General features: G+C 41.4%; 2 protein-coding genes across 5 annotated transcripts; one reads left to right on the forward strand and one right to left on the reverse strand.

Annotated features, from left to right (window-relative positions):
- Window positions 1-3,459: 3,459 nt before the first annotated feature.
- On the forward strand, window positions 3,460-29,418 carry rasa1a (RAS p21 protein activator (GTPase activating protein) 1a). Of its 4 annotated transcripts, none has more exons than XM_020093878.2 (26): window positions 3,460-4,766; window positions 16,248-16,400; window positions 18,804-18,939; window positions 19,405-19,475; window positions 20,241-20,358; window positions 20,666-20,697; window positions 21,311-21,363; window positions 21,524-21,674; window positions 21,806-21,884; window positions 22,240-22,363; window positions 22,506-22,662; window positions 22,821-22,908; window positions 23,034-23,114; window positions 24,032-24,189; window positions 24,302-24,378; window positions 24,735-24,907; window positions 25,002-25,161; window positions 25,334-25,476; window positions 25,872-25,987; window positions 26,133-26,219; window positions 26,358-26,425; window positions 26,509-26,597; window positions 26,691-26,768; window positions 27,140-27,274; window positions 27,358-27,437; window positions 29,225-29,418. In XM_020093878.2, the coding sequence occupies exons 1-26, from the start codon at window positions 4,237-4,239 to the stop codon at window positions 29,271-29,273; spliced, it is 3,186 nt and encodes a 1,061-aa protein (XP_019949437.1). In that variant the 5' UTR covers window positions 3,460-4,236; the 3' UTR covers window positions 29,274-29,418. The 4 variants fall into 4 exon arrangements, with proteins under 4 accessions (XP_019949437.1, XP_069379986.1, XP_069379988.1 ...); XM_069523887.1 differs by lacking the exon at window positions 3,460-4,766 and adding an exon at window positions 6,783-6,920; XM_069523886.1 differs by lacking the exon at window positions 3,460-4,766 and adding an exon at window positions 10,728-10,888.
- Window positions 28,516-33,714, reverse strand: ccnh (cyclin H). The gene is made up of 9 exons (XM_020093879.2): window positions 33,406-33,714; window positions 33,160-33,282; window positions 32,946-33,019; window positions 31,978-32,191; window positions 31,673-31,836; window positions 31,348-31,418; window positions 30,829-30,934; window positions 28,806-28,869; window positions 28,516-28,710 (listed from the first exon to the last, which is right to left on the reverse strand). Exons 1-9 carry the CDS (start codon window positions 33,520-33,522, stop codon window positions 28,684-28,686), a joined length of 960 nt encoding a protein of 319 aa, XP_019949438.1. The 5' UTR covers window positions 33,523-33,714; the 3' UTR covers window positions 28,516-28,683.
- Between the last annotated feature and the right edge of the window lie 38,375 nt (window positions 33,715-72,089).

Below are 72,089 nucleotides of genomic sequence, written 5' to 3' on the forward strand. Positions count from 1 at the left end.
TAGTAGTAGTATTGCATACTCCTGCTAACCAACAAACATGTGATGAAAACATAACATCCTTGGCGCAGGTAAATTACATTAAAGACATTCCGCCACTGCTTCACCCTAGAAACACATCAGCAAAATGCAAAGAAAAGCATAATTGTCTTCAACAGCGTAGGAGGGTGGTGGTTTTCCCACGTGCTATCTTCAAAGGCAATGAAGTGTTACGAAACTGACAATGAATATGGATGAGAGCCCTTAGCCGACACCCAGTCAAGCTCCTGTGGTACTCAAATCAGTGCCCATCCTCATATCTGACAACACATTTATGGTGAAACAGAGCAGAACAGCCAGGCTGCTCCGCCATTCTCCACCAGGCTGACCCTGAAGATTGCAGCACCATATAAGGCCAAATGAGGACTTGAGCCTTCTGGACCTATAGTAGCCTTGAAGCTTACAGCCAGGCCTTGCAGTAAATACAGTTGCAAGTAGAAGGACAATTGGATAGAGCATACCTCTACCCTGAAAGTCTCCTCAATAAACCACATTTAAATTCACTAGATCTTTTATTTATTTATTTGGATCTACATCTTAGACATGCTGTACTTTTTTCATCAAGATCCATTAAATATTCTCTGAGAAATCAATGGAAATTTTGCAAAAAATGTATTCAAAATGAAAAGAATTTGTACTTTTGGGCATTCTTGAGAATATAACTACAGTTTGTACCACATGTTCGTTTGCGTGTTTACAACTGGGTATATGTGCGTTTCATGTGTAGCGGTTCTTTTGGCTGCATGTCAAGTCAGTGTCAGCGCTGAGATTTCATAGTTCACTGATCTTCTGTGTCACAGGACTTAGGGGAAGCCTGTGCTTTAGTGGGGAACACAGCTCCCTGAGTGACCCACGGGAACGCAAGGTGGGGGGGCCCCTTCCTGAGTGGCAGTATAGTGTTTTCACACCCGGGCCTGTCCGCCTCTGTCATCGCGCACGTCAGAAGCCATTTGTCAGGAGAGGAGCACTCCAGTGGTGTGAGTGGAGGAGGAGAGGGAACTGATGGGCTCAAATTAGATCTGAGGACACTGCGAATCAGAGAAGGTTTGGATAAATGGATGTCAAATATCTATCCATCCATCATCTCATCTACCTACCAACTTAACTACCTATCTATCTATCTTGGGTTTTAGATGGTTTAAGGGGAGAACAACTGTGGCCTCCACACCACTGTAGCTGCTTGACAGCATGTAAGCTCAATTGGGTCAAAGTTAGACTCTAGCTGACTTACTGGAGATGACAAATCAAGCTCCCTGCCTGCAAACAGCAGATGGATGTTTAAAGGGATCTTTAAAGCTGAGCCATCAGAATTTACAAAAAGGCAATTTCACTCTGCTCACTCCAGATGCCAATGAGTTTGAGTTATGTGAGCTGAGTTTGATGTATACCTTGTTAAAAATGCCCTTTTCACTTTTCACTTTGTTATCCCTTCCATTTGCGTTTTAAGGGCAGGTTTAAACAGTGCCCTAAAGGAAATATGTTAAATACATCGTGTATAGAATTAAACGTGAATACCTTAAACAGTTGCCAATTGCCACTAAAATCTTATGATGAATATTGCCTCTAAGTGTGAGTAACTAGAGAACAGTTTTATTATTTTGTTTGCAATTTCATCATAACATTGGGCAATAAAATATGATATATATATATAGGTAGCTCAAAAAGCACATTAACAATTTATGCATCTTTCCGAGAGAAAGTATATCTGCAATTCATAGTGAATTTCAAAGCCCAAAAGTAAAGGAAATCAAAATGATTTTATCCTAAACTTTATTTGTGGTCCCTGAAACCAAGTCTACTAACAATAAACATCAGAAGACATTTGTTGACATCCTCCCTAATGATGCCCTGTAGTTATATCCAAGTCTTGCTTGTTTCAGGTTGTATTTTCATCCTCAGTCTGGTTGTTAGTTGTGTTGTGGTCATTTGTCTGACTCGGCCAGTCAAACATTCGACTGCTTGATCGCCTCATGGCTGCATGTTAAGGATCATTGTCCTTCTGCACAATGCTAAAATTAGACAACTATAAATGCAAATTAGTATGACCCCATAGTGTGCACCTGAAATGAATGCATAACACTCTAAACACCCAAAAAATTCAAAACCCATCACTGTCCCATAATGTTTCCTGCCTGCAAGAAGTGAGTGGCCCCTCAGTGTCTGTGCCTGTGTGTGACAGGATGTCCCGACCACATGTCTTATATTAAAATTTAATTCTCAGCATAGCTACAATGAACAGGCAGACTTTCTGTCACAGAGCCAGAGCTGCATTCAAACTGTCTTCAGAAGCGTGTCACAGCGGTAATTAAAAACTCCCACTAGAACACATGCATATTTTCTTCAGTCCCAAGCAAAGAATGAATATTACATAAATTGAATGATGTCAATCCAGTAGACTAACACACCTTATGTACATTGCACATGAGGGAATCCATCAGTTGGACAGATTCTCTGTTTATAAAAGGTATTAACGTTGATCGCAGTACGACATAACTTAACAGCCTTTGAGTGTCCCACCCTGAGCGTAATTCCAGAGGGAAAATGACACAATGTGAATCAGATCTCCTCCCTCACTGGTCATGTTTGAACAAGTTCTCCAATAAAGAAAATAAAGGAAGTCAAATCTTCTCAAAAACAGGATCACAGAAGTGTTTCCATATTTGGTCAAAGAGCAAATCAAAAGTTGGAGGAGCTTCATTTTTCCAAATTAGAAGTATGCATTTTTACACTAAATATATTACAAAAGTTAATAGACGGCATTTTTTATTTATTTTTTAAAAATAAAAAATGTACGATATCATATAAGAATTAAAGGTAAGTGATTAGATCAAATTCTATTACTGATATTTTTTTATCCCACACCAGGGAAATTCACTTGTTTCAGCAGCAGATAGTCAGAATACGGTAGACAAGATAAGTGAAAGTATAAAAAAGAATAACATAGGAAATAAAATAGAGACTTAAATTTTTTTTTAATAAAACATAATATGACATAATATACACCTCTTACTGCAGATGTAGAGAGACGAACTTAAAGTGCAGAGGCACAGGATGATTAAACAAAGATGTGTGCTGTGTTTGTGCATTATGTATGACGAGATACTGAAATAGACCCACACATATGCATTCAGACTATTGCAACTTACAAGGGAGGTGTAGTACACAGTGTAAAAATTAGAATAAAAATAGTATGTTCTACATACAGTATATTGATAGGTATAACTATTATACTAGTATTTGCTATAAGTAAAAGTATACTAAATTGCAGTAATACATACATATTTCTTCTTCTGTTTTCTATCTTTGGATAATTTGATGAATGGACATTTTTACAGTTCTTTGAAAAAAGATACTAATAAAGGAAATGCTATTTAAGCAACGTGAACCTGTCGTGTTGAATCTAGGGTGCAGGTTCCATGTCTCAGTGTGCTGAGTGAAGATGTCATGGATTGAAGCTGAGCAGCTCGGTGTTCACTTGGCTGTGTCTGCTGGGTGAGTGAGGAGTGGGAGAGAGGGAGGGGAGAGAGGGAGAGCAACCACCAGCTCACAAACCCAGAAAAAAGAGGCGAACTTCGCTGGTAAACGCCAGATTGTGTTACTTTGGTTAAAGACATGGCAGCACGCACGGGGGAATATCCCTCTCCAGGGATCTAGGCAGTGAGGCTGGGTCGAGTGTGGAGTCCACCGGAGGCGGCTGGAAACTCAGAAGGAAAGAAAACAACAACAACACTGGAGAAAAGGACGAGGATTACACACAACAGTGACAATAAAACAACACTCCCCGACAAGTGGTGTGTCTGCGGAGGGTGAAGTCCGAAGAAAAGCGACAGGAAACACTGGTGACTGGATGTTCTACCTGAAACGTGTTGAATGTGAGTTTCCAGACAGCGTTTCTGTGTGAACTTTAAACTCAGGAAACAATGAAGACATAGCGAGCAAGGACTCATCAAGTGTTTCGACGCTGCTAGCCGTCCCGCTAGCGTTAGCGTGGCTAACTCACAGCGAGCGAATGCGAGGTGAAGCTAACGCCCGCTAGCTAAGTAGGCTAAGTTAGCTCTTTGGCTAACGCTAGCTAAACGCGTTGTAGAGAAACTTTTGGTTTTGTTTCCCCGGAGCCCAAACACTGAAGGAGTGTTGTGAGGACGGAGGGGGAGGGCAGGTTCCCTTCTGGACTTTTTCCCCTCTACGCATTTCCCCAAAATGATGGCTGCGGAGGTCAGCAGTGAGGATACGGGCTCGGTCACGACAGGGACAGGGGTGGCAGGCGAAGGAGGCCCGGAGACGGCGCCTTTCCCCTACTATACCAAGTCGACCAGGGCGAGAGTCACTGAGTCACCAGCGCTGCGGCAACATTCGAACACATCGCCGGACTCACTTCCCGACATGAGCATGATCTATCTCGTGCCTGGTGGGGATCTGACCGGACCAGGGCTGACCGCAACAGGGAGTGGCGGAACAGGAGGTGGACATGCAGCTTTCCAAGGAACAAGCTCAGGGACCGCGGGCAGCATGTGTTGCTCTCCCACCTTGGAGGCTCCGGCTAGTCGGGTTTCACCCACATCAACCGGCCCGGATGGGCCCTCTGCTTTCCCCTCACTGCCACCACCTCCTCCCCCTCCTCCAGGCTACGGGGGGCTCGGCGGCACTACGGATGAGAGCGACATGCAGGATGGACCGGAGTATGAGGAAGAGGAGGTGGTGTTCCCCCTCTCTGCACCTCCCACCAACCAGTAAGTATACTTCCAGTAAGAAAATAATCTAAACCCAGAAGACCCAACCTTCCTCTGCTGTCATATACCTTAACGTTGACTCATGCAGGTTCATCAGTAACTTGTGCTACTCATCCTCAGTGATCATCTACATTTACAGCCCACCATCACTGCTCCATGTACGGTGGAGGTTTAATAACCCAGTTGTGGTCATGAAATAATCCCAGTTAAAGTAAATCAGCATCTACTCTATTTTTTTGACATTTGAAAACTAGGCTGAAAGAACCACAATTACTCAAATCGACTTGATTGGGTGTGTGTATAGCAGAATGTGCCTCTGGATTATACATCACATCACTGAACTTACGTTTATTAAATCGATTCAATAAGTGTATTGAATGTACTGAAGTGCATATTAATCTTGTATGGAAGCTGTTTGTAAAAATAAACCTAAGCACTTGATTTGATGAATCAACAATGAATAAGCAAAATTACTCCATCAAACAACCATTGCTGCTCCTACTCTTAATCCCATCGTCATAATAGAACAACTGTTTGACAAAATCGGAAAAAGACGCACCGCAATAATTATGCACAACTTGCAAGTTTGTTTGTATTATATAAATGAGAGAAAGCAATGATACATGACACACAGAGCCTAAAGCTGTGTCCACATTAATATATTTTAGTTTCAAAATGCATAATGTTTGCTACGTTTATGCCTGGTGTCCATACCTCTCTGCAGTTTTTGAGCCCCATCACTGAGATTCTTGTACAGAACTTTTCACCACTCCTGATTCTCCTTTGTAGGATTTTCTTCACTAAGCAACAAACTGCAGGGTGGACAGTCTACTTCCTGTTTACACCAGCATGCTCATGACCAGTGTACGTGAATGGTCATGTGATATGCGTTTTCAATCGTTTTAAAGTATGAATGTTTTGTTTGTTGTCGTATTAATACAAACTTAACATTTATGTGGTTGTAGTTTAACTCAGTAATGAATTAATAAAAGGTGTAACATACATACAAATATCTGTATCATGCAGAAACATTGAAGGGGCGGTTGCATCCTCATGAGGCTTTCTGATATGATCATATCCACCTAGTAAATGGATAATTATGTCTTTTCTACGTAAAGAGATTGGCAGATCTATTTCAAAAGGGAAACACTCAGCAGGTCAGTGGTGCCATAATGAAATGATAAAAAGAAGCAGGTCAAGTGATCTGGTTTGACGTTTTGCAGTTGACAAATTCTTACTTCAGTCACAATATCTTTATCCATTTCTTTCCTGTTGTACTAAAAAACAATTTGTCATACCTGCATCATTGGCTTTCATCTCAATTGCTCGTGACTGTATGAAGTTGAGCTCAAGATGCTGGGAAATACTGCAGTAAATACTGTCCTTCCAACTACTTTATATTCTGAATGTATTAAATGCTTTTTTTAAATTAATGGATGAGCAATTAGCCCTCTTCAATCTACAGTTATGTCAATCAGTACATTTATAGCTGCTGTGATTGGTACAGTCTCATTGTTCAGCCCAACACCTGTTCATGAGTATGTTACTGCAATATTAGCCAGATTATTGTCAGTAAAAGATTGTGCTCTATCATGCAACATGAGGAAACAATATGTTATTTTTGTTTTGATGCACAGTTGCATAATTGCAGCCAATACATGTTAGAAATATGTTTTCTTTGTGATTAAGGTGAGACAAGCCTGAATATTTGTACCTTTTATGATTAAAGCATGGCAGGTGCATCCTATCCATGGTGTTTACTACCCGTATCTCTAATTATAGGCATTTCTATGAATTTATCAAGCATGCTCACCAGCACGTATCCAAACCTGTGTGCGTGTGCTGCTGTTGTAATAACCCAAATACAGCCCTCCCATTTGTTACAGTCTCATTAGAGAACTGCTGAGCTTTGTCATTTCTGGCCCTCATACTGTGAAATATGGAAGTGACTGGGCCTGGAGTGTGGATTCAGCTCTTATTTTAGAAGCCACCCTATATCTCCCTGTCAGACTACTGGGGAAGTGGAAGGCCAGCATTTCACCAGTCGCGCCTGTACTGGTAACGAACCACCCTAAATGGAATTAACTCCAAATTCTTACAGAGCACTCCTGTACTTGGAGTAGAACTTTTGCTGAGGGAATATGAACTTCTTTGGTATGTCCTTGCATTCCAGTTTATCAACTTGCAGGATTGGCAGTAAGGCAGTGTAACAGTTGTCACTTGTGCGTGAATTACATTGATTTTCTTTGGTTTTGCTTGTTTCACAATGAGTGACTTGTACCCAAGTGTGTATCATCACATTCACTAACACATAACCTTTACACACTGTTGAAAGTCAAAATGAATCTAGTCACTGACTCTATCTGGCCTATTCTTAGATGCCTTATTTGACTGAGTTGATCAAGACACATACACAACACAAGCTATATTCTCTTACATTGACTTTATGTTTTTGTTGAATTTTCTGGTTATTATAACCCTGTTTTTTCAAAATGAGACCTGCCCTTATGACCTCTCTGGACATCGAAAGTGAAATATACACTGGATTAAAAATGTTAAGGGATACTGACACTTTTAATTGATTTCTAAAATGAGTGATAAAATATGAATTTGCTTTTATCAGATAAATGTAGACTGCAAACTTTAAAAAAAGATTGAGGTCAAATGCTCCATGTTGTATATACTTGTGTTTATCATCGGCACACCTGCCACTATATATAAGCAAGGCCAGGTACAGAGTTAGGTACACAGCCTTAATTTATCGTTTCTGGCAGCGCACCACTCTCTACAACAGACAAGTTATAAGGTGCTGCCTTTTCCTTCACAGTGAAAAAATGATGACCCAGTTTAAACAAGGGTATGTCACTCTACAATGTTTCACTGATGCACTGTGATAGACAGCGTTGTTAGGTCTCATCTAGCGGTGCTGTCCTGGAGAAGATACCTAATCTAGTATACAGGGATTGAGGCTAAATGAATCACAGTCATAGACAAAGCTGAAGTTTTTGTCTGCAGGCAATATAGTGAACGTAACTGCCAAATCTTATGGCATAAAATCCACTTCTCTTGTGTCACACTTTGTGACGCTTATGCGAACATCCCGTCTCTTCTATGTGTAATACAAGACATGTATACATTTGTTTTTTGACTTCTTTTCAATGTGCCTATAATAGCATTTGCCACTGGCAAATCTAGCATTGGCAGCAATGGGTGTTGCATTCACAGCTGACTACCCACACTAGTCTGAGTGATTCTGAATCTCACCCTGCCCCCTCAGCTGTGTATGCCTTCTGTAATCGGGCTCCAAGGCAGATATTGTATTCCTTTGAGTTATGTTAGCAGCCTGTAAAGTGCATATCGGAAGAGTGATAGTGGAAATCTTCCACACTATTGAGTGGTCCCAGTGTGGGTTGCACAGTAATTGTGAAAGCTAAACACGGCACATTTGCAGCAGAGTGCGGTTCAGTGAAACTGTCTGCGAGGGAGAGCGACACAAACAGCAGTGACATTCATTCACACCTCTGTACAACAGGGTGCCATTCATAAACAATACAGAAATGCGATAAGAATTTGAAACTGATGTTAGCTCAATAAGGACAAGAGCAAAGATATCAACTGGGCCCCATGCAGTGAGTGTTGCTGCTGCCGTTAGAAGCCTCCGGCCCAGCGCCTGAGCTTAAACAAACAGCTTGTTGGGAAATGAGTCGTTGATTTTGAGTTTCCACGAAGATTAGAGAGGATTTCAAGTCATAACGAGTTTCCCTGAGGAGGTGGTGGTAGGAGGAAAAAGAAAAGGGGGAAGGAAAACTTGGATTTGAAGATCAGTGGCTGTGTGAATGAGTTTACCAGATTTAGCAGTTGGCTGTGGAAACGTTGCTGTGACGGCAGCGTTAATTGAGAACCCATACTACCTAATTGCACTTTGTGTTGGGTGGCAGATACAATTGAATTCTGAAACGGCATGTGGATGATGTTGCATAGCTTAACTGTGATGAAGGTTGTTCCCACAAGTTACAACACTTTTATAACAAAGCAGGTTTTCATTAATGGGACTGAATTACACAATTTTAGGATTGGTGAGCCCAACAATTAGTATTAAACCTGTGATTTCCTGTCATCTTTTTTAATTACTGCAGTATTCCTTGCTGTTTACCTACATTGACTCTCTTTTTATATTAAACCCTATATTAACAGAGGAAAAAACTTAATGGATCATTTTGACAGGGCACTGACATGAAACCTGCGCCATTGGGGAAACGCTGTCTTTCATCGCATAACAAGTTTTTATTATAAGCACATTATATAGCAGGGTTTTTAAATAAAAGGGATGAAACTGGCGCCTTTGTCATTTTCAAATATCCTGAGTTACCATATTACCTTGGTGCCCAACCCTATTATTGTTGGTTTACTGGACCCATTGAATGAAACACCAGTCACTTTTATTAGTGTAAGATCTGTGTTGTGCATTGATAAGGGAAAGACTATGGTTTCCATGCATTTTCATTGTGTTACGCAATGTCCTGTCATGCCCTTCCAATACCCACACTGCCCTTTTCTCTCCTACATCCTGTTTTCAAGACTTTTGAGCCACTCACTGTGGCATTAACAGAATCCTCAGAAGCATTTAAGCTGTTTGACAATACCAGGGATTTTTGATGATGAATGACTTCTCACATTAGTTAGGTGCGCGAATTGATTTGACTTTGCACAGGAAGTGTTAGAGTGCCAGGTTAGGTTTTAGTGTTATATCACTTCAGACATAACCACAGACACAGCAAGTATAATAAAATGTTACTGCATTGTTTCTTGTACAAAATAGCTAGTGTTACACTATGGAAATTGGTGTTAATTACTCCATATACAATTAGACTTGCAATGATGGTTTTTACTCAGCTGGAAGTGACTGTTCTTAACTGGATGTCCCTGCTTGTAGATATCAAAAATGTAAGAGGAGTATTGTAGGGGTAGATGACAGTGGAGCCTGTTATCACTGATGTAATGATGTTATTTCAGGGAGACCTTTTCACAGCAGGAAAGCCGAGATGTCTGCTTTGGTCCATGTGTGCCTGGCTGGGCTTAAAACGATGGTGGTTGGTTAGTTTTCAGACTGACCAAGGCTGAAGATGCATGGATACCCTTTCCCCATCTTTCCATCTATATGGTTTAGCTCTGCCCATTTTTGCTGCCATTCTAACACCCTGGCTGAGTCTAACAAGCTGTGGCAGTTCATGGTGTGTAAAGCAAAACAAAACCAATCCACAGCTGCTGTCAGACAACCTTCTTTCTAATGTGAAAACCTGAGCATTTAAATATAAGTAAAAGGTTGTGGGGCAACAATTTGGCCCCATAACCTTTGTTTGGTACATAAACCCAAATAGTTTACATAAATTGCTGTGGTATTTGTGCATTTACCTACAATTTACATTTGTTGTGTGGTTGAAAACCTGATTTTTAGGGTGAACAATCTTGATGTCACCCTGTGTTTTCATTTTGAAGCCAGGTGCATATAAACTCTCAAAGGTCACAAGGTGTCATGGCTTGTTTCCTCTAATGCATGTCTGTGTATCTGAGTGTTCATGATACATGAGTGTCCCTGTGTGTGCAGAGATGCCACTCCCCTCCCTACCCTTGCTGTCCCACTGCTTCAAAAACCAATCGGCAGCATGCTCATGATGCGTAGGTTATGAGAGAGAAAGAGAACAGAGTAAGAGAAGAAGAAAGTCAGAGGATGAAGCAGGAGCAAAGACTACGGGGCTACAGTCAAAGTCTTGGAGATCAACTTGTGTTATTCTTCAGGACAGGATAACATGGTCATCCAGTTTTCCTCAGATTAGTTAGCACAACCTAATGCATGTGGGGTAACAGTCCGCATCTCTGTGTCCTCCTCTTCATTTTGCTTCATTGGATATTGCTCGTTGATCCTAGTGACGGGAGATGACTGTACCAGGGCGGCAGCAGGGTCACATCATCATGCCTTGTATGGATTTGGAGCTGCCTTTGCTCTACTTTCCACATCAGAGCGCGCAGTTTCTGTTTGGCCAGCAGCTGTATCAGTGGAGTCGGTGCACCTTGTGAGACCACGGGACACGGCACAGGGAGATGCAGCAGAGGGCGAACTCGGCGTAAGTGGGGCATCAAATCACCCCCCACGACTAGTATCTCGCCATACTTACTGTGGGCTGGTTAAAACTCCTGATTATTCCAGTTTATCAACTAATTAATTTGATAGTAGATAAAAAAAAAATATTGCTTGTTATTAGATAAAATGGATAAATATATTGTCTGACCAAATTATTTACAGACCATACACAGCAGAAATGAGTGAAGGTCATTTTAGCTACATTGTACATTTCCAGACACTGCGAGTGCATCAGCTCTGTTTAAGAATTTCAGTGGGGTGTTTGCTGGGTATTAAATCCAAGTTTAGAAGAGTACCCCTTATAGAAAGTTGGCAGTGCGACTGAGGCGCATTGCTAATGCACGGTAAGGCAATGTTTCATTACTTCTTGATACTGATGTGGGCTGACAGTACATCTGGGGAGATGCATGAGCACAGCAACATCCATCAAGACAAAAGAAAATGAAGAAGAGAGACATGAGCTGGAGAGAGAGAGAGAGACATCACAAAAGAGCTTAATGAGAGATAGACAGACTGACAGACGTCACAGCAAGCTGTTTGTCAGATTTGTCTCGGATATGATAACATTAAAGCACAGATACAAGTGTAGAATCTTTGCCTACCTGAAATAACTTTGAAGAATGGATGATATGAGTGTTTCAGCAGTCCCTTAAGTGAGGCTTATTAAATGGTTAAGTCCTGCCAAAAATAGTCAGGGTTTCATTTCCTGTAAAAATGCATATTCTTAAATGATTTAGGTCAGTGGAATATGTAGTGTCCTCATTTTGAGCACAATGTTTCAAAGACAGTCCTTTTCAAATAGTAGCTTGTTGCAACTGTAATATATTTTATATTTTATCCACTTTGGGATGATACGTTTGACCCTGCAGATTTTGAAAATCCATAATTTCCCATACAGCTTTTATAGAAATTATTGAAAAACTGAGATTAATCTTTCAATGTTATTGTCTGTCATTTTCTTTAGCTATTTATAGTTTGTTGCCTAATTCCTCCTGCCTCGAGTATTCAACGTGCTTGTGCTGGTATGGCTGGCTTCAGGCGCTGTCTAAAATGCCTCAAATCATGAGTTGAGTGCGAGAAAGGATTGTATTCGCCCTTTGTCTCATGATGAAGTGAATAAATGGGTGACTTGTGTGAAAATGAAACTCAGGATGTGGACATTGGGCTTGTGGAAGGATGACACTGTGGTTGTTGTGTGGTGCCACAAACAGGTAGTTGTGACTTGGTAGTTAGTATAGTGATCAGCTTTGTGAGTGAGGATTGTTCATTTATAACAGTTTCTATGAGTCAGCTTGTTTTAGTTGATCTTGGAACTGTAGGCAGAGGAAGAAATGCCTTATATTGAGATGAGAGAAGCAAGACGTCAGTGTGCTGCTCGCTGTTCATGTACTGACATGATTGGACATTCCTCAAGCTGAAAGTAGAACTGTATCCTGTCGTTACTGTCATGGTTTAAGTTCACAGTCTGTTTATCAGAGCACCTTTTCAGTCTGTTTGACCCAATCACATTCCATTATGGGCAGTGAAATAAAAGTACGGAATAATACTTTTTCCCTCAAATCTATAGAAAGTTTTGGTGTAAATCAAATCACAGGGCACTATACTACAACAAATCCATATGGCCAAAGTTGCTATGGAAACACAAAATTATAGTGCAAGGCCATGAAGTAAGTCAGGAATACCACAGGCATAAGATGTTTTTTTTAAAGATTAACAGTAACTTAAACTGCAGTCGAACAGCCTCGATCACACTCAAATCCAACATTTGGTTGTGATCAATGAATCCAATTGCTATTTACAACATATATTTCCAGCCTTGTTCATTCTCTTAAGCTGCTGTCAGACATGCATCAAACTGCGGAGCATCTCCGCACTTTCTACAGAGGAGGTGCATGTGTGAACACAAATGTCAGAGTGAGAGCCTCTGGATTATCTGCAGACTTTCTCCGCCTGGCCCCCTAGTAAAGTCAGCAGAAAGTCAGCAGAATCCAATGTGAGAACACAGCAGGGGATCCTTCGCTGGATTTACCATAAGCAAGTAGGGGGGGATGATGACGCTTCTAACACATGGTAGACGCAAACATGAAAAACGTTACTTCCTGCCTCTGCCTGCTACACCATCCCTCACCTGAATAATGCTGAGGATTTGTTGCTGTTGTGAACATGTCTATGCAGAGAACTTCCCACTGCGTTCTGCATGTGTGGGCAAACTACAGATAAAGTCTAGACCCAATCTCCGGACTTTATCTGTAGGCTTTACAAACAGCCATAACAACCTGTCTGATGCAACTGTTGTGTGACACTGGAAGTGCAAAATAACATATGAATGTAAGTAAAAAAACATACATTTGTTATTTGCACATTTATATTTGTATATACAGATATGTTATTAACTGCAGCATTTTCAATACATACATGTTGTGGTCATATAGCTGCATTCAGACATGCACTGAACTCCCCAGTTCCTTCGCAGACTTTATCCACCTATCTGTCGATGTGTGAACACAGCAGGTGATGAGTTCCAGTATGTCAGGGCAAAATAAGACTGTGAATGGACGAAGCTGCAATTAAACACAACACTGACATTACTTTTTAATGATACATGATAATTCTATACTAATGACTTCTGATTAGTGTTGGTGTTTTTTGTTAACGTGAAAGGTGAGCGCAGGTCAGCGGGGGGAGTGAGGAGGGAGGACATGCTGCCCTTAGTGGTTGTGGACTTTAGATCTTGTAAGATGCAACATACACCTATCACCACACAGGGTGAGGAAGTGGGTGCATTAAGGTCACACAAGTTCCTTGGTGTGCACCTTCACAACAAACTTGCCTGGTCAGGTTAATGTGATGCCCTCTATAATAGGAGACTGAGCAGACTGTACTTCATGGGGAGGCTCAGGTCACTCGGTGTGTGTAACAGGTTGTGACCAGTACACGCATCATTGCTGCTATGGGTTCAAGAGGCACTATTATGGCTGGTGATGTAAACAGGCTCAATTAAGTCAGAAGGGCACTGGAAATGTATCGAAACCGACATTTATAACCTCTTGCTCATTTCAGTTAATTTGAGTAATGCTTCCCCCCAGTTTGTGTGCATTCACAAACTGTCAGATTTCCGCTATGTTCATTTTGCAGCTGCAGCCCTTGGAATTGTACTTTGCCGTATTACCCTGGCATATGTCCTCTCTCCTTATGCCCCTGCTGATCTACGCTCACTTAACATGTTAACTTCTGATTAGTGTTGGTGTTTATTGTTATTGGGACACGTACAGTACTTAAGTTTGCTTTGTGTTTGTAATTCGCTATAGAGTTTACGAGACACATATTTAAAAATATTTAAAAATAAGTGTTGTGTGTAGGCAGTTCACCTGCTACACGCAACAAGAGATGAGATGTGACACGCACAGCCAGGACATCTGGGTTTCAATCATGCAATTTATGATTTGACACCATCTATTGATAACTAAATAAAAGTGTGAAAAGTGACAAAATGAGCACACACACACACACACACACACACACACACACACACACACACACACACACACACACACACACACACACACACACAGGTTTACCCTAAAGTCAAAATTCTTAACTTTTGAATATTTAATGATGTTCTAAGGACTTGTTGCGCCAGTCGAATAAAGCTCTCATTCCTCTAAAACTTTGTGCCAGTAGATCAGCAGCTTTCTTTCAATCATCTTCTTTCTGTGATCCTTGCTGTGTTGTGTCTGACATAGGCTTCTCCGTCTGTTTAGTTGTTTAGCAAAGCTTAAAGCCATGGTAACACTAACCGGCTCTTGCAGGGTTTTTCTTCCTCCATGTTGTAGAGTGACAGTTTGAACAAATTCTGTTGAACAATTCTTCGGTGTATAATTCAGTCTGAAGTTCTCTGGTCTTTGACCTGGTTCTGGATTACTTGCAGTAGACATTTATATCCAAAATGTCTTCTTAATTGTCTTTTAATGTCATTATATAGAGAGTGTAATTAGGGCTGTCAGTCTTTTTACAAATTAAGTTTAAATGAATTTGAAATGACACATGAATTTGAAATGATGTAGGATGGTCTGCTCTGCTCTCCGCCACTCTTCTCTTAGCAGTCATCGTTCCTCGTGTTTTGATGGTTCTCCTTCAGGATTACTTTCCCCAGCTTCCTCAGCCCCTTAAGGGCTGCTTGGCCTCACTCTCTGACTGCTCTCCATCACTCTTTTCAAATCTCTTATCACCCAAATCCGCCCAAAGCCCCCTCACAGAATCTTAACTCCCTCTCTTTGCTTCAGCAAGCCCTTTGCAGCTTTCTCTGTGATAACAGACGTGATCATGTTTTCTTTACAAATATAAACCTCGACTCACCTAAACCAGATGGGAGCCCTTTTAGATCTCCTGTGAAAAGAGTTGTTGCAGGACCTCATTCGTCTTTTCACCGCTGGATGTTTTTCCAGTCACTGCATTCTGAGAGGCATCACTGGCCTAAATATGGAAAACAGTGTTAATTTTTTACCCCAGCTAGTGAAAGCCCTGTCAAATCCAGCCTCACCTGCTGAAATTTTAACCAGTGTTGTTGCTCAGGCTTCTGTTTAATTCAGAAAGAAGTAAGACTTTAATGGTGCACAGGAAACTCAAAAATAAAAGCTTCTCAATTTAAGCTTTTACTCGCCTTTCTCCGTCCATTTGTCTGAAAAATACATGACCTACTCATCTTGTCTGGGTCATACACTCATGAAAGTAGGTCATGAAATTTCATATAGCTTCACTGTTTAATGCTGATTTTGTTATCGGTCTATTAATACTTAACATACATTACATTCATTTACTTACATCTCTTTACAAGTCAAGAAGTGATCTGAAAAAGAAAAGAATGTGAAAGAATGTTATTGCAATTTCTGTGGAAAGTCAGAGTACTATGTTTTCAATTCTTGAATTAAAAACAAGTCAACAAGTGTCTTACAACAAACCATAACTTTCTCCCATTATATTTACCTCAGGAGGTTGCTAGTTGTATTGCAACCACTCTTGTGTTTGTGATAAGTGGTCTCTTTTTTTGTTGTGATGAACCAAATCAATATACCATACTGAAATTATATAACATTTCAGCCATATTTTGCCAGGCACTAATTCACATTAATTCAACCTATCAAGCAGTAATGGTTGATTTTCTTCTCAACAGCAATGTGCACTTCCCTCTTGAATAGGCTCATAACTTTAGAAGGGGTTCCTTTCAATTATACATATATATTGATATAGGTTCGCTTGTGTTAAATGCTTCCCAGCTATACATAGTTTGTGTCTTAACGCACCATCCACCTCCTAATTGTTTCATCCTTTTCTCTTCATCTCAGGTGGTACCATGGCAAGCTGGACCGAACCATTGCTGAGGAGCGGCTGCGCCAGGCCCGGACCCCTGGCAGCTACCTCATCAGGGAGAGTGACCGCCGGCCCGGTTCCTTTGTCCTGTCTTTCCTCAGCATGACCAACGTGGTCAACCACTTCAGGTATGACGGAGTACAAACAAGAAGCAGAAATCCGTCAATCTCGTCAATTGATCCATTCTGAAGATGCATCAAGAGCCTGTTGAAATGCATGTTTCAATTAGCTATTTTCAGAGGATTTCCTGAAAAAAAATGTGACTGGGCCGACATGTGCTGACACATTTGTTGTCCAGTTAGTTACTTTTTTATCCGCTGATGCTATTATTTTCATGGAAACCAAAATATGGGGTCCTTGTAGACTCATTTGTGTTCACTGTATCAATTACACAAGCTATGTAGAGTTGGCTAACCTGTCTACCATGGTATTAATAACAGCCTACACCTGAGGAGCTTTGTTAAGGGAATAGTGATAATAGTTTGATGTGACATGAACTGTTTTTCTGTTCTCTGTAGAGTCCTGTTAGTAGGTGAAACAGAACATTTGACATTATCTGACAACAAGCAGGCAGCATGCCACCTTTAGTTACAAGATAAAGAGAGGGGAACTCCAGAAGTTATTCATTAGCTGCTAATCAAAAGGACAGACAGTCACAAACATGAAAACATGACATGTGCTGATAGTGTGTGTGTGGGTGTGTGTGTGTGTGGGTGTGTGTGGGTGGGTGTGGGTGGGTGGGTGGGTCGGAGAAGACTTATCTTTCATGCAATGCGAGTAGGTGGACTTGAGTTAAAAGAAAAGGGGAAGTGCACTTGTCTAGCAGTAATACCATAGGGTAATTTATAACATAACTTTCAATAAACAAGACAGATCAGACATTACAATCTGTCCTCCCCTCAAATGTTGATTCGTCATATTCACTATTAAGGCACACGTATCCTGCAGCTCACACACAAAAGGTGAACATTTGCCCTTAATAAAAAAAAGTGTGTACTTTTACATGAGTCAAAAAAGGGGTTTTATGGTTATGATAAAGTGAAAGTATGTTTTGTTTAAAAGATCAATCAGCAGATTTCTGAGAACATTTTGTTGTTACAGGTAGCAACAAGTTTCAACAGCTGTGTATTTATTGCTAAATTTAAGTGCCGAAAGACATTAGATGAGCATGTGATGAAAGTCAGTGCTTTATCTGTCCAGACCATTTTACTTACTTTGCTTACAGTCTTTGTTTTTATCAGGTTTTTCTCTTTCTTAAACTTTTATTTTAGAAACAGTAATATTTAGATGTAATGGCATCCTGAGCAGATAATGAAGTCTACGTTTGATGGGATCTAAGCTTCTGTGTTTTGTTTTGGTTCAGTCCCTCCATGATACTTAAATATCCTTCCCTAAGTTTTTGAAGGGAGATGGCCCTAGCTCAGACCAGAAGTGTGGTTGTCTGCTCTGTGATGTCACACAAAAACTTGTCACCTGCCTACGGTGGTGCGTTTAAACCAGAAACATCAATGCCACATCTTATTTTCAATACAGTCTAACAGCAACATGCAAGCCTTCTGAAAATGTGCAGTGCTCAGGGCTTCTCTCACTCTGCTCATGTGTGTTTCAAAAAACACACATTAATCCTCATAGTGTCTCATGGAGGCTCAGATACTGACAGGAGCTCCAATCTGTGATTATGGCTGATGTATTTTATCAGTATGCACAGTATCTATCTGGATTGTTTTGATGTCTTTGTACACATGGTATCTTTATTCACTTGTGCCTCAGGTTGTGTGTTTAGGGGCCACTGGGCTTCACAACATCCACAAATTGTACAGACAACACTTTGATGACAACACTAAGGGAGGAGAGAGTTGTGGCATACAAAGCACATGTTTTGGTCTAAGATGCTAGCGCGACATTGAGTGGCAGTGGATATCGTGTATATAACCTTTAACTTATGTGGAATCTGTGCATTTAATAGCATTACTTTCTACTGCTCTACTGGGGGGACGCAGAGGTGTTTTCCAGGAATCTTATTAATCAAGGGACAATGACATCATGTCCTTCAGTCATAGTGGTTTGGTGTGGGAACATGATGACATTGATGCTGAGGGGGTGAGGGTTGTAAGTGAATTATGAACATAAAGCTAATTGCATGACACCCGCACTTCAAAAGGTCAATGTCGTTAGATGGGGCTTGCAGCAAATAAGCAATATTATAGTGTGTTTTGTTATAATCCCACAATCAAAGATCAGCTCAAGTGACGAGCAGTTAATTAGGATTAGTCGCTCTGCAGTGGGATATGGTTCAAACCAGTGTTTTAGAGACATATTCACTATTTTGAATTCTTATTTTGTCTTGGTTATTACAAGATCTGTTTCATCTGTGGTGTAAGCCCACTAATGAAAAACAATGTTGACACAGTCTCCCACTGTCACAGGAATAAATGTTGAACATTCTCTGTTGCCTTCAGTGCACAGTGATTAGCCTATATGTTAAAAATAACCATGCTGTCTTTAATCATTGTTATGTTTTCTCTCAACAGGATAATCGCAATGTGTGGGGACTATTACATTGGTGGGCGGCGTTTCTCTTCTCTATCGGACCTGATTGGTTATTACAGCTATGTGTCTTGCTTGCTAAAAGGAGAGAAATTGCTTTCTCCAGTGGCACCCCCAGAGGTGAGACTGCTCTTTCTATCGTTTGTGTGTCATGACATTACTTGATATTTACTTTTCTCCTTCTCCTCGTAGTTGTTTCTCAAAATAAATATTGTAAAATGCAGCTTTTTGTTTTCTTTGGTGGTGAGAGTGACAGCGCTGAGTTTTTAAAAAAAATCAGAAATAAAAAAAACTATATCATATAGCAGCATGTTAATGCTATTCGTCAAAATATCATAGGAAAGATGCAAATATCCAGCAAAACAGAGTTCAGACATTTTAAAATATACCTATCCATGAAAAAAAAAAACACAATCAACAATAAAGGTTTGCAAAATTGAGACTAATCTCTTCAAATTTCAGTAAAAGTACTTAACCTGATGAAATGTTTGAGAGTTAATAGATGGGTTGGAAAATATATTTTTTTGTTTAGTTATGAAATATCAAGACTAAGAATGAGGTTTTTATTCTTTTTTGTTTTTACAGCCTGTAGAGGACAGGAGGAGAGTCAGGGCCATACTTCCATACACCAAAGTGCCAGATACTGATGAGATCAGGTGAGTGTCGTAGAGAGAATGTTCCCTACTTATACAGACGGTATTACATTTTTATATCAAACCAGCTGCTTTCCTAAAAGTGTTCTGATTCATATGACCCATAATGTTTGAGACAGAGACAATCACTGAGGATGTTCTGGGCTTTAAAATGTAGTATTTTGACAGTATGGTTATTCCTAGTTTGCCTGATTTTTTTTTTTGGGGGGGGGGGGGGTTGCATGTCTAAGGCCTACTCTTCCTATCACAGCAGCCTGGAAAGTACATCATCAGACTTGTCAATGAAAAACAGTCTTATCCCTGTTATTAAGCTGCAGTGGGCACACACTCTGATGATCCAAGCTATCCCTGATTTCCAGAATCTGATAAACATCTGTCTAAAGTCAACCTCAACCCAGAGTTTGATAGCGGGTCACAGGCTTAACGGAGTTGATAGACATGCAACATTTACCTCAAATGTTGTGGTTCAATGAGGACACCTGATGGCAGAGCTGTGATATTACAACCAGTTTAAAATAAAAAGACACTTGACATTTTCCCGAGTTGGAAAATGTAGTTATATTGTTATAGATGTGCTGATCCTGAATTTCCTTGACATCATAAAGCTCACATTGCCCTGAGGGAGCAACAGTTTGAGATAAATTATAACAAAATGTGTTGCAGGCCACAGTGCCTTTTGCTGCATTTTAAGTTTGCCTTTTTTGACAGTTTATCAAAATTTGTAGTGTTCACTCTTCTAATGTCCACTTTGACTCATTGTATTCTCAGCTTCCTAAAAGGTGACATGTTTATCGTTCACAATGAGCTGGATGATGGCTGGATGTGGGTGACCAACGTTCGCACAGAGGAGCAGGGCCTTATCGTGGAGGATCTGGTGGAGGAGGTGGTAAGTGCAGCGCTAGATAGGAAGTCTACATCAGGTTGTAGAGAATGTTTAGGAAACGATCAAAGAAAACTATTTTTGATAAGGACATAATTGACAGAGCATCTGTGAATTCGGTGTAGTGTGGATTAAAGAACCCAGTCTGAGGTGACAACAGTATATCATACCAAAGAAGAATTGGTATAGCTGCAAGTGTTATGATTTAATTCATCAATATAAATCATTACAGTATGTAAATTACAGAACAACTACAGTTATTGATCCATTTCAGTTGGTGTCCTAACAGATTCCTGTTTCTGATATTTTTCAGGGGCGGGAGGAGGATCCACATGAGGGAAAAGTGTAAGTTGTTCAATCTCAACTCACTTTTTTAACATCCGATCACTGATCTGTGGGCAATCTTCAAACCTAGGTGTACATTCTCTTCGGTGCAGAGACTGATAACTTGCATTATTTTGTGAAAGTGGTTGCATCCTTTATGCTTTTACACATTATTTCAGTACAGGATAATATCAAGCCTGTCAGCCAAGACATAAATAATGTTTTTATTTTTAGTTTAACAGGCTGAACAGCATGTCAACACATGAGTCCTTATTTTCTCCTCACTTGTGTCCTTCAGCATTGGCAATTCTTCAAATTTGACTTGCCAAATAGATAAATAAAAAGTGAGCATGCCAAATGCGAAGGGCCCTCTCTCGGAAGAATTTGATTAAATTATGGCCATTTATTTTCTTTGGAACATTACATTGAACATGAAAGGGCTCTATAATATATATTTTTACACAGAAGTGATTCATGTTGCTGGATAAACAGTTTACTCTGAATATCCTCAACAGAGATACCATTTATTAAAGATGTCAGTGACGAGAGATGTTGTTGTTATAGTCGGCATAACTGAACATCTGTATTTTGTTGATTTTAGTTAATTCAGTGGTCTGTCGCTCTTCTCTTACAGCTGGTATCATGGAAAGATCACCAAGCAAGAGGCCTACAACCTGCTGATGACAGGTACCATCCCTCTTCACCTTTCATTAGGCCACAGTTATTAATCACTTTTGACATCGTCATTCGGACATTGAAGTCCATTCATCACAATATTCTGCTGAGCTGGCGTTAAAACCTTTCTCTTGTCCCTCTGTCGATTCCTCCGCTCCCTCTCCTTTCACAGTTGGCCAGGTGTGCAGTTTTCTTGTCCGGCCATCAGACAACACACCTGGGGACTACTCGCTCTTTTTCCGCACTAATGAAAACATCCAAAGGTTTAAGATCTCCCCCACCCCCAACAATCAGTACATGATGGGGGGGAGGTACTACAACAGGTATGTGTGGCAATGGCCTTCAGGTTTTCATATAACAGAATAACATAATTGTAAACATTTTAGTCAGCATGTGTTGTGTATTTTGATTTGCAGTTACTGACGTGCCGCATCTCTCTTTCTCTCTCTCTCAGTGTTGATGACATCATCGACCATTACAAGAAGGAACAAATTGTTGAGGGCTACAATTTGAAAGAACCAGCTTCTGTGCAGGTATGTTTAGTTGAATTGTGCCATTGTTAAGCATGTTTGATTCTATATATTTGGCTAAATGGGATGCTATTTGATAATTTAATGGTTTTGATAACACTCGATTGGTCAAATTTCATATACCAAAATTAGCATACAAAATATACAATTATTGTTGTCTGCACAGCTTCGACAAAAAAGAAAAGACGCAGCTACTGAGAGAGAAAATATTGCGACTTTCAAAAATCCCTCTGAAGCAACAGATTGTTTTTGTAAATAATATATTATTATAATATTAACCATGTCTACTTTTGTATGGAATTGAATTGCCTTTCTGAGTATATGATGGTTTAAATTGTTTTTTATTTCTTTACTGTAGCACCAGGAACAAGTTCTTACTGACATGGTGGATGGGAGAGAAATTTATAACACTATCAGACGGAAAACAAAAGATGCTTTCTACAAAAACATTGTCAAGAAAGGCTACCTCTTGTTCAACAAAGGTTAGTGTAACTTCTGCCTTTAAATCACACATTTCAGTAGCTCCCTGTAACATCAATAACATGATCTTAGTGTTTTCTCAGGGTCAGGTCACTCAGGATCCACCATTACAATAAACTTTCTCAATGTGCATCTGGCCCTCAGGTAAAGGCAAACGGTGGAAGAATCTTTACTTTATCCTGGAAGGTAACGACGCCCAGCTCATCTACTTTGAGAGCGAGAAGAGAGCCACCAAACCAAAAGGGCTGATCGACCTAAGTGTGTGCTCTGTGTATGGTGTGCATGACAGTCTGTTTGGCAGGTGAGACACCAAAATATTGTTCTTGCATTTCTGAAGTTCTGTCCCTCAGGACTGAATGCTCAGTTGCATGCATGGACACCACGTGAAGAAAATAGTTTTATTGAGGTATCATATGCTACAAATGAATTTTAAATGTCCTCTTCTGTTTGATTTTTCAGGCCAAACTGTTTCCAGATTGTTGTTCAGCACTTTAGTGAGGAACAGTACATATTCTACTTTGCAGGAGAGGTTCCAGAGCAGGCACAGGTAAGAGCAGAGTCAACACAAAAAAGTTAAAACTGCTTGTTTCAACAGTTTACAGTGCATTCTTCCAAAGACAGCCCATGTCTACTGTCTAATAAATTCTATTAAACATTTTCTTTTTTTTAAAGGATTGGATGAAATGCCTTAAAAATTTATGCAGTAACCTAAGGAAAACCACTCAGCCCACCTCCAATAAGAGGCTCAGACAGGTATGTATCAGTGTGTGTTCATGTAGGAAAAGTAGTAGATAGACACATTCAAACAACACAATCTTATCTCTCAGGTGTCAGAACTTAAAGTTCAAAGTTGATAAACCTGAGCATGACTGTGACAGACGGCCACAGGATTCAGTGTTCCCCATTAATTAAATTCACCGCAGCCCGCCTCGTCTAATTTGTTCCACCACAGTTTCACAATGAACCGAAAAAATGTGCACCTCTCTTAATAACTAAAGATCTCTACGGTTAGTGTTTTGTGTCATGGCTTCATTGAAGAGAGCACATTATCTCTGACAATGGGCCTGTCTGTCATAGTCAGAGCAGTCATCTGCAGCATAGAGAGAAATCAATGGGTTAGTGGACCATCCAAACATTTACAGTCCTCAGCAGGCTGAACTCATCTGGTGCACATCTGTGTACCTGTCGTTTGTTGTGTGCTTGAATGAGTGCTGTGTGTGTGTATGTGTGTGTTGGTGGTGCTACAGCATAATTACATAATTCCTAAACTTGTCTTGATTCAAATAATTTGTTTTAAAGCCTTTAAACCAGGCCATCCCACATTTTTAATTTTAGATGAGCCTTGCTCTCGGTTACATTCCTTTTGTTTTACTTTTAAAGGCCTATTTTCACTTGGTATCTTCCATATTGGGCTTGTTAAACAAATGATTAACTATTAGTATTTCTCAATAAAATATGTGAGGGATATATTTATCATGATATATGTGTCTGATATCATATCTCAAAACATAACCAGAAAATAAAATGTTAATTGTTTTCAACCTATCCCTGCTCATTTATTCTTTGTTAGACACTTTGTAACATTGTTACTAGAAAAGTGCTATATTGAGTAAAAAGTTTGTTGTTATTATTGTATTTTTTTCTGTGCTAATTCCCTAATGTCCTGACAGGTGAGCAGCCTAGTGCTGTATGTGGAGGAGGCCCACAAGCTGCCGGTGAAGTATTTCAACAGCCCTTACTGTAACATCCACCTGAACAGCGTCCAGGTGGCAAAGACGCACCCTCGGGACGGGCAGAACCCCGTCTTCACTGAAGAGTTCATCTTTGAGTGAGTATATCGCATATCTCCTCATATATCTTCCTGCTTTGGATTCTCCTAGTTTTCTGCCCCCCTGACTAATATTATGCTGTTAACAAAATGTATTAATTTGTTGTTTCAGTGACCTGTCAAGTGAAATCAACAGATTTGAAATCAGCCTGAGCAACAAGACAAAAAAGAGCAAAGAAAGTGACATCTGTAAGTACTGCTGTTAACTTTTAAAGTGCTTTAAGTAAGTTTTTGCTATTACTCCATAGCCAACATTAGCATTAATAGTTTTCTTTGCAAAACAAAGTTCGGTATCTTTCCTGAAGGAGTGGAGCTGCTCAGGGGCCATATTATAACCTCTTGTCTTGTAAACACAGCTATGGCTGAAGTTCTTGGCAAATGTTACATACAAACACCCACACCCAACAAGAAACTGTGCTCAGAGGCAGAGAAAACTTACATAAAACACATTTGAAACATACATTATATCTTTAAGCCAGTGCTTTCACCTCATCTTCCTTCATTTCAAAACTCTCATTTCTCCAAACCTTTTCTCTCCCTCTCAGTGTTCATGCGCTGCCAGCTGAGCCGGCTGCAGAAGGGCCAGATGATTGATGAGTGGTTCCCTCTCAGCTCCCACGTGCCTCTGAAGGGCATAGAGCCGGGCTCCTTACGTGTACGTGCCCGCTACTCCATGGAGAAGATCATGCCTGAAGAGGAGTACAGCGAGTTTAAAGAGGTCTGATCCTTGAGACGTTTTTTTTAGAGTACAACGTCCATCAACTGTCTTCTCTGTTGATGACAATGATGTAATCATTGTTTGTCCTTTGCAGATGATGATGCATAAAGAGTTCCATGTCATCTATGCTCTGGCCCATGTGTGTGGTCAGGACCGCACCTTACTTGCAAGCCTCCTCCTGCGGATCTTCAGACATGAGAATGATGAAGCCCCACTACTCAGGACACTCAACGACAGAGAGATTAACATGGAGGGTAAGAAACAAACACACATTAGAGAGAGGACTTGTATGATATGAAGAGGAATAACTTACGATCCTTCTGTGTAGGTCTGCAGGGTTTTTTCAGAGCTCAGTTAATTGTTTTGTTGTCAAATCAGAAATATAAAGAACGAAGTGCTCAGACATTTACTTCACCTTGTTCCCAGATGAGGCCACGACCTTGTTCAGAGCGACCACACTGGCCAGCACTCTCATGGAGCAGTACATGAAGGCCACAGCCACGCCCTTCGTCCATCATGCTCTCAAAGACACTATCCTCAAGATCATGGAGAGCAAACAGTCCTGTGAGGTAAAGACCTACAAAGGTTTCCCCTCTGTAAAATATGTCTATCTGGCACTTATCTGTGGTACAAAGTTAAGAACATGGCATTTATATCATTATCAGTGCAGCAGCTGCACAAGGCTGCAATGAATATTTAATAACCGATGATTTTTATTGAGTTTATATACCCACTGATATGTAATAGTGTCATAGTGTATCTTTTCTTTACTTGCCTTTTTCTATTTTACTTAAAAATATCTTTGTCTTGGTTGCTTCTACTGCAGGATAATAAATTAAGAATGGTATGTAATGTAATGTTAATCTCATGGTTCACAACAACCTTGTAAATGTGAATTAATCCATCTTCATTTGTTTGTCTTCCTTCCTCTTCTCTGTCTCCCTTCATCCATCCTTGCTTTAAGTTGAACCCTTCCAAACTGGAAAAGAATGAGGATGTGAACCTGAATCTGGCTCATCTCCTCAACATCCTGTCTGAGCTGGTGGAGAAGATCTTCATGGCCGCTGAGATCCTTCCACCGTAAGCATACACACCCGCCCAAACAGCTTTGTTGTCTAGTTTAGTCAGTAAATAATTTGATTTAGTTCCTAAAACAGAAATACAGACCTAACAGTCCAAAAGACACAATCACCCCATCACTGTCTTTTTTTGATTACCTGTCCAGGACACTGAGGTTCATCTACGGCTGTCTGCAGAAGTCTGTGCAGCAGAAATGGCCCACCAACACCACCATGCGGACGAGAGTTGTAAGGTAATCTAACAAGTTTTGTTTATAGTTTAAAAACAGTCATCTTATCTTTGTTCTGCATTTAGGTCCTTTAATTTTATCATGTGACACATTGTTTTTCTTTTCTAATGTTGTCTAACTTGACCTTATCTGTTCCTCCAGTGGCTTTGTCTTTCTAAGACTGATCTGTCCTGCCATCCTCAACCCCAGAATGTTCAATATCATTGCTGGTGAGCTTCCACTGAAAAGCAAACACACAAAAACCTTACTGTTCACCATGTGGTGTGTTACACTGTGTGATCTCTTCTTGTAGACCCTCCATCATCAACAGCAGGCAGGACCCTCACCCTGGTGGCCAAGTCTGTCCAAAACCTCGCCAACCTGGTTGAATTTGGTGCTAAGGTTTGAATTTCCCTCCAGGAATCTGTAGTATTCAGTGTAAGTGTTGAAAATGTCTGCCAGCAACACACAGCTGTCTTTTCTATTCTCGAACAGGAGCCCTACATGGAGGGTGTGAACCCTTTCATCAAAAACAACAAACATAGGATGATAATGTTTCTGGATGAGTTAGGGGTGAGTCACACTTCTTGCCTTTTGATCAAATTGTTTCTAGAGCTGAAAACATTTGTTGATTAATTGACAGAAAACAAATTAGCAAATTTGCTAGAAATATGCCAAGCACTATGGTTTTGTCTTCTTAAAAGTGGATTTTACATTTTCCTATGTCATTAGAGTAGATTCAATATATTTTATTTCAGACTGGGTCAAGTGATTTGTTTGTTGTATTCGCCTCCAGGTCATGAAAGGATTACACTTTCATAGGTAGCATCTGGTCTAAATGGGTTGATAGATAATGATGACTGCTAGTTGCAGCTCTAATGCAGAGACCCTGATGGCTACCTCTGTTTCACAAGCTTATAAGAGTCTTGTTTGTGTGTCACCAGAATGTCCCTGACCTCCCTGAAGCCACAGAGCACTTTAGGACAGACCTGTCCCGGGACCTGGCTGCGCTGCATGAGGTCTGTGCCACTCACTCAGACGAGCTGCGGACGCTGAGCAACGAGAGGGGAGCGCAGCAGGTCAGAGAGCCGTGCCGTCACATCTGAACATCTGTTACATCGTGTCACAACAGAATGATCTAACTCCTGTCTCCTCTCTGCAGCATGTGTTGAAAAAGCTGCTGGCCATCACAGAGCTCCTCCAGCAGAAGCAGACTCAGTATGCCATGTCCAACAGCAACAGGTAGTACTGCTCTCCTCCTCTCCTCTCATCCTCCCATCCTCACGTCAAGTCTCCTCCACCGGAGTGCAGCACAGAGGAGACCGAGCATGCTCTACCCTCATCACCATGGCAACCCCTCCTTCACCACCACCCTCCATCATGTCCTCCTCCCGATAGTCCCGCCCATCTCCACCCACCTGCCATCTTGTCCCGTTCACCACAAAGAGAGCTATGCAACAACAGCGCCTGAGTACAACTGATGCAGTACCTAAAACAAAAAGAAACAAATCACTTGCGCCAGTGACTGACAGCTGTATGCACAGGAGCTACTTTTCCTTCAGAGACTCTGTCTATGATTCTGACTTGGGTACATTTCATTCCCTTCGCCACAAGGGCCAAATATCACAATTTCAAGGTGTCTGTGTACCCGCTGTGTTTTGATAGCACAGGTTGCCAAAGTTTACCCCTGACCCCCTCACCTGGCTCAATATGCGAAAACTGACATGAAGAAGCTAGTCCTTTCACCCCCCCCCTTCCTTTTTTCTGGTAACTGGATTATGAGCGTTAATGCTTTTTATACTGTAATTAGTGACTGATTTATTTTAAGGATGTGACAACATGCGCAAAGTGCTGAAACTTGCATTTCTGTCTATTTGTTTTCTTTTTTTTCTTTCATTGGTTTCTAGATTGGAACAAAGTCTTTCAGAAAACTATGGTTATTTTATATTAAGAATAAATTCTCTTGCTGGAATCATGAGTATATAAGAGAGATGAGCTGAATTTTTTTTTTCTCCTTCCGATTGTATTCCCTGTTTGATTTTTTTTGGATTATTTGGTTAAGCCTTTTTTTAAGCTTCTGAATGCCAGACAAGACACATAATCAGAGAAACCAAGTAAAATGAAAGTGTTTACAACAGTAAAAAAAAATTGAATAGTACAGACTGTATCAGACATGCATGCACTTATTAAACGTTTTTGTAAAGTAGATTACAGACTCCTTCATTGTCCCCTGACGAAGGTGGAGAAACATGCAAGTAGTATAATGTGATACATTCTGTTAGTTAGTTCACCATTCTGACTTAAATCCACAGAAACACAATTTGTAGAAAAATATCTTTATTCTTTACGTAGAACAAATGATTTACTGCGGTGTCATGTGGGAAAGTAAATGACATGAACACTTGCAAACTGTTTGAGACATCATTGTGTTTTGGTCACTGGCAGCTCAATACTGGAAGTAAGTAGAAATTCTACAGCCGCATGGAGCTCATATCAGGTCTTCATCTGTCCACTCCTGGAACGAAACAAAGGTTTAGCTCATTCAGGGAGAATTTAACAAGAAGTCCTTAAACACTGGAGCAAATGTTGTTGTTGAGCAAATGTTCTTACCTCTTCTGCCAAACGTGGTTCTTTTGCTACGTGGCCGTCTTCTTCATATCCTCTCTTTCGTTTGCTGCAACACAAATATATTTGTACTGAGAATCTGAATATTAGAGAAATCTGTGAAGTTGTCTTTGCAAGCTGTAATTGTTGGTGAACTGTGTTCCATATTTTCAGTGTTTGTGACCAACCCCTGAAGTCCATTACCAACACTCATTTAGTTGTAGAGTGGTATCTAGTGTCCACTACACCTTCATGATAATCATCAGTAGTTGTAGTTTCCTGTGACTATTTTTTTTTCATTTCATGTAGACTAGTTAATCACGTAGGGTTAGTTTCATATTGACAGATCAGTATTCTAATATACACCAGAATTCAGTGATTTGTTCAGATGTGCCTTTTACAAACGCCTCCACTTTATTTTACAGGACAGAGTGCACCATCATGTCACTGGCTGCTGCCATCCAGGTAATGTGAGTTTAACGGATTTCCTCCTGAGAGTCAGATTGTGGCAGTCAGACCACACAGCCAGCCAAAGTGAGGTCCCCAACCGAAGATTAAAGTCAGTTTGTATTTATAAGCATGTGGCCTAGATTTCCTGGCAGTTCTGACGCAATATGGCCGTTCTCCACGAGAAATCTACTTGCTGCATATCTGAATACTGTCCTTCCAAAGCCCTTCCCAAAATGCTTCAGACACCGACAGTGTTTGTTGAAGTTTGACGCCTCGTCACACACGAGCATGAAGATGGACCTGAGTTACAGTGAACTGCAGAGATGTCTGAACTTTTTATTTTTTTTATTTTTAATCCTGGTATGCCTGCCACTCCTCCCTCAGAAGTTTGACGAGTAGCGGTTGGCGGCTGACGTGGAGCAGGAAGACTCCAAGACTCAAGTCAGCCGCTGCGTTCCTTGGACTAAACTCGGACACATTAAAGAGGGGGAGGAAATCCAAAGCATTGAAGTAGCGTTTTTCTGCCGTCATCAGGGAATTTTAAACATAGCACCTCTCTCCAAGACGACACAAGCCTTAACTTCCTCTCTTCACGCCACCCCATCCTACATCACCCAGAGTTTGCGAAGAGCTCTTCCTCCCGACCATTTCCACCACCTTTGTGTATGAACGCAGCACTGGAACCACTTGTTACATTTTTATAAAGTGCTTTGTTTGTTGATATATACTTAGACGTGTATAGAAATAAAAAGGTGTTTTTCTATGATTATAGCTGAAGAGAAACGAGACATAGTCTAAAAGTCTTAGGAGATAACGTGTAACCTTTCCTGTGCATGTGTTAACCTTGATGGATCCTTCTATAGTGTGTGGGCCTACATACTGTATATGCTGCTGTGACAAACATCACCTGAACTCCCTCTAAGCTTTCATGCATTTGCAGTCTCTCTCCCGCCATCACATGTGGGTTTCACCACAGCACCGTCTGTTTTCATATCCACCCAGAGAAGTCGTGCCACGCACAGATAAATCAGCGTCTGGCCCGTGAAGGGACCTCGCGTGCCTCCTGACGACTCAAACAGCTGCAAAGTCTGAATCTGTGCCTGTCATAGCTCAAGAGTTTACCAGACTGTTTACTGTAGCTGCACTTAAAGATACCACGGACCTCACCGACCTCACCAAGTGTAAACGGACAACTGGCGACAGACGCGCGATTAACCAACAGGCCTAAAAGTCTCCATCAGCAATACCAATTATCAGCTGTGCTTCAAGGTATGGATGATGTAGGCAGGAATGTGGTGTGCTGTTGTTCTTCCTTTCTGTCTTTCATACGGCTGATGATGACGTGTTCCTTTTTATTTTTCTACCTGATACTGAACCTTGAACCTTTTGCATCTTAGATACGACGACCTGGCTAAAATAAAACTGTTACTACATACGACAGAAAAGTGGAGTCGATCCTTTTGTTGTGGGAGTAAAGAAATTCATATAATGATAATATCACTCTGAAACTTCTAATGCTGCTGAAATGACGCCACTATAAAGAGGTAGATAGAAGATGATGCTGGTCACTTCTCCTTACTTGCTTGAAATACCAAATTCAGCGTGAATCCTCTCCAGCTTCTGTTTGTAAACATTCACCTCCTCCATTTTAGGAAGTTCATACTTCTTCAGGAGGGTTTTCATCCCTGGAGCGGCAGAGAGAGAAAAAAAAAAGATTTGAAATCTCACTTCAGACCTGTGGTGTGTATGGAATGCTGTTTACGTCAAAATTAAATAAATAGATAAATAAATATGGCTATGGAATAAACCCTGAAATAAAAATATATGACAATAAATATAGCAGAATATAAATATATATGAATCCACAAGGTATCTGCCTATCATCTGGTGCCATTGCTTTGGTCTGAAGATAACCACGTCCTTGCATTTGCATATGAGAATGGAAATAAAAGTCTCATGATATAAATAAATGTCATTTTTGAAAAATATTTTGAAATAAGTAATTGTAGTTATTATTTATTTAATTGTGAGGCAGTAAAATAATAGTAGCTCAATATCGCCATCCTGTGGTGTCAGGTTGAAGGTGCAGTTTACTCACGTCTCATTGACTCGTACATCTTTGACAGAGACTCTTTGTCCCCTTTCAGTCCCAGGCATTCAGTCAGGTAGCTGAAAATGAGGAATCACACATTAACTCTTAAAATCACTGACACTCTGGTGTTACATACAGACAACAAAATAACTTCAGGGATATATTTCCTCACATATTACACACCACAAATATCACATATACCTGAAACCAATCTAAGTAACATTATCTGCATGTGGCTATTTGCAGTTATTTTTTTCAATTGCTGATTTTTATCCAAGGGGAGGAAACACAAAAATTCTAATAAACTTTAACATGAGCACAAATGACCCACCTCTCCATGCTGAGACTGGCTCTCGAAGCGCTGTTCAGAATAGCTGTCAGAGCGATTTGAGACGGGGGAAACAGCAGCCCTGCATCTGTCATGGTGGCCTGTGTCAGAAAGTCGTCTGCACTCTTCCTCAGTGACTCTGGATTCTCCAGAGTGGGGTATCTAGTCTGAGGGATGGATTTAATGTGGGGGAAATAATTACCATGAGATATGACAAATAATCTGAACCACGACCTGAGCTATCAAAGGTGTTTGTGTGTTCAAAAGTGACATCTAAAGCTCTCAAGGGCCCCCGCCCCCCCCCCCACCTTGATGTCGATGAGCAGACCCTCCATGGGTCTGTAGGGGTTGTGGACCACCAGGTGGAAGTTGAGCTGTTGGATTAGCAGGAGCTCGTATTCCAGGATTTGCTCCAGGACTCTTTCCTGTCCTGCTGGGCTCTCCTGCACAAGGTTCCCCACAAACTGGGTGCTGGACACGTTGAACTCATCCACCTTACAGGAGAGGTATGCACACGTCAGCCTGAAATGAGAAGGTGACTTTGTTATAGGTTGTACAGTATTTACACTGGTAAGAACAAGCTTGAACAATAGATTAATATTATAAATTCAAAGAGGAAAAGTCTAATTCTCCATTCAACAGTGAGATCAGTCTGGATTAATGGGGAAATATAAAATAAATTAGCCAGCTTCATATTAAACTGTTAAACAGACTAGATAGTATCACTTCATGTTCTTGGGTTAAAAGTACACGGGGTAAAATAACAAGCAGAGCCCGACTGATAAGGATTTCTGAGGCCCGGTGGAGATTCTGATGTTAGGGAGTATCAAAAAATCGGCCTGTGTAGATATTTAAAGAAAATGTCAATAAGTGGAAGCAGATCGATATCAAACCATTATGACAAATAAATGTTATTGAGGCTTGATATTTTAGTTTACTCATAAATGTTAATCCAAATAACTTTAATTTTAATGAAAACACAACCAAATATTTAGAACTTGAATTAAGAAAATAAACTTTTTTTAGCCTAAAACTTGAATGCACATTTTTCAACTTTGTTTATTCAGTAATATAAAAGAAAAACATAAATGCTGATGCTCGTATCAGCGTGTTTTTTATCTGTCAGGAAAATGAACACTCATTTTTCCAATACTCATTAGCAGATCAAAAATTTGGAAGTGCTGCATCATGTTTACACACTAAACTCAGACTTATCTTTCAGTGCACTTTTGTTTCTCCAAACACTTCTGCTACTGTCATGATCAGCACTACTCACATGATAATCCGAGGGTGGTACTCCATGATGGAGTTGTTCAGGTAGAATCTTCTGAAGTACATGACGGCTGTACCCTGCACAGGACACACACACACACACGCACACACACACACACACACACACACACACACACACACACACACACGTTTACTACATGTCCTGTGAGGTCACATTGTTCTGATGAAGATGAAGAAGAAAGCACCATGTTACTCACCACCACAGACTTGGGCATGACAGGTTTGAACATGTTGCAGAAATCCAGCAGCCTCTTCTCATAATGTCTGAATAACACGTCTTCCTCATGACGCTCCAGAAACATGGAGTCACTGACCCCGTGCTGACACACACACACACACACACACACACACACAGAGAGAGAGAGAGAGAGAGAGAGAGAGAGGGGCAGGTGAGTTAAACTGTGATCTCATGGTGTTGTTGTATCATCCAGATGTTTCTTTACCTTCACACTCTCTAGTATCTTGTTGCGGACCTTCTGGTTCGCTTTACATCTCCTGTGCTCCACCTCGTCCTCATGGTGGAAGATCCAGTACTTTCTCTGGGAGCTGTTGTGGAACATGTCTGTCTCTGTCGGGACGAGCAGGAAATCATCTGCCGCACACACGAACACACAGATCCACCGCAAACACAACCAGTCTGCTCTCTGCTCACTGGGATTCAATAGAAATATCCATTCACGTCAGTTACTGCAGTTCCCGCTGAGAACAACAACAAATGGATGCGCGTCGCTTTCTTGTTACGTCACGTCACTGCTTTATGATGAATACCGTAATGGGAGGTACAGAGCGCAACAGGAAAGGTTCTGTCGGTCTCTCTCTCTCTCTCTTTCTCTCTCTCTCTCTCGCACACACACACACACACACACACACAAATGCAACAAGCCTCAAAAACACAAATATTAACATTTGCGTGTGTTTTGCGTTTTATTTCATTTTCAGGCCTAAATACCTCATAATTAATTAAATCTCATATTTGCACTTTAGCTGTTTGCTTGGGCAGAAATCTCAACCTGACTTAAATTACTCAAACCTATAAATATAATTTTAAATTAGTTAAAGTCCCTTATATAAAATCGGTCATGTATCTATCTTTCATTAAACTATTTGCATACACTAAATATGTGCCAATTTAGACTAAAGCAACATGTGATGAGAAAAGAATAAAATAGATCATAAATACATAAACGGTTTATAGGCTTTAAACACAGGCATGCTGTTCCTGTGGTTTCGGATGACACAGGAACTGATTGTAGTTTTCAGAACCCCCCCTCCTCTTCTCTTTAATTCCCCACCACTGTCTGGACTCCATCTAACTTCACAACAACATGGCCACGCTTGTGTTTGTCTCACATTTAAACGGAGCCAGAGCCAGAATCACACAGTATGTTTAGATGGTGCCACTCAACCCCCCACCAGTGTTTCCTTATATACTGTCATTTGCATAAACATGAGTAATTTATGAATAATAAATGATTTGCATTCGGCACGAGCCCTTCATTTGCATATCACCACGGCTACTGTTTTATTTCCGTATATAGAGCCATGTGTGTGTGTGTGTGTGTGTGTGTGTGTGTGTGTCTGTGATCATGGAGCCCTTCACTGCAGCATGGAGCAGAATCAAAGAGGTGTCGCTTTAACAGGTATGTGTTTTAATCTAAATCTGTGAGTGTTTGTGATTGTGTGTGTGTGTGTGTGTGTGTGTTTGCAGGATTGAACTTTAAAGTGTGAGCTGTGTCAGTGTAACACGTGCACGCTCACATGCACAGTATCAGTGACTCACACCCTGCTCTGTGAATCGCATAAACATGAAGAGCAGATGTTTTATTAATGAGACCAGTCCACGTTTATACTGTATTTGCGCGCGCTGATCGAGCGTGCGTGCGTCCGCGCGCGTGACCTGTGCATGTGCGTCTCATGTTGTCAGTCTGATCAAACAGCTGTCAGTCTGCTATTTCACATACACACACAAAATCTATATAATGCCTGTATTTGAGTTGTGAAATTCTATTTTTGGCTGCATGAAGAAATGCTTGAATGTTGAAGCAGCAGGTGAAGCCCTCTTCTTATGTGTGCATGAGTGTGATGGGTTTGGAAGAGAGACATAAAATGTGAGGCCAGGTGTGTGTGTGTGTGTGTGTGTGTGTGTGTGTGTGTGTGTGTGTGTGTGTGTGTGTGTGTGTGTGTGTGTCATTGTGCATATAGATTGTGTCTGTATAAATCTGACAGGCAGTGCTTTATGGGAAATCAGACTTGGGTTGTGATTGATTTTGTGGCGTCACCAGATCACCTGAATGATCTCTGAGCCTCCCTGATCAACATAGTTAATTCCATCCTCCTCCTTGACTTCATAAGCTGAACCCTCCTTGTCGGTTATTTTCCTGCTGCGTATGAAAAACTTCCCATATTGCAATTCCTGGACAAAGTCTGCTCAAAATTCAAGCGCTGACCGACAGATTTATGCCGTGTGAAGCGTCACCTTGGCTGTACACAGCTTTGTAAACTATTCATGATGATGATAATGCTGAGGAGGAGGTGGAGGGGGATAATCCCCACCCCTGCGGCCCACCTCCCCGCCATCTCATCTATGAAGTTACTTTCTCGCGTATGAGAGGGAAGAATTTGGAAATAACCTTGACGATGATGCAGATGATTTCTCTGACCAACGAGCTCGTCTAATCTCTTTTTTCTCTCAGATATTCCTGGTGTTTTCAATGCATTCCAGCTTCACACACCAACAAATACAATTAAACCCTCACTCAAGCTCCTCCTAAATGTGCATATTAATTACTCCGCCCTCCACCTAGTGCTGCGGTTGCTGTGGCAACCAGGGGATGGCGGTGCTGATGTCAAAGACTCCAAGGACACTCATGCAGGGGCTGGGTCAGGTGATGTGGAGCCCACACTGCTGCTGGGCATGGACGAACACTCACAAACAAAATGGCTGCCATCCCCTCTCTTTTTTTTCTGTGTTCTTTGGGCTTAAAACAAAAGAGGAAGTGCACCTGTGCTCGCCTGATTCCTCTGTGTTCTGATGGTGTGTGTGATGTAGATGATGTGGATTGATGCTGTCACTGTGATCGCTGTGACCAAAACGCAGCTCGAGCCTCGTCCAAGCCCCTTGGAGGTCAGCTGCCTGTCTGAGGAATTCAGAAGTATGTCTGGCTGTGTAAGTGCATCCTTTGTGTTGGATGTGTCCGTGCATTGGTTTTCCTCAGGTTGGCATTAAGCAGCCCATGCAGGGGTTTTTTTTCATTCCCCTCCCCCCTAGACACTCAAGGCTCCCCCACCGTCTCCCCCTCTCTCCCTGTCTCTAATTGAGCTTTGTGTCTACCTCCATCTCCATTCAAATCCAGACTCATTTGCATAGCGCCGCCGCACGCCGGACAGCTCCCCAGCTGTACAGTACAGAACTAAATGAGGAACACAGACCCACTTTACGTGACGTGAATAGCAAGAAGCGAGGCGAATCATTTCCCTGTTTCCTGAAAAATACAGCCACTATACCTGAGAGATGAGGGATGGAGAGGAAGGAGGACGCAGGCTGGATCAAATCAGTGAATTCAGAGCGAGGCAGGCATTACCAGTCTGAGAGGAGACGCCGGCGTACAGAGGCAGAGTTTATTATATTTAATGAAATAAGACATGGCAGAAGGTATCATGGAGAGTAATTTGGCATAAAAGTAGCCAGATATACTGATATACACATATTTTTGATGATGACAGCCAGCTTTACTGGCATAGACATCGGTGCTCCAATTTGAATCACATCTTTAGGGAGAATACAGCTTTAAATTCACATCACAATCCCACTGCAGGAAAGTAAAGTGCAGCTTTAGCTTTCTTTCAAAATAATTATAAATAACCCACGTTTTGTCCAAATATCACCAGGTTTAATTTGGACTCTCCTGCCTTTGCTTTTGGCTGCTCCAGCCTCAGTCCTGCCGAGGCCTGATCCTGCTCCGCCTCAGCTCTCCAGCGGTGAGACCTGCTCAGCATCCAGGAATTCTAAGGGACATTTTGCTTGAGTGCACAGAGACACGTAATTATGTTGTATTTTTGATGCACTCCAACCACACTTAACAGGACGTGTTAAGCACGCCCCTTAATGGGAACTTTAAAAACCCCCCAAGGCCAATCTTCATTTCTGGGCATATTGGTGGGGATTTGTGACATTTCAACTCATTTCAGGATTCAATCAAAGCCATAGCTCTGGGGAGAGCAGAAATGGCACGCTCTTTATGGCAAATCCAACTGTCCTTGGTTTGCTATATGCATACAGCTTCCTCCACTGTGAATACGAAGAAATTTGATGAGCCATTTAAACTTAACCTTGAAGACAAGCAGTGCAAGAAAACGTTTCAGTTTTTTTTTTCCTCTGTGCATTCTAGATTGAAATGTTTTATTTAGAAAACAAAGCAATTTGTGCTCATTTGTTAACTGTTGCCAGGATTTAAATCATGTAGGAGTGAAAAGCACACATCAACACTGTCAGTGTTCAGCGCCTCAGCTCTGAGTGAAGGAGCAGAGACAGAATGGTGTTAAAGTGCAGCCGTTCTGGTGAAAATCCTTCGCGGTACAAAGCTCCAACAAGTCCTCCAAATGACCCTTTATGTCAATGTGCAATGTCCTCACCTAAATAACCAGGCTGTCTGGGGGAATGGCTGGATGTAGTGTGCAGGTAGAAAAATGGGGTGGAATATGTTTGTGTATTTGAACATTAATGTGTCTGATTATTTTGGCTTTATTTTGGGTTTTATAAATGTTTGGCAGATTTTTTCCTCTTGTAAAAATCTTTATTTTATTTACATCGTCTTTAGAATGTATTTTAGAATCGTAAGAGTAAAGTTTCATTTGCAATTGAAATTCTGATAACTAAGTGATTTTCAAAGTCACAGTGAAATGTACCAAAAAAATGGTTCAAATATTACTTTTCAAATAAATCAATATTTATACAAACATTTATTATTTTGTAGAGAAATAATGTGCCCCGGAAAAAACTAAAAACTTTTTACTGAAAAAATAGATTTTTATGAAGCGTGTTCATCACTAAAGCGATGCTATCACGTGTGTGTGTGTGTGTGTGTGTGAGAGAGAGATTTGCTCACAGTGGAGGGTTATGCATCTTAATCTAATTAAGAACCAGATGCCTGAATATAGACGAAAAAATTACGAGCTTCAAATTTGGGGGAGGGGAGGCCTGTTTGATCATGTCAGGTTGCCCGGCAACCCAAACCATTTATTTCAAACAAAAAAAAGCCCCTCTAAGATTTAATAATCAGGTTGTGTTGCATTAAAATGCAGAGAAAGCTTTCGGGAGCACCTGAAGGACAGCAGCAAAAATTAAGCAGAGTAATTTTTCCCCTTGCAGGTGAAATTCTGACCTTTTCTGCAGAGTGCCCGTCAAAACTCAACATTCTAATCAGCCAACAAGCTAAAACGCAGCCTGTAAAAATGAATGTGAACATAGTTAAAACCTGCTTGTGCATGGTGTATTCTTCTAATTGTGATTTTTTGATTAACTGAGCATGCTTCACTGAATCTAAGCGCAGTCATTACACATTTAACACGTTGATTGTTCATTTTCAATTTTCTACTCAGGCAGGTTCACAGTTTGCATGCCTCGTTTGGTCTGGGAAATAAAACCCAAATATAATGACAGACAGATATAATAACAGACCAAGTAAAATAAAATGTCAAAATACTTTTCTTTCCCCACATGTTTCTTATACAAACATAACATCCAGCTCGGTACAGTAACCGTACACAAATATATATTTTAAACAAATGTTTTATTCATGCTGACTCTAGCTACAATCACAGAGCTTTTACCAGAACATATTTTTCAAATTTCAACCAGTGGAAGGGATATGTCTTGATGCTCCTGGTGGCGTTTCTAATTGACAGTGTGAAAGCTGGGTGTTGGCTGTTGAAGTGCTCCTGCTATAATCACCGGCACCCTCCCCTCTTTTGTTTTCCTAATTGCCGCCGTGCCTTTTGTTAGAGAGCATTCTTATAAGTGCATCAATCTCTGCTGGAGAGCACCGAAGGCTTCCTGTGGACTTCCTGTGGACTCCAACAAAAAGCCCTGTCAGGTGGAACAGCCATTAGTCACCAGTCTACATTGTCTCTGACAAATCTGACGTTTAAAGTACATGCATAATTCCAAAGCACTCACTGTGCTGCACAAATTGCCCACATTTCATCCTGGAAATGTCATAAATGTTGGGTTGAGCTTCTCAGTTTTTTTTTTCTCCTAAAGAAAACATGTTGATGCAAAAATGTTGATTTGGACCTTTGCTCAGTTAAATCTGATTCCAACAAATGAATGGTAATAAATAAATAAATAAATAAATATAACAGTTAACAGCTATAATTATGATATGGTGCTTGGTAATTTACCTCTTTAAATTTTTCTTGTTATGTTGGCTTTGGAATTGCACTTATACATTTCTACTATATTTGTGTGCTATCAAATTGTTTTTTTTGTTTTTTTGCTGTGATTGATCAATTGATGCTGATTAAAAACACGACCACTGACATCGACATTGATATTAATAATAATGGGGAAGATGGTTTATTTTTAGTCAGAGGAAAGAGATCTCTATCCCTCTATTAGTTTTTATCTGAACAGGTTACAAATATGTATTTTTCCAATTTAAGTGAAATCGGTACATTTTGCCACAATGGTTTGATTAAATCATGCCCTCTTGTGGTCTTTGTGTGAGGGATATTAAAGAGAAGCAAATATAAATGATATAATTAGCAGCGAAAACAATTTTATTCACGTTTTTCCCGCTTTCTTCATCTCTTAATTTATTCCTATATTTGAGTTACATTTCTTATTATGTTAATACTTTAATTTCCACTTTTAATTCTGTGTCATGAGATGTCATATTAAGAAAAATCACACAAACACACACACACACACACACACACAGACACACACACTCACTGAGTCGGTCACTTGTGGGGATGATATGAATTTCTTTTTCTTTTCACTAGATGGGGTGAGAGCATCATTTACTGCCTTCAGAGACAGAGCAGATGTTTCCCTGCTGCACCTCTGCAAATAAACATTTCCTGATAAAACTGGGCCTTATCTGTTTTAAGGTCTTCCAGAGATTCTGAGTGAGATGGGAACTTTGGCCACCTCAGCGAGTTGTGCATGTGTGGAAGTCTCTGAAGGAGGTTTTATTTGTTCATGTGCATGACTGGGGTGTATGCAATACAAAGACAAAAATCAAACATAACAAAACAGCATGCATGGGATGTGTGTGTGTGTGTGTGTGTGTGTGTGTGTGTGTGTGTGTGTGTGTGTGTGTGTGTGTGTGTGTGTGTGTGTGTGTGTGATGGGTTGCATTAGTGATTTTGGAGGTTCACTGTGGAGCCTGTGCTGCAGTGTGATCAGGCCTATTCTTGGTATTTATACATTTGTATTAAACAAAGTAGTTTTTCTGGAAAACACATTTTCCTGCAGGACAATATTTCTGAATCTGTTTTAGATTTCATTTCATCCTGTTTCCCACATATTCACACTTTCTAAATTGCGTTTGCCTGCGATTCATAAAGTTTCCCCTTCTCTGTCTCTTCTCTTTTCCCAGCATCCCCCCCTGCCACCACCACCACCCCAACACCGGTTCATACATTCATTTGAAAGTAGCATATCATTAGCTCATGGTTGTGTTATGGCCCACTGTTGTTCGTCCCGGCCCAGCTCCTCAGTGCATCTGAATTGGCATGGGAAAAAGAAGCGGAGAGCTTAACCAGCAGAACTGTGAGACTCCGTGGAGATGACAAGTAGCTCCTTGATTAACCCATAGGCTGGTTCAGCGGACCCACACTTCGCTTGTGTTCTTTATTCATTTCCCTTGTCCTTTTCTTTCAGAAAGAGACCCAATAGAGCCCAGCAGGTGAATGTAAAGAAACGCGAGAGGACTCCCCTCCAATCGGCCTTTCAGAGCCAGACAAAGGGCCGGCCCACCTCTTGTACAGCTGCATTAAAACCCTGATTAAAGCTCTTCCTGTTAGCGATTGATTGAGGATGCAAAGCTAAAACCAACAAAACCCCACACTGCTGAGGCCTGATAATGACTGGGCCCCACCTACAAAGCACATGCTTCAAATGATTAGTGGGGTTTTGTTTTCTTAGGAGGTGTGTGAGTGTGTGTTTTTGTGTCAGTGTGTGTGTTACAGAGAGAGAGATGTCGGACAGAAAAAAAAGAGAAATATTTCTTTCTTCCTTTTTAATTTAAATCTTGCTGTTGTACATAAATCCATCTTTTTGTTATATATGTCAATAGAGACTGTATTTGGTTCATATACAATATATGATTTTATATTTATATAGTAGCATCATCAAGTCAAACATATATTAAGTTGTTAATTTTGCCCTTAAATGAAAGCGTTGAATGGATTTTCTTTTACATTTCCTCTGGTTTTGTGTGTGTCAAAATTATTATTAATAATAATAAAGAAGAACAAAATCTAAATTCTGCATTTCTATGTATACACACATGCATATGTTGGTGTGTGTGTGTGAATTTTTTCTTTTTATAATTTCAACTAATCGTAATGTTACTGTACCTTGCTCCTTCCATCATCAGTAACAGACTGAAGGATTCTTTTCTTTCACCAATTAAGATATAAAAAAAACCTGCTATGCGCTCAAGGTCTGTTCAAACTTTCACATGATTTTCATAATCATGTTTTTAAGTGTGTTTTTTTAAACACTTGTCATTGTTATGTAAACAGCCTTTTTTGCATGTTAATCCTTTTATGGGAGAACGTTAGGGAGACGCATGACAATATGGGAAATGAGTTGTGGAGAAAAGCACAGAGAAGACTTTAACAATATGCATGTGTGTGTGTGTGTGTGTGTGTGTGTGTGTGTGTGTGTGTGTCTGAGAGTAGAGAGAGAGAGAGGTTCTTCAAGAATCCATAAATATTGCATTTCTTTGTTTGACGGATGTTTGACACATTTTCATGTTTCCTCAACAAATTCCACTGTCATATTTCTCCTTTTGTCAGTCATCTTCCAAACAGCAGATCCTGACAATTATCCCAGAGAAACTCCTGATCAAAACCACCTTATTCTGTCTGCAGCTGAGCTCCATCACACACTGATCCTGCATCACTCTCCTCCTCCTCCTCTTCTTCTTCTTCCCTTCACACAATCTTTATTTGATTCCATCTCTGCATATTACGCTGCTCATCAGTTCAAATGCAAAAATTACATTTACAAAGTGTTTGTGTCATCTGCATTTTACACGTTTTGTAACAGCTATTTGTTGATGTACTGCACAGTTATTAGAGCGATGCTGTGGAGTGATTGTCGTCAGGCGTCTCCCTCTGTACTGTAACGAAGCAGCTAATTCACAGTTTCAACAGAGGAGGGCATTATGCATTTGGGCTTGATGCAGGTTATTTTTAATGATGGACTTCTCAGCAAAAATGGTAATAATGGCTTTGAGAGGCCTTATTAAAAATACATTTGGGCTTATTATAGACAATGTTTATCATGTTAAGAACAGCCATTTTCAGAATTTGATTTTTGCTTTAAATGAGAGCATCATTACAAATTCATATTACAAACTTGAATTTATTGATGAATACTTCAAGTCATGGATAATTAGTCATTTTATGAAGTAAATTATAATTTAGGCTATTGGATTTTACTTCAAAAATACCTTCTAATGTACACACTCAAGACTAAATGAGAATGCCTTTTTATACAAACAATCCAGGAGTGTTTGAATAGCGTGAAAAACAGAGACAGATAGGCGGAGGAATAAAGCACTGAGGAGGCCCTCAGGCTACAGTGAGGGTACCAGGCAGATTGGCTGTGGGGCTCCACAACCATCATCACATCCCACTCATTCATCAGAATAGGGTTAGCATACCGTGCTGTATATACTTTAAAGTTTGCCCTCACCCGAACGTACAGACGCACACACGTTTAGACCCAGACGTCCGCCTACACTCACTGTAAAGCCTTATAGTCTTTTCAACGTCTCCTCTGTGCACCTCGTCCTCCCACTCGGCTGTTATTAGCTTCAGACAATCCGACTGCCTGACTCCACCTCCTGGCTTCTATGTGAGTCAGAGCATCCCGCAAGTCTCAGTTGTTTTTCAAGAGTATAATTGTTCCATTTGTGTGGCGTGCAACAAATTGCCACTGCAGAATCAGAGAAATGCTGCAGGACAAGGACAATAAGTAAGATGTTAGTAAAATGTCAAAGACGGGAAGTCTCTTTAGGAATCAGACAAAAACAAATATCTCCAATGTGGAATGAAAAAAGCACATTTATTGTACAATATCTTTTTTACATAGTTACAGGAGTTTTGCTTTTCTTCTTGCAACAAAGAGCCTAATTTTTTCTTATTTGACATGTTCAGGGAGGCTTATATGCGGCATTATGCTAGAATGAGGGGTCGTCTCAATGGGGATATAACAGGATCTCTGTTTAAAAAAGGCTTTATTTAGTCTTGCATGAGGCAAGTTTGGCCTCCCGTGAAAGGTGAAAAAATTCAACTTCTTCTTTTCATTTGCACCTTGCACCCATGTCTTTGCTCTTTGGGAGCTTTTATTTATTTTTTGCATATAGAAATGGAAGGTGCAGCAAGTTGGGATAAGAGCAGGGGTCTGGTGGTAAATGCAGCTTGGGTTGTAGCTGGACTCTAACAATGTTGACACCAAACCATGAGAGTGAAAAGCGTCGAAATGCTGATTCTGACTAACGCTGCTGTTCTGCATTGAGCCTGCTGATTTATTATATTGAATGCACAGCGTTACTCTCTACCTCGAACTCTGCTTCACACGTGCTTGTAGTAGTTTTAATTAGCTTTATCTGTATTGTCCAAAAAGAGGTGCTCGTTTAAAACATGAAGATGTCTGTTTTAATTATAACATTGCTCTGATCATTGTTTTCTGCAAATCAAAGTGGAGTTATGATGGGTGTATTTCTCTGCCCTACAATAACCCCAGAGACTGGCAGTCTTGACACAACCTCTGTCCCAAGACCCAACTCCAGCCCCACCCCCCTATTCTTGTCCTTGCCCACACCGTCCCACCCTCGACAAAGCGCGGTCCTTCGCACCACAGACAGCAGCACGTTGTCACACGGTCGACCCTCGGTGACAGCGCTGGGTCACGGATGCCGAAGGGCCGTGCGTACCATCAAACACACATGACAGTGTGAAGGACTGCCAGATCGTCAGTAACTCTCCTCATCCAATCCCTAAAAATATCTCACAGTCCAACCCCCTCCTCACACTCACACAGCGGCTCAGTGTCCTGACCTGTCTGACCCCGGTGGATGTGGATCAGTGCAGAGCCACTGACAACTCGGGCTCTGGCATGCCAACACGTCTGTTGCCGATGAAGTGATGCTTTGAATTAAAAGTGCGTTTGACGCTAAAGAGGAGCTAATCTGATTTGACTGGCTAACGAGATTTGATTGGGCTCAGGCAGAGATAAAGTGCCACAGTGTGTGGAGAGAAATGGAGCCATGCCAGCCAGATCTGCTTATTCAGTTGATAATGAAGGCAAACGCAGCCAAATGAACCCCGAGGTTCAGCACGGAGCTAATCTGAAATGTTAACAGTTACTCTCATTGATGTTGTTCTAGGTTTTATCACTATGGGTATCAAATAGCCTTGGCTAAATGAGCATTACAAGCATTTATTGTGGTGAGCCCTCATTCTGATTTTATTAACATTCAGAAAAGGAAAATAAAATCGAATCCGTTAATTGCACTTACTGTTTTACGGTTTGTATTGTTAGTCCCTTCTGTCTTCATCTTTGTTGCCATATTTGTTTAGCACTAAACACTTAAAAAACTATCATTCTCTCTCTGGCGCAAACTGAGGCTAATTTTCTTGCCGGAGAAGCTTTTGATGAGCAAGGCTGAGCTTCTCGCAGGTGATTCCAGAGGTGAGAGTTTCAGAGATGATGAGATAAAAAGTGCAGAGGTTGGTTTCTCTAAAGAACTGGGAGACTATTAGAAGGCCCATTTATTTCTGTTTTCATGAATTACCACCAGCCTGCATGTTTCTCTTACCAGGACTGTGAAGAGCTGTGAAGTCATTGCTAGTGCAGGAAAAGAGTCGTTTCATCTACATATCACACGTAATATCTATTTGTTCATGTACAGCACAGTTATTAGAGTGATGTTACAGAGTGACGGTCTAAAGCCAATTTTCCACTGATCCCACTAACACCCACCAACATGTGGCTTTTGTCAGCAATGTGAATGGATACAATCGGAATTCACTCACGGGTCAAACGATTCTGCGGTTGGAACGGGATTCAACCACCAGGTAAAAAAGCAGAAAGGCAAACTCCTCCACTGGCAATGGGCAAAAAATAAATGGCTGGTAATACCTGCTAATTTCTTCTCCCTGTGTAACTAAGCTGTTCAAACAGAGGAGGGCATTATATGTTCTGGCTTAATGCTGACTTACTTTTAAAAAGTCTTATTAAAAATAAATTTTGGCTTATCTCTACAAAGGATGTTATATTTTCACCCGTCTGCTTTTTTGTTTGGTGGTTTGTTTGTCTGCAAGGTTACTAAAAACTACCAAATAAATTTCCTCAATACGTGCTTGAAGGATGAGATGTGTTATTAAATTTTGCCGCCGATAAAGGCTGGGCTGATCCAGGAAATATTTTCATTACAAGATAGGATGTTTTAACATTTTCAACATTCTACTTTTTGACAAGGATTACTAGTTGGTTAGGCGTCATTTAATGGATAGATTTAGGTTTGAAGAAGTGGTCACCATTTTGGCTCAAACGCTGTTTACCCCTGAAACTACAAAAGTGTTTTGTGGACTCAAACACTTCACCCACCTCTTAAGCTGTCACCAACTGTGGCTAATTTTGTAAAGGACAGCTTTCGATGAGAGAGGCTGGACTTCTCGGGGGATTCCTGAGGTGAGATGACATCGGGAACAGTGAGATACATAGTGCAAAAGTGTTGATTGGATCAAAAAACCTGTGAGGACAAATTTTACCATTTTAATGTCCATTTATATCTGTGTTCATGAAGTACCAACTGCCTGCATGTTCCTCTTCTCTGTAGCATCATGAAAAAGCAGTGCATTTAAGATGGTGAGGTACTCCTCCACCCTCCTATCCTCCACCCCCCCCCCCCACCCCCCCCCCCATGAAAGCAACATGAGAACCATTCTGCAGGGTGAAGGGAGGGGGGGGAGGTTCTCATCTCATTAAAGATAAACTGTGAGGCTCGTGCCTTTACGAGAACGTCCTCTTGAAAGCAAACAAGCAAACATTTGGAGAGAACCTTAAAAATCAGCACTATTGTAAAAAAGTCAACTCTGCAGCTCCAGTAAACCCACTGTCATTGTTGGTGTGGAAACCAATCAGGGAACATGAATGCATTCATGTGGCGATGGAATAATTGGAAAAATTTGTTTGTGACAGGAAAAATTCACGTAAACACAACTCGACACAACAGTTGGCGGAAATTTGGGTTTTAGTTGCCGAGTTACAACATTACAATCAGCTCTAAATGGTAGTTTTTAATGTTTACTTGTCAAACGTGACACTTTTATCAATTGCAAGTTGCATATCCATCTCTCACAAGCACCTAACACTCACACCAGATCCTTTTTCTTCACTATTATAATGCAGTTGTAAAAAGGTATCAAGTTGTTGTACCAACACTCTAAAAACATTAATACAACACATTTTAGCCATTTTAAGACATTACCTCTGGGTAACATCTGTAGAATTGGCTACAGAGTTTACCCAGAGTTTACCTTTCACACATGCACAACACAGCGGGAGGTTCTCTGCACAGACGCGTTCACAACAGCAACAAATCCTCCGCATTATTCAGACAAGAGGTGGAGCAGACAGAGACTGGAAGTGACGTATTAACTCCACTGTGGAGACCACCGTCAGCTCTTATCACCACCAACTCTTTTGACTTCTTCATTGGTGTCTTCTTAGTGTATGACATGGTTTTTCACCAGGAGGTATTTGTTTTCTTTTTGTTTATTTTATTTTGGGTCTGTCACATGTTAGCGTCATCAACCCCCCCCCCATTCACTCCTGGTGAATCCAACAGGGGATCCCTCGCTGTGTTCAAACATGACTTCCCCTGGATTTGTTTTCATACTAGGATTTTTGTTTATACTAGGAGGTCAGGTGGATAAAGTGCGTAGAAACAGGGGAGCGTCTCACTTGGACATCACACATGCACCTCCTCTGGAGGAAATTGCGGAGTCCAGTGCATGTCTGAAAGCAGCCTTTGTTTACAGCCCCCGTGTTATTCCACATTCCAACTTTAAAGCACATCAACACACCAAAGTCAGAACAATGACTTAACAACTCTGGGAACAGGACTTTACAAGGAACACTTGAATGTACTGTCACTTTCCGTCCATCGTGAAGTTGACATTTCCAGCACAAGTTGTGGATGGGCGCTGTATAATTGCTTTTAGTGGTGCACAGGTGGGAAAAAACAGCGGATAATGTCCAAGTGAATCCAAGTGAGAATGCAACAGAATATTATCTAGACAATTTACCAAAAGTGAGTGGGTGCGTTGATGATGTTTCTAATGTGAAGTTGATACAAACTAAAAAAAAACAACAAAAAGAAAGCAAATATCTCAGAATGAAAAAAGGTGCCATGCATTAAGATGCCGATGAAGATGTCAACATCTTGTCGATGTGCTGTAAACACCTTTTCTGTCGTTGTGATCACATTTGACCAGAGATACAAATTCTGCTGCGTTTCTTAGATATGAAAGGCAAACTCTGGATCAAATTGTGCGGACATTCTCTGGAGTACATGTCTGAAATTAGGCTTCTATGAGGTCACAGGTCACATGTGCTCTCAGGAGGGAAGGGGGTCCAAAGCTGTACCATCTTCTGTGCTTCTCAGAAATACCTTCATGATTTCCAATTGTGAGGCCTTGTCTCATGAAGACCAGGACCACTGCTGGGCCTCTAATCCCGTCTAAAAGAACCAAGAAGATGCTTTCTCTGCTCCATCCCTGACCTTTGGGTCCTCCAACACCTCCCAGTATGTGAGGGGATTAGCAAAGCAGGCCTCGAGCATCCCTGCTGTCTCAGTATGGTGCTGACCCCGCAACCCTGTGGCCAGGTGGAGATCTGCGATGGGTGGATACCTAGGACTGAATTAGCTCCTCTCCTCCTCTCTAAATGAGGTATCCTGAAGGGCGCCAGGTAAGACAGGTCACGAGGGGTCGGCAAACCCCCGTGGTCTGACACAAAAAGAGGCAGAGGATCACCTGCCGCTTGCCAGATCAAATGAGGGCTTAAATAGGGGGCTCCTCTCTTGTCAAATCTCTCTCCATGAATACTCAGGAAGGCCAGAGACTACTGTATAGCCTCCCTTAGTCTTGGCCTCCTGTAGACCTGAGACCCTGTCGACCGCTAACACCCCTGTACTTCAGCCCAGGTCCCCTCGCAGTAGCCATCAAGCTCTTAATTCCTACTCTCAGCCCATCACTAAGTACTGTGTGCATAATGGACCTATAATCAACCTCTGGCCAATGGAGCCTTTTCTCTCAGCGTGTCTGCACTCATGTTGAGCTCGCATGTCGAGCTGCAATGAGATGCTAATTAGACTTCATATCTACGGGGCTGATCTGTGTGTTCACATTCAGGTGGTTTTAATCCACTCCATAGCCGAGCAGCTTTCTAATTTACAGGTAAAATTACCATAGTGGTCAGGGGGAAAGGGGAAAATTATCTTATGAAATATTATGATGTAGACATGTTTGAAGGGAGCTGTTCGGATATATAACGCTAGGCGGTAATTTCTTTCCACGTACGCACAGCGTGTTCGGTGGCTGTAAGGTTAATGGTCAGATGCTGTTCTCTCTGCCAAATAACCTCATCAAACCGCACCACATGACAGGGTAAGTGAGGGGTGTGGCGATCTAGGTGAACAACACAATGCCCCTTGTCAGTCAGCCTCATTCCTGGGGGTGAAGAGGGGTTAGGGAGGGTGTGATGGAGGCAGCCACAGGCCCTTGGGTCCCTGCGATTGGCCTTAATCCGCCAGCTAATAAGTTCAGAGAGGGGCCATATGCTGCAGTGCAATGTGTGGGGAGGGGAGTGTTGCCTCATGTTACTTACACCAGGCCGGCGCTTTCTCAGGTACCGCCCTCCCACGGTCTGTTCCTTTGTATTGGGGGATCAGCCCTCTCCACGCTGTGAATGGTCCGAATTGATTAAACCCCACCGTATAATTGTCAGCAAATCCCAGCGAATCATTTCCCATCCATTTGAAAAGTACAATGTGCATTTCTCTTTTTCTCCTTGCCTCCTTTCTTCCACACCATCCCCACCCCTCGTTGTCCCCTCCCATTTTCTTCTCTCTCCAAGTCTCAGGTTTGTCCCTGCATGCCACTCTCGGCCTCCTCCATGAGAGAGAGATAGAGAGAGAGAGAGGAAAAGCAGAGGCAGGAGGAGGAAGAGGAGGATAAGTGGAAGCAGGGGTGAGGAGGCATAGGGGTATGCTTGGCGGGACAGTTGGCTGAAGATGAAAGTAGGCAAAGGGGAGACCTCTTTTAATTCATGGTCCGAGCCAGAGAGTGGGGTGATGATCTGAGCTGGTACCTGCCTGGGCACAGCCAGGGCCAAGTCCTGGTCGCAGCATCAGGTCGACGCCAGGCAGCCGAGGTTCGGAGGAGGCGGAGGAAATGGAGCAGTTATCTCTGTATTACATGTCAAGTTAGCTTTTTCACTGGGTGTTTTTCTCCATACTGTCTCCAAAAAGTAATTTCAGCAACTGCATCAAAATAACATCCAAGCAGCTGTGGCTCAGGAGGTTGTCCACTAACCAGAAGGTCAATGGTTCGATACCCTGCTGCTCCATTCTGCTTGCCGAGGTGACCTTGGGCAAAATACTGAACCCAAAATTTCCCCTGACGAGTCTTTGATGGAAAAAGTGGAGCATATATGTATGAATGTGTGTGAAATGGGGGAATGTGGGGATTGTAGTATAAAGCACTTGGAGTGATCGATAGGTCTAGAAAAGTAAGTATGGTTTTATTCTAGTGAAGACGCCCTGTAGCATGAAAGACGTTATTATATAGCGACATATTCCACAACTTCATCATCATTAAGGCAGCCGACAACGCGACCAGCCTGGGCCTCATCACAAACAATGACAAGACGGCCTACAGAGAGGAGGAGACTGACGAGCTGGTTCAAGGCAAACAACCTGTCTCTCAATGACTCCAAACAGACACCACGGTCAAGAAAGCTCATCAGGGGCTTTTTTTTCTTAGGAGATTGAGGAAATTTGGAATGAAGGCCAGCATCCTCTCAAACTTTCACCTGTGTACCATCGGGAGCTTGCTGACGGGCTGCATCACTATCTTGTACGGAAACTATTCACTACAGAGAGAGGTAGAGGCAGCACAAAACATAAAAAGTCTCCCAGACACACAACATCATCAAGGACCACAGCCACCCAGCACACAGACTGTTCTCTCTGTTACCATCTGGCAGAAGGGCTGCATGCACCACCAGACTGAACAGTTTCTACCATCAGGCCATCAGGTTCCTAAACTTACCATCAAGCCTATGCACATCTGTTTTCTTGCCTGTTTGCACTTTATTTGGAAAATTTTGAAACAGCTGATACACACGGTGCAATAAAGACATGTGCAATTGTACATTGTATTTGACTTTTTTATAGTTAGCTCTTTCTACTTTGCTTTCACTTTAATTTAACTATTGCACTGCTGAGCGGACCAGTTTCTTCTTGTTCAACACCTTTCATTGTATTGTTGACCCTGTGTTAACTTGCATATGACAAATAAAATGTGAAACTTGAACTTGAAAACATAGAGGTCAACAAATGTTTTTTTATTTAACATTTATTGATTTTGTTTCCACTCTCCAACTGTGAGTCAACATTGTCTTTTTTAAACCATGATTAACCAATTTGTTATTATTCTACACATGACAATAAAGCTCCTCATCTTAAAATTATTTTTTGAAAACCCTGTCTAGAGACCAATCAACCCCTCTGACACTTGTTCTTCCTCTAATCAACACCCTATTATGAGCGAACATGTTCCACACCCCTCATTGATCTGAGAGGTCCCTCGACACAGGTTCAGCACCCTCTGACCTCAGCCTCTTAACCCCTGACCTCAGCTCCCGGATGAGGGTCCTGGTCTGGGCTGGGGATTCAGTATATTCCATTTGGCCTGTGGCTTCAACAAGATTCATCAGTATTTATATGTTTTAGAAACACATGCTACTGTGTAGGAGTACTTAAGATAATTCTAATCCTAAATCATGGCATATTTATATGGACAAAACATAGTACCAGATTTTTGTGTGTTTTAATATATGAAAAACGTTTATATATGAAAAGTTTTTGAATTTTCAAGGCAGACATCTTAAATTTAAGTTAAATTAAGTTTTTTCTAGAATGTAATCTAATCTCAACATTTAGTTATCATCCTTTTTCTGGTGCTTTCAACTGCATCTTGAATAATTTGTAAAACACCAATTCTAGATCACATTCAGTGCTTATTTTCTAATGCTGTTAAAACCTGAAATTTTGTTCAGAAATGTTGTTCCATATCTAATAGAGCTAAATATTCCCCACCATTATGGATTGCAATTTCGAATTGCCCCCACTCCAGATCCCTTGGAGATATGTTTGGGGTCATCTACATGCAAGCAGGCCCCGCCACGCTTCTCGTAACCTGACTCTGATCTTCAACTCTGGTGCTTGGCTTTCATTACTGGCTGAAGGGCGTTGTTTGTGAGAGTGATCTTCATGTAAAGTGCTCATAAACGATCTCAGGCCATGCAGGCGGAGTTTATGATCACTGAGGTTACAAGGAGACATGGGACAATGCAGCAGCTCAGCCATACTCATCAAACAGGACAGGGGCAGGTCTGAGGTTTGCATGTGGTCATGTTGGTGGTGATGATGACCGTGATGATGAAGAAGAGGAGGCGGAGAAATACGAGGACGCTGGAATCAGGCGGAGAGGGACAGCGATTGAGACGTTATGTAAAAGAGTTTGCAGTTATGATGCTTTTGGAGGGATAATAGAACCCACCCAAGTCAGTCGCTAATTCATACGAAAACTGGATACAAACACATATTAACATGCTAATCCTGGGTGTAGCTCATGGTCAGGAAATACTGCACCTCTGGCCCCTTATTTCTATGCAGAATAGTTAACCTTGAGCTCAACACTGGAAAATGCAATCCTCAAAGAGTGTCCCTCCAAAGACCCCATCTATAGAGAGTTAATTATCTTTTCCCACGCACAGCTCTGCAATGTTAATGACTTGCCATGCTTATTTTTTGTCCTTTTTTTAAACTAAAATGCTTTCAATCATGTTGCTGTATATGTCGTGTTGGACTGAGAATTCAATGTCTACATTGTGGTCGTCTTCTTCCTTTGCATTTGAACCGTGTATTTGTCCGTCTTGCGACATCACAATATATCAAGGTCAGTATTCCTATTGCTGTTATTTTTGTATGTGTGTAACTGTAACTGGTGTGACGCTATTGTTGCACAGAGCCTTACACGTGCAAGTGCCTTTGTGGCTGTAACCTCCCAATCATTCGCTATCTCTGTTTGCAGAGTATTTTTGCATTTTGCTCATAACTGCGGATGCAGAGTTTGGCAGCTTGTCACATCCATGATCCAGGGCAATTAATCCTTCAATTGTCCGGCCTAATTTCTTAATGATGTCCATTAACCAGCGCAGGAGTATATCAGGAAGAGTCTCTTGGGAACGAGGTCGTGGTGTTTGGTTCGTGAACTCTGACCTTCAGTGACCACAGCGGTCTGACCCACACATGTGCCCTTGTACCATTGAGGTCGTCAATGGGACCTTGTCAAGGGCCCTGAGCAAACAGGTTGGAGCCATTGTGTGTAAAATGGGATGACCAGCTGCCTCACTGCCCGTGACTATAATTGTGTGACCTGTGAAGAAATGACACAAGGCCTAGTTTACTGGAAGTTGAGATGATACTTATTTAAAGGAACCACTTATAAAGATTTTTTTCTATCTTCATTATTTCACATTTCACAATTTTTAAGGCCAAATTTGAAAAATGTAGTCTTGTATCCCACAAACCTAATATTCTATAAGCTCCTGTTGTTCAGTATGGCACCTAAAAAACAATAACATAGTATGAAGACTACAACACCAAACCAAACTTTCATCATCCGCCCATTAATCCCAGAAAAACCAGTCACAGCCGCAGAGTTTGGGATTAAGTCAAACATCATTTAGCGCCAATCATTCCCTTGTTAACCCCCCACTCAACAACAAATTGCCCCCCTGCCATCGCTCGGTAAACACGTTAGCTGTGTCCACCCGGTGCAGGAACACCCCCCCCCCCCCCGACCCCTGGGAGGGCGCGGCGTGGCTGACCATATCCTCATTTGACCTGCATCTCCCATATGGAGAGTGGCAGTGAACGGATTGAGAGGAGACACTGCTGGAAGGTCAGGGGTTAAATGACCAGGACTGTTTACAAGGCAGTGGGGAGTTCAAACAGTGGATGATTGTCCAGTCTTTGTCCTCAGCCTTTTAAAGACTCCATTAAAGACAATAATAGATTTTAATTACTACTTGCTATTGGCTAACAATGTTAGCCTAAGAATAAAACAGAGTAATTGTCCTAATTAAAGTACTTCAGTTAATGGAGGAATATACAGAAATGGAAGAAGAATATATAAAAAACATTATTCCTTCAGTTGAGGGATTAAGTGGTGACGAGTCCAAATCTAAGCCTTCCACACCTTAGCATCTATACATCTCTTCACACAGGTTATGAATCTGATTAGCACAGGGTTTGCTTTTGTTTGGACACCCTGTGTTTACATAAAGAGGCCCAGTGGGACCAGCCCTGGAGGTCAGGGGGTCGGACCTTGGTTGTCAGAGAGCCCTGTGACATTTCTTTCCCACGTTTCCCGGTGCTCATTGTCTGCGGTGAGGAGCCCCTGTTAACGTTTGGCCCTGGGAGGTAGTGTGGCGTGAGAGGGAGGCCTAGGGGCATTGGACCCTCAGCGGGTCCCTGGGAAACGGGCGTAACCAGGCGGGGCCAAGGCGAGCGGGGGACAGCATGGGGTCATTTTCCGGCTTGCTGCCCCTCTAAAGGGCTTTGGAGCACGGTATTGGCCCCTGGAGGAGTGCTGGTGTGGAAGACGGCACAAAGGCCTTTGTGTGTGAGTGTGTGTGTGTGTCAGAAAGAGAGAGAGGGAGAGAGTGCTTGGATGTGAGAGAGCGAGTGAGAGAGAGATGAGGAAAGAGAGATGTGTGACTGACTGCACACCTCAGCAGGTTTGTGGAGGTATCAAAATGATTATTTTGCTGGCTATAAATTCTGGTCTCTGGTTCTTTTGAAGTTGAATATTGCCATGGTGATTTTAGCAGTGTAAAAGCGCTGACAAAGGTGTGTGATCACAAAACAAATGAGTCATTCGGCTGTTGACGAGTTGTCAGGAATGTCACCTATAGTTAGTCCATTTCCAAACAAGGATCAATGTAGTTTAAGAGGATGCAAAAAAGTTGAATATAGTTTTATTCTTATTGTTTTTGCCTTGTGAAGCACTTTGTAAGATTGTTAAGAAACATATAAAACATATTAAATAACCAACTGGATTAGCATTTTTTGTGTGTGAACAGAATTATACGGCATTAATGATCATTTCTTGAATAAAACATTATTCATTAACAGATTAAATGGCTCCATTTGGCGCAATTAGTTGTTTTTATCATTCAGAAAATAAACTGGAACATTTTACCACAAACTCTTAAAGACAAACCACTTCTTCTATTATTCTGATTAGAATTCATTTACACTCCTGTTTGTTTGTTTGTTGGATTTAGCAAATCTTCCATGTTTATTTATATCACAGCGTGATCTCGCAATATTGACACACAAATTCCTTCTTCCTCTCACCTTTCCTCACTAAGTAGACGTGCATTTACATTTCGCCTCTTGTAGTCCTCGGATGTCATTTGAAGCTAACACACTGAGCTATTGAATAATAAATAGACATCAGCAAAATGAATAAATAAAACACATCATTCCACCATTATCACCTTTCTCTCTGTCTACATGCCAGAAAAAATAATATATATACATAACCCACATTCCAACTTATAATAAGGTCATCCTTTTATTTTTTTAATGTAAGGCTGCTTGTATCTTCAGGGTCTCTGACAGATTTTTTCAGGAGCTGGTTTCGCAAGTAGAATCGATGTGAAAAGTAACGTTCGACGTCGACTTTGTTGATCTGAGAGGGTTGTGCTCTAGCTGGGTTTGAAAGATGACAGTAGAGAGAGACCCCTCCACCCCAACACATACACACACACGGCACCACTACCACTCTTCCTGTGGAGTGCAAAGCCAGAAGCAGCGAGGATCTTGAGGGAGAAACGGTCTCTGGTGTACGGTGCACAGCAAGGATCTGTGCCATTTCTCTCCTCTTCTTGGTGCAGCTCGCATGTGCGGTGATGAATGGCAGCCATTTTGTTTTTATGCATTAAACATTCCCTGTGCCCCCCCACCCACCCCCTTTACATCTTTACATTTTTTGAGGTCATCCCCATGGAGCACGACAAAAAAAGATAAATATTCACACACCATAAACTGTTTTTTTTCCTTTAAGAAACAATTAAGTATTTTCATTGTTAATCAAGATGTCTTATTCATTAACCATTATATATATATTACAATTCTCCGACACAGTGTAATGACGAAGCTCCAGTGGGCTCAAGCTTGAGGGGAATAAAGGGAGAAAAAACATTGGCAGAGATGTGAATTTTTATACACGGAGAAAAACAGAGAGGCACGGTTTGTTTGTCTCCAATAGAGCATGACAGCTCCTGAGTGCCATATATAAAAGTTTCTGTATTCATCCCATTGTAAGTTTACCTGGGCTGAACGTATATTACCAGTAGCATATGCAGCCACGAGAACTGGCCTGATAGAATCTCTCCACTCTACCAAATCGCAGACAAAACATTGCAATCTAGTGGCTGATTGCAACTGTTTCCTTGCTCCTCTCTTTAGCAGAATTGTTTTCTGGCCCTCACGAATTGAGTTTATCAGGTGTTGAGCAACGGGATAGGGTTGGTTTATCAGGTGTTAAACAACAGAATAGAATATTGTGGAAAAAGGTCACATCATGTTTTTTCCTCCACTTACAAAACTCAAAACTAAACTTTGTTTCAATTTCATTTGCGGGTAGAGGGCACTAAACCTTTATATCCGAAATGAAAAAAAAAGAAGTCTCGCTTTCTTTGGATGCACTACAGCGTTTCCACAAATCTCTTGTCGCGTGGGAGGGGGGCCATTTTATTTTCAAATGTATTTATTCATGGATCTGACATTTTAAACAACCTCTGCATGCCTGCGGAGTTACAAAGCAAGCTAATTTTCCACCAGACTCCATAGGTTTAAGCCTCCATCACATTCCATAGGCTTTTAGATCTGAGAAGTATTCAGCGGCTGCCTTTCTCTCCTCGCCTCCCGCGCTCCTCGAGCCTGAACCTGAACTTGGGAGTGCAGGCGTAGATTTATATGCATGCCCCTCCTTTGATGACAGGGTAAATATTCACACAGACAGCCAAGGTGCCCCCGTCATTACCCATGTGCTGCGTGTTTGCCCACCAGTTAAATTCTTAGGGGGATTGTTTGGTGAGATGAATGGGGCCAAAGTGCTGAAGGACATACCGGGAGTTCAGCAAACAAAACCTCCCCTGATTGGCTCAACGGCAGCTCGGTCCAGTGAGGCAAAGTTAGCAAAGTGAGAGGGTGGAACAATACTAAAAAAAAAAAGGCCGGTTGTAGGCTTTCGTCTGTCATTTACGGCTGCTGTGAATGGCTTGGAGGTGGGGAGTGCCCGGTTGTGCTTGCCATCTCTCCGGTCCATGTTGGATGTGCGGAGATAGCAGAGGTGGCGTTCACCTCAAATAGGAAAAACCACCGTCAATATTCATCTATTTAATAACCCTGAATGTGCTGCTCGTGGAGCCTTTTGAAGACTGTGGGGTCTGCATTTCCCTTTGATGTCCTTTCATTGTCAGACTCTCTATCTGAAATCTTCCAAGATGACATTTTCTCTTTTTTCATTCATCCAATCCAACCTCAAAGGTTTCCAGCAGTATTTCTCTCGTCCACGATGCTTTGTTGTGTGAAGGAGGAGGGGGTGGGGGGGCATTCAAGTTGGCTGTAGTTCCCCCACTATAGGATTTCTATCACTGGGTAATGGAACACCAAGAGATTTAGGCGAAGGATGTTTCTGACAAAATATATATTTTTATATGTGCCTTGCCTGCTAAAGCACAGACCGCCGAGTCTAGATTGCTCCAATTTAGGTTCTTTTTAGAGAGTCAGAAACACAGAGATGCAGTGTAGTGGATTTGCAAACATGCACAGCAACACACACACACACACACACACACACACACACACACACACACACACACACACAAACACACTTATATATGATTTGTGCAATTAACTGCATTGTAGCATGTCACTAAATGTCACTGAAACACTGTAACTCAATGTTTATTCCTTCATCACCTTGATCCAGGACCATGACAATCTGTGTCTCAATTAGTTGACCTCTAACACTGAAACTGGTTTGTTGGATAATAGTTAATGTCAAGTAACATGAATAGATTAGAGTTTTGTTCCAACTGTGGACGTTGAGACAGCATTAAACAATATAAGAAAGAGGAGAAGAAAAAAGTGGATTGCTTGCAATCTTTGCCTCTGATATGATATATCTAAATGACAAGGATGTTTATTTTGCAACGAAATTAACAAAGTTATTTGGTTCAATTATATTCTCCATTAAAACAGAAGGACTAGTTTTGTCTTTGCTCTGTATTAAAAAAATTGTCAACATGCCTGTGTCACATGCAGCCCATGTGATGAAAACAGGTTGTTTGTATGTCATACAAACGTCTATAGAGGGGTCTCTATATTGCAATGTGAGAAAGGAACTAATTGGATCAAATGTAAACAATATAACAAAGACATGACACTTGGATTGGACCGTGAAAATGCCTGAAAATCATCAATTCCCATTAGACTCTACAGCAATAACAATATGCATCACAAACCATGAAGTAGCCGGAATTTGTTAAAAGTTCACTTTTAAGTGCAAGCAATTGTAAAAATGAAGAGAGGTAGAAATCTTTGTTCACGTATTTGGTTCAAAATGAGAACAAATTCAATGATGTAGTGAATTACTGAATTTAAAGGATTGTGATGCTGTAGAAAGAAGATAAACTCAATCTGCAGGTCTAACAATGTCAGTCAAGGTTGAGTCTGTCAGGTTTCCCTCAGGTTGTGTCACTCTGCCTTTGCTTTTTATTTCCTTAAAAGTATTTTTTCACGAACTATATAAAACCAGGCACACCTGCTGGTTGTGCTGGAGTTCTTTATGTTAGTATGGCCTCAAGCTTTTCATTAAAAAGGAAGGAAATTATGTTTGAGGCAGCATTCATATCTGGTTTCGTTTCATAAATTTACAAACAATAGACTAATTTTTGTTCATAAGTAATGATGATCTTTATTTTATTTCATCTTATTCAAACGTGAAGATTTTCACAATAAATTCACAGGTCACACTTACAACTTCAGTGGTCACAAAAGCAGCACCAGTAAATCATGAAGTCACTCCTGGATACAATAAACAGGTTATAATACTGAAGAAAATACATGCCACAGTATCATTCACTTTTCAGCCACTATACTCATAATTAGAAATGACACTTGAGTTGAAGCGGGTGCAGCTCCTCTAAACAACAAATGAAACCCTTAGTTGTGTGAAGGCCTGTGTTTTCTTTCAATGTTACGTTCGAAGACTTTGTTTGAATTAGTGGCAAACTGGCTTTTTTCAGTTCTGGAAATTACTGAGCTCACCTAAAGTGACCACAGAGGCAATGCAATTCAAACTTACGTCCCACTGTGCAGCTTTAATGATACTAAATCACCCAGTATACTTAATTTGAACCATTTATCGTAGGCAGTGAATAAAATGTCACACTAGACCAGACAGATTTGTCAGACTTAAACATTTAAGCAGCTGGTGAAGTGAGGAATAGATTTAGATAAAAAAAGAACAAGGTGAATTTCTAAGAGCATAGTTACACTTCACCAAGACCTGTCTGTTTCAGTATAGGTGTATTAGAGCTGAAGCATAATGTACACCTGTAGATGGATATGTTGGATGAAAATATAAAGCTTTCGGTATGTACATCCAATTTATCCACCCAATATCTATAACGGTTATTCTTTGAAAATAATAATTAAATAATGCTTTAAATAGGCACAAAATCATGGTTAAGTTTTGTTCATAATTATTAGAAGTTAGTCTACATTAAAGGGATAGTTCACTTAGAAATGAAAATTCACTCATTATCTACTCATCACTTTGCCGATGGAGGTGTGGTTGAAATATTTGAGTTCACAAAACACTTTTGGAGTTTCAGGGGTAAACAGTGTTGCAGCCAAAACCAATTCAATTGAAGTAACTGGTGACCATTTCTTCAAACGTAATAAAACAACAGAATCATAAACGCAAAATGCGTTCATACTGCTCCTGTGGTGTCATCCAAGTGTCAGCCCGGAGCTGCATTCAGATTCGCGTACACACACCACACAAGCTCTGGCCTATATGCTCTTGCCCAAGGGGCAGTATTAACTACTGCTATCGTGAGAACCTATGAGTATCGCAAGGCGAGTGAGAAGACCAACTCGGATGCTCATTTTAGTATGAATGGAACTGTGGACATGCGTACGGAATGAGTACTAAACTCTCAGCTTACACTGAACGTAGCGGATATAAAGGTAGCTTGTGGAGAATGGTTAAAAAAAAGAAAAACATGAGAAATCGCTGTTCAATTAATACTAGTCAGCGTTTGTCGAGAAAATAGTAGGACAGATCGTCAGACTTCCTGATTTTGGATATTGATTAGGTCCTCTGACCTAAAGGAGGTACCCATTATAACCCAAACCACAACCCTTTCCACAACCTCACCACTAGTATTTTGCGTCCAAATACAACAAACTATGTCCTTTCCATAAATTGATGATCGACATTGTTCAGGCTGGAGTACTAGTTACAAAGGAAGGTTCGTCACACCACTTTCTTTAACTGGATCATAACATGCCCTCCTCGACCTTAACTATGACCTCTCTAGATAAGTAAAGATACAAAGCATGTTTATAAAACATCTTAGAAGCCTGAAAAACTTGAAGTGGATCCCTGAGCCATGTCAGTTATGATATATACTTGTCTATACTTGTGCAAGCAGTGTCCCTGTGAAATGAATATCATGGACTTTCCCTCACTATAAAGTGTCTTTCAAGGTCTGTCTGGAGGAGGACATAACTATAGAGTCCACACTCCCGAGCATGCAGCTGTAATGTCTAACAACTTCCTCCATTTTTCCTTCTCATATTCAGCTAATTTCAGTCTTCCCGTCTCTTTGTGGTGCCATGTGCTCTATACATCTTCACCCACCATTCCCTCACATTTTCACTCCGTGCACTCTCACTCTAGAGGACCTATACACTGGCAGATAAGAGGAAATGAAGTCTCGTCGGCACAATTTGAAGCGCCGCTTTGAAGCTGAATGTGAAATAGCAGCCGCGCTCCTGTCCAACTGGTAAAATAAGGACCCTCTCGTTAAAAGCACTTTACCTGTGCTCCCTCTATGGATCATTGCTCTCATTAAACAGATTTGGGGTTACATTCAAATTACAATTACTCCATGCGCTAACTATTACAGGGCGCAAGTGTTGAAAGAGTAAGAGAAATGTTTCTGACATTTCTTCTTTATACCCCTTTAAGTGTAAACTTAGCTAAACCTAAATGAGGATTGATTTCAAAGATGTGCAATGTTGAACTGTACATGAAATCACAGCTAAAAAGTTGAAACCTCACGGCAGATTTTAATCTTACGGTCTGTTGGGAACAGTCGCTAACATAATGATTATATGTTTAAAATATAGAATCTTCTCTCCAGACTGAACTCTAGTTACTGGAGAACATTTATGCCCTTATGTGACCTTTCAGTACTTAGCGAGTGAGTTTTTCTGCTCTTGAATATGCAACATACACATTACCGCGTGTGTATAAGCAAGTGTGTGTTTGTCTTGAGGAGTGTTGTGAGTGTGTACCAGAGGGCTGAGAACACCCCCTGGGTCCTCACTGCACAATGACAAGAAGAGTGCAGATACTTTTCATCTGCTCACCATAGAGATGGTGCTGCTGGGCGTGCGTGCGTGTGTGTGTGCGTGTGTCACCTTGGGCACAGAGCAAAGAGACACAGAAGACTATTCCTCATTTTGAATATTTAAATTTCACAATACATTACATTTACATGTACTCTCATTTAACAGACACTTTTATCCAAAGCAACTTACAAATGAGCGACACCTCAACAGTGTCAGTACAGTAGGAGACCTTGAAGAAAGTACAAGGGGCTGAATCTGACAAAGTGCAGAAGATCAGGGGAGAGAAGTGCACCGGATGTGCACAGTAAGTGCTAGTTAGGCAATATTCAAATGATTGTTTGCACATTCTCAGATAAAGACGATCTGTAAAACTCACAGATTCACTGCTTCCACTGAGAGTTTCTTTTTAGTTCGTAACCTGCTGACTGCCACAGGGAAAGAGAGCGAGACACTACTGGTCAAAGGTTTTAGAAAACCTCAATTTCTCTAGCTAAATTTACATAAATCAGTGCCTCAGTGTTTCAGGAATTAAAGCATGAAACAAATAATTTAAAAAACAAGAAATCGTTGAATCTCGTAACAATCAAACATTGTTCAGAAAGATTGTTTCTCCTTTGCATGGGTTCCCACAAATACATTGAACTTGCACGTTGCTTTGCTTTTCACCTTCAGCCCAGATAATCCCAAACCAGCTAAAAGAGGTTCAAGAATCATGGAGACTCGCTCTTCCATTATTTGAAACCACTGTCTGGTTCTTTGTTGTTTCTGATGTTTTGGGTCATTAACGCTGCTTTCAGACATGCACTGAAATTATCCTGAGTACCTGCATATGAGAACACAAATGCCTGAGGCAGTTGCTCTGGAGTTTTTCCCACCAGCGCCATTTTAAAAACTCTGGATAATGTCCTTATGACCCTATGTGAAAGTAAAGCAGGATTATGTCCGCAGAATTCACCCCAAGCCAGTGGACACATTGATGTGGCTTTGAACTTGCAATGGACACAAAACTAGTCAGCAAAAAGAATACAAAAATCACAGGATGACAAAGAGGTGTCATTCACGTAGAAAAATGAATGAAAAAAACATGTGATCTCCGCAGCAGAATGTATACGTTATGCCCTGCAGGCTGCACCACCCCTTGCCTGAATATTCTGAGATTTTTCTGTTGTTGTGAGCACATCTGACCAGAGAATCACAGGCTGCGTTCTACACATGTGAAAGATAAACTCCGGACCCCATCTTCTAGTTCATAGCTTATTATGCTGTTGGATGAAGCCCTGATGAACCAGTCTGTCTTCATTGTTACATGTTTTCCTCACCATTCTGATAGTAATAATACACAACTACTTCCTGCAGCACAGTTATGTCCTGATCATCAGAGGGTGCAGTGACACAGTTTGCTCCGTCATTTCCTTTGTACAGTAAATAATCAACAAAAGTTATATGTTGTTTACATCATCTTTTAGTTTTTGGGACCTAAAACTGTTTTTGCATGGACATGTTGATACTTAGCTTTGCACAATTGAAGGTTTTCTTATTGAACTAAAACAGGTACAATTTCAATAAAATATATTTCTTCATTAATGAAATGGAAAACATTAAAGACCCCATTGTGTGTGTTCATTCATGAGCATGTGCATGGTTGCAGCTCACTGCCTCGGTGTTGCATGTGTTAGTGTATGCACTTTTACTGTATGTGTGAGGGCCTCTCCTGGTGACTGCCTAGGGCAATAGCACAGGACGTAATCCCATGTATGCCTCCAGTCTCTTAGCTGCCTGCATAGATGTGGAGGAACGTTTTAGCCCCTGCAGTGTGCCGTAGGGCACGAGTGCTCACCCTCCTGTTCCGCTAACAGACAGCAGCTGCCTGCTGCCGCTCCAACAGTTTCCTCCCAGCTCTCACTATTTGTGCGCGACTCCTTCCTCACTCTGTGTGGCACAGTTCAATTTACAGCAATGAGAGATGTCTTAAGGAGGGAGAAATTGAATTTTGACAGCCATTATATTAAAGTATGCTCACTTTCACAAATTTGTATCAGTGTCTGGAGGAGAAGAGCACTCTCTTGCCTGGAAATCACATCATCTACTTACTGTATAGCCTCATCTTGATTGGCACTTGGTTGTACAAAAGCTTAGAAATAGTAAGTAAAACATGCTTATAGTGAAGCCAAATGTCATGCGTTGATAAAAAAAACTGAGAGCAGACATCATCAGTGCTCACTTCTGGCTCAGACAATCAAATTTCTTTCAACAGGGAAGCTTTCGCTGACACGAATAGCCATATTTAGTAGGTGCATAGTAATAATATCACTTAAAATAGACATCAAGGGGAAATAGCCAGGATTCTTCTGTGTTCAGGAGCATATTTAAAAAAACAAAGCTACACTAATTTAATGCAAAAATATGCTGGTTAATTCCACCTAAATCACAAAGTGGTTCTGCATCAGTGGAATAATTCCATCCTCCCTAACTTAGACCCCAACACACTCTGCTGTGTAGTGTAGGTATAAACATTAGTACATGAGCACACAATTCACCAAGTGTCCTTGGGCAAGACACTGAACCTCAAAATGGCCCCTTCTCATAGAGAAAAGATTGAATGTGTGTGAATGAATGAATGTAAAACTGTACTGTAAAGCAGTCATCAAGACTATAAAATCTCTATATAAATACATACCATTTACCAAATACCCTCTATATATAATTTCTGAATCACATGGAATGCAAGGGATCCAGGGGCAGGTAGAGGTTGAACTGGCCCCAGCTGAAATCCAATTGAGATCCCCCAGACTTGCTTTTTTACCTCTTTAAATAAATAAATTTAATACTAAAACTAACAAATATGACAATTTGCTTTTTTGAAGTACGCAATATTCAATGATATGTGGCTTTGCTCAAAGCTTTAGAGATAGCATGGATGTTGGAATTGGCCCCTCTGTGTAAATTGTGGCCCCTTTATGGCCCCTGATGTAGAAAAATCCTAGATCCTAGACTAGATTTGTCTTTGCAATTTGCAGAATTTTGATTTATATCCAGAAAAATGTCTTTACTATTTTTTGACTGTGTTCATTTTCTTTTTTCACTGGTATTGATTGTATAGCAGCGAAGCTTTTACCCATTGCATGATCAATACTATATAATCACGCATGTATTGTAAAGGTAGCATTACATTCACTTGATATTGTCATTAATACTTTTATAGTTTGCTGTGAAACCTGTCATAGTCTATTGCCTCTCTGTCTGTGTCCTTCTCCTTTTAACTGGTGTATACCGTGGCCTGACCTCCCGCTGTGTTTATTGAGAGTTCTGATCAGGTTGTCGAGGAAGAGGCCAGAGGAGTGAAGGCTTGGCTTGATGATAACTATCCGTCCACCCTCTTCCTTCCCACCATGGTGCACGTCTGTCCACTGATCTCACCTGTGATGTGTATTGTTGCAACAGAACACAGCAGAAAGGTAGATCAATAGGTGTCATAATCGATAGGTCAGAATGAAGAATCACCGAAAGGTCAGCGCAGATCGATTCCCACACTATTGCACTGCAACCTCTCAGCTGTTGCGTGTTGGCCATTAAGTATTAGACCCTGCAGGACGCCGGGACCCCTGCCTTCTTTTAGTAACATCAACTAATCCTAATTATTAGTTCCGCTGCGGCTGGAGGGGCAGACAACGACATTTCTTCATCTTTGTGTGATGTGCTGTGTTCCGATATCTGCCCGGTCCTCACACCCCTGACTTGTCTCTCTGTGAGACAGTTCCTCGTTAGGAGAAAGTCAGCTCGCCCCCCGCTGCATAGAGCTGCTGCCATACCATCATTAAAGTGTGACAGTGTTGTGTGTGGCTACCACACCGCAAGCTTCCTCTACCGGCATTCTTGAGCTCTGGGATAGTATCCTGGAGCCGTGTGGGGTCCAGATCAGAAAAAAATACCACTCAGCTCAAAGCGATTCTTCTCGTCCATAGAGCTTAGTAAGACAGTACCTGAGCTCTCAGCTCTGCAGGGGGGGGCACAGGAGCAACTGATCGAGCCATATCTGATTTTCACCTCTGCCTAGACTGGTGTGAAGTTATGATGGAGGTTTGACTGGTTTGAGAAATATTGTATCATGGGGTTGACAGAATGGAGGTCAGCTCAGTGCCATGCTGACACAAAATAAAATATATAAAATTAAAAAGAAAAATTCATTACACAACATTTAGACCAAAATGCGAAAATCATTGCTCAATTTTGAATTAGTGTGGAAATTAAAAAAACAGCAGTACAAATTGAACAAATTGAAAACCAGCTACTGACATGCATGTTCACTCCTGAGAGAAATCAGGCCTGTGCCATGGCCAAGCAACTACACAGGTTTCTTTTTACCCCCGTAACCCATTTTGTCCAGCACTTCATTCCTGAAATGGCATTAGCATAAATCTCCAGCCCATAGAGGTAATGATGGCGTGAAATTATAGCCGCCTCAGCAGACCTTATTCCCCTCTCTGCTCTCCCTCCCTCTGGGTCCAAGGCCTCAGCCTTCGACGGAGACCGTCTCCCATGCCTTCTTCTCTCCATCCTCTCCCTCTCTCTTCTCCTTTGCCTCCCAGTTCCATTCAAAGGGAATGTGTTACTGAATTTGAAATTGAGTGCCCTTCTTTCAAGGACCACGGCTAATGAGACGTTTTGCCTTGAAATCCAGGCCGGATGGGGGGGAGAGACCCTGATGGGCGAGGCCCGGAGATGATAGCCACCCTGTACGTCAGGTGTAAGGCTGTCCAGATTTTCCGTGAAGGGGAAAGGTGATTTCTATAGGAGTGAGAAATAAGTATAAGCCTTTGCAGAATGAGCACCCTTCTCTGGGTCACCTGGGGCTGCTATTGTGAATCCAAGAGCCGACCTGAAATTGCAGGCCTGTGTGATCTGCATCTATGTGCAAAGAGAAGGACGACACCAGTCAGGCCTCCTCTTTTTGCATACATGGATTAGCTATATTGAAAAAAAAAGAGAGAAGCTCATCAGGGTCTGGGGAGAGATAGGAGGTGACAATTAGATTGAGATGGGAGAAAGTAGAGTGGAGTGGGTCAGAGTGAGTTGAGGAAGGATGGAGAGCGGTGAGATGGAGAGGACAGTCAAAGAGATGGAAAAGGGGGACGGACCCATAGAAACAGGTACACTTGACAGTTTGCGGTCCGGGGATCATCTGAGAGACGCTGCATGGGTGCAATGATGAAAGGAATCGAGAGCTTTGCGTCCTAGGGGGTTCTCCCATTAATCAGAGGCCCCGAGGAGAGAACCTTGCAGCCCATGGGCCCCTGGCCGCTGCTAGCCACTGTCATGCTAATGAAAGAGGCTCAGGGTGTGAATGGAGAGGCTAGCTTGTTACCAGCGTGCTAATTAATGCATGCGGCAGGGGTGTGAGTTAGCGAGGGTTTTATGCATTTTAATGAGTTGTCTGTGTACGTGTGAGGGTGTGTGTGTGTGTGTGCATGTCAGGATGACAGGGATTTGAGGCGTGCAGTGAGTCGGATGTGCGACGGGGTTTAAAAATAGGGGCTCAAGAGTGCAGAACACAGCAGCTGCATCCAGGGATTGTGAAGAAATAATTCGTCGCGAATTACCTGAAATTGTGACTCTAACACAAGAGATGCTGCATTGGCAGTAAGCCTGAAATACGCCCAGATTCTGTTATTTTATCATGATTTAAAACTAATTAAAACAAATAATCACTGAATGTTCCTAGTAACATTTATTAACCAAAATGACGTCCTCGGTTTCCTGCGGCTCTGTCTGATCTACTTTCTCACATTGACTGTTGTTCATCAGGGCTCTTGCCTTGTCATGTTCCAGACGATATGACAAAACATTATCCTTGGAGATCTGTGAAGGGTCCCACCCAGAGACAGCCCGGTCTGTCTAAACCCACGTTCCCACGGACACATATATCGGGGGGGGACATGTGGATGGCCATAGGCGCAGCATATGGTCCTTGGCCACAGCATTGTCTGAGCCATTTGGGTAAGAAGAAAAAAAAGCAGCATTTTCGCCCGTGTCCCTCAGACAAGACGTAGGGGCGTGTGTCGCGGCAAAGGGAGAGCCATCAATGTCTGTGACCTTTTAATTTGCTCGTGGCCTCTCCCACAGACCTCTGTGTCGGCCTGTTCTCTTATTTAGAACTCTATCAATCTTATCGCTATTGACAAGGGACGTGTTTAGTAAATTCAATTTAACTGATGTAACCCAGGAGGAAAATCCATAAGTAGAGGTTTCTTGTGAAATGCTTTTACCGACATTTTTTTTCTTTCCACAGAGGGGGCCGAGATAAATTAGGTTAAATGCTCCGAGGTTATGGCCTGCGAGAGAATAACTATTATGCCTGAAATGTGAAATTGTCATCTTTGAAGAATTAAAACGATTTCACGGAGCATCAACATGAATTTCTCAGTGGATGTGACCCAGTACAGATGTGAGACAATAATGAAATATGCTCCAATTTTTTCCCATCAATCAGCTCATAGGCTTTTTTAACAGCCTCTTTGAATATTTTCTGTACAGTTTAACGTCTCATCCTTTGTACAAAAGTTACACCAGAGTCATGTAGGTTTGATGGAACAGTGGAGCGATTTAAAAGTAGATTCAGATAAATCCTTTGTTCTAAAATACATGACGCTTAGATTATTGGTGGCAACATACTCCCCGTAGTTCTCTGTCCATCTTCAGTCAAGCTTCCTCTGTGTGCTGAACACCAAGACGTACTGTAGGACTGACTGGCTTCAGGAGCACGATCCACTGGAGGTGCTGCCTCCTATATCCCACCCTACCCCCAACCTTGTCCACCCTGTAAAGTGCTATTATAAAAATGTCAAGGGGTCTCTCCCTCTCGTCCTGCCTGTCAAAATCATGTGCCATTATGCAAATCACTGTGTGAACACACACTTTCAAAGATTTACATAGGCTATAAGGGCTACAGGCGATGCTGAGTCCAGATGATTACAGAATTAATCTTATAGATACATACTGCGAATGTACATTTATGAAAATGAGAGATTTTATTTTACAGCTATCTGGCCCAAAAGGTTAAAATGTTATCACTGCATTAACATGTATCATTTTTTAACAAGATCCTGTTTTACAATATTGCACAAAAGCTGATAAATTAAAATTTAACATTTGTGTTCAACTACAATATTATGCCAAGTGTCCTGAATTTATAAAGTGTTATTTCTTTCGACTTAATTTCTTTGAAATCAAAAACTTTTAAATGTAAATATAGTTCAACATATTCAAATCAACTTTTTAAAATAGAATTTGAAGCGAATGCATGACCGAATAAAAAAAACGTTTTGGACTCCAGTCCCACTCAGGTCAGTCAGACACAAGCTCGAATTTCGAATATATTTCTGAGGATTTTGTTCTGCATTGATACTTTTTCTTTTGAAAATAATTATATCACAAAGAAACAAAGCAATATGATGCATTTTAAAATAAATGGGGGGTTAGGGGTTGGGTCCTGAGAACTGATCATCCAAAATATTTCACAGCCAACACTGCACTTCCTCAGGTCCTCAGTGACACACCCACCAAGTCAGAAGATGAGCAGTTGTTGAAAAATTCCAATGACAGACAGACAGAAAGAGATTTCCTCTACCTATAAATATGATGGTCCAATACCAGCACTCCTGTAAACTGGGTTTAAAGTTATTTTCTCAGTAACTATTAGATAGAAATGCGTATGCGATTTTATTCCTCGACATTTCTCAACTCTTTTACTGGTCTTAAATGTCTGTGTTTGAATCGTAATCTCTGCAGTGGTCTTCCGGTTGTGCAGAAATGGAAATAGTATGCATGGGGAAAGAGGGATTAAGAGGCAGAAATATATCATTTTTGGTGGAAAGCATGAAAGTACCTGAGGTCAACCCTATAATGTCTCCATTTGGAGGGAGGATCATTAAAGCCATTTGCCATGACTTTCACTACACCACTTCTTAAGTAATGACAGAGGTCCTCGTATCGCGAGCAGCAGAAGAGAGCTCTGTGTATCTGTGTGCATCCTTCCGCACCTGTACTTAACAGAAAACCAAGACAGGACCGATACCTCCACTGCTCTATGACACATCAGGGTATCCATTAGCTGCAGAAAGAGCACGAGAGAGGGAGAGAAACACGAAGCGGAAGTGAGGGAGAGATCGGGCCCTCTGTTTTGACAGCACTGAACCAGGATGCTGCTGCATTGTTTGTTTCCCGGAGCAGAGAAGTCACGGATGCGGTTTGAGTGACAGTGAGTCCGATGTACGCTGACACGCGGAGCTGCTTCACATTTTCTCTAATTGCTCCACATTGCCCGAGCTTGGCACACATGTAGAGCATGGTAAGAGGCGCCTCTTTTTAGGTCGAAACAGAGGGTGCTGTGATTTGGCATACAAAGAGAAAAGGAGGCACGAGGGGGGCGGAAGAAGAGCAGGAGGAGGAGAAGGGCTTGAAGAGGAGGCATTCTATTATTCCTGATAGACTACTCTGAAGGATAGAAAGGTGATGGCCTTGTTTGTACAACTCTGTGGCATAATAATGTCCTGCATTAAATCTCTTGGCAGTTAAAGCACAGATATAGTGCCAGCGTACCAGATATGTGACATCAGGTGCGTTCTACCTATCAGGTGTCAATGATGCAAGCTGTACAGGCGGCGTGGAACTTATCAAAGTAGAAACAAAGACAGGGATGTGAGGAGTACAATGCAGCGGCAGACATGGCGTCAGTTTTGATTCATGGTGTGCTGAAAAGCAGCGAGATTGGAGGAAATCCTTGCAAGGGAGGGAAGAAAGCCTCTATCCTTGCTGATGCTATTTTAATTAAATAGTTGCTAGGATACATCGTGCAGAACGACAGGGGTGGGTGGTGTGGCACAGGCGCCTGGGCGAAGGGAATGGTGTGTTAGTGTGTGTGTGTGTGAGGACATGTCCCTGAACAATGAAAGCACATCCCCCTTTTTTCCACACCCGATCTATAATAAGGATTTCAAATGTGAAACATATTGACATGAAATACAGTGAGAGCGATTTTACGCTCTCTAAAACTCTCCCTCACTCTCTCTCTCTCCATATTCGTCTGTCTTTTTCATTTCTCTCTAACAGATCAGAAGACGGGGGGATGCCCCCTTTCATCTCCGTGACAGTGCCTTTTCACCTCTGCTGGTGACTTACCGAGGACTAGTGCTCCCATTGCACCCTGGGATGCCAGACAGTGGAGGATGCCACGGGCCTGTGTGCCCTGGCAACCATTCCTGTTTCAGATGCTACCCCCTCCTCAGCTCTCACTCACACACACATACACACAAACTTCATCCAACCTCTTTCAGCTCTCCACTCCGTCCACGACTTTGACCACACAGAAACCCAGACAGGGCACTGATGGATGGGGCTGGAGACAGCACAGAGCCCCTTGATGTTGGAAATAAATCTGACAGGCCCCACTGGATAAGGCCAAACATAATCTTTCTCATTGACTCCAGGCTGAAGGGTATGTGCATGGGTTTGTCCCTTTTTTTTTTTTTGCACAGCCTTTTCTTTATTTTCACCATCCCTCCCTCATCCCCGCCACAGCCCTTCCTTCCTCCTCCGCTCCTTCCCTCTGTGCCAGCCGAGATAATACCATAATTTACAGCTATGCATTGTAGAAGATAAATGATAGTTGCTTTTCTTGCTTAATATGCACACACCCTACCAAATAATAGTCCTTTTGTAGGAAGACTAAAAGAAATACCTTCAAAAGGAATTCAGCACCTTTATGTTATATTCTCTTCCTAATGTGCTAAAAGTGATATATAATTCTCCGTCTTTCATTAAAAACAAAATTGATAATGATGAAAGTGTTCTAGGTTTTTCTATAGTGGTTCCTTTTTCATACTCTGGAGTGAAATATTGCACATTGGTATTTTTTCACACAAGAGTCTCTCCTTAGTCTATGAAGCTGGCTTTAAAGAAGGAACAAAACACACACACACACACATGCAGGAGCGCACACACAAATAATTTTGCAAAAAACATCCACTCTTGATGCATACACAGCATAAATATGTCTCAGTCACACAAAAGTATTCCTCTCCAGCAAACTCTGTGTTTCTGCACTGAGAGAAGCTGGGGGCCAAACGTCCAGGGGCCAGTTTCCCTCGGGACCACAGGTCACAGTGAGGGGTCAAAGGTTGTTTGATGCAACAGGCTGTTAATATGTGACCTTCCCACAGACAAACAGGATCAAACGGTCAAATTAACAAGGTCATGTTTTCAATGTTGGTTGAAGGACTGAAAAGATGAGTAATTCTGTGAAAATTACCTCATTCGCACTTATTTAATTTTCTGACAAAATTCAACAATAGAAGTTGAAAGTTATTTTTGTATCTATGTGGCACAAAAGCAAAGTAATAGATTTTTTAAAATATTATTATTTTATTTTTGTACAACCAAGCAGACTGGGTAACAGGGTAAAAACAATTAAGGTGAACAAACGAATGGAAAACACTGTGATTCTGGATGATTTTAAAATATTCTCAAACATGTCTGTTATTCTTTTCCCCCCCGAAGAATTATCACTATATCCACTGCATGTATATGAATATAATCAGAAGTGATCTGTGAGGAATCAAACAGAAAACATTCATCATATTTAAGACACAAGCTAATTGACGAGCTCAAAATAAATGCCTTCTCTTTTCCAGAGTAACGCTCAGAATTTGCCGCCTTCATTGCCGTCGCTGTTACATTTCCTGAAAGCAGCACGGAGCCACATTGTCTTAATTAGGAACATAGGCTGGCTTTACAACCATGTGGATGTTGAACTACCCTTTGAATGCAATGTACATCATCAGCCTAATAAAACATAACCCTGAGAATTAAGT

Source organism: Paralichthys olivaceus, chromosome 4 (assembly GCF_024713975.1).
Source record: "Paralichthys olivaceus isolate ysfri-2021 chromosome 4, ASM2471397v2, whole genome shotgun sequence".
NCBI classification, from domain to species: Eukaryota; Metazoa; Chordata; class Actinopteri; order Pleuronectiformes; family Paralichthyidae; genus Paralichthys; species Paralichthys olivaceus.

Coding starts and splice junctions, on each gene's coding strand:
- rasa1a (XM_020093878.2), top strand. CDS start 4,237: ATGATGGCTGCGGAGGTCAGCAGTGAGGATACGGGCTCGGTCACGACA. Junction 20,698..21,310: donor GATCCACATGAGGGAAAAGT/GTAAGTTGTTCA, acceptor CTTCTCTTACAG/CTGGTATCATGGAAAGATCA. Junction 26,220..26,357: donor ATGCGGACGAGAGTTGTAAG/GTAATCTAACAA, acceptor CTGTTCCTCCAG/TGGCTTTGTCTTTCTAAGAC.
- ccnh (XM_020093879.2), bottom strand. CDS start 33,522: ATGTTCCACAACAGCTCCCAGAGAAAGTACTGGATCTTCCACCATGAG. Junction 33,283..33,405: donor AGATACTAGAGAGTGTGAAG/GTAAAGAAACAT, acceptor TGTGTGTGTCAG/CACGGGGTCAGTGACTCCAT. Junction 28,870..30,828: donor GAATTTGGTATTTCAAGCAA/GTAAGGAGAAGT, acceptor TTTGTGTTGCAG/CAAACGAAAGAGAGGATATG.